Source organism: Ctenocephalides felis, unplaced genomic scaffold, assembly GCF_003426905.1.
Source record: "Ctenocephalides felis isolate EL2017-DRISC unplaced genomic scaffold, ASM342690v1 CF-g0.4_SCAFFOLD_00845, whole genome shotgun sequence".
Taxonomy (NCBI): domain Eukaryota; kingdom Metazoa; phylum Arthropoda; class Insecta; order Siphonaptera; family Pulicidae; genus Ctenocephalides; species Ctenocephalides felis.
In genome coordinates, this window is record NW_020536999.1 from 80,148,459 (window position 1) to 80,220,547 (window position 72,089).

Here is a 72,089-nt window from a genome sequence, read left to right on the forward strand (position 1 = left end):
TCAACAATTATACGTATTCATGGAAAACGACATACAATATTAGATTTTATTGGCGATGTAGCAGTCTGAAAAGTTTAAGGCGCCGAACAAGAATAATAACGAAAGGTAATAAAATATCAAAAAATTATAACTACCCACCCCCAGAGAGAAACGTGAACTATGAATATCTCACATGTGGAATAATCCAAAAGGACCTAGAATTGTTTGTTCCAGTTATTGCCTTCAAACCTAGCACACTTTCGGCGGATAGGATTTCGGGCTAACTTACACCCGTAGCGGGGTTTTTACAACGGTGCGAATGCGTAAGCATGGCATGAAAGCAAAGTCTTTTACGTACAATACTTACTGCCTAAACTCATACGCGGTAGTAAATAATATAATAATATTAAGTTATTATGTGGTAAAACTATCAATACTGAAGGTAAAATATTTGCAAATAAAGTTGAATATTATTACGCTATAATACATATGTTTAGACAATAAAATGAAAAATGTAATTAATTCTTGATGAAATTGGCATAACTCTATTCCGGTTAGTACGAAGTAAGTCATCATTGTCACTATAACTTACACTATCGAAGTCATGAAGATTTCCAATATCTGATACTTCAGATAAATTGTCAGCTATTCCTATATACTTCACTAGCGCAATCAGAATCCATGATAAATAATAACAATTGATTTAAATGAATGCAAAAATTTAGAATAAAATGTTGAAACGTTTGGACTTCTAAATAAAATGCTTATTTTATATATATATAATATAAATATGAGAAATATGATATCGTACATTTTCAAATTACCTGTAATCCAAGCACAATTGAAAAACATTGCAAAAAATTCGTCATTCAACAGTAAATTAATGAATTAGTTTTATTACTCGCCGGATACTGTATTTGATAATATTACCTGTTGCTCAACAGGTACGTAAATTAGACAAAGTAATTCCATTCTCCAATTATGCATAAAGTACCTATATCACTTATAATCATACTATATACAATCTAGAGTTTTACAGTGAAAATTCCATTGTTTGTAATATTGTACGAAATTACTTTTTATGGTTTATAAATTAATGACAAACCTAAGAGTTAATTACATAAATAATAATATGGTTTTATAAACTACGTTCGATTATTTGTAAAATTGTAACAGCTTATTTTTAACATTGTATTTGAAAATTAAATTATATGAATTATCGAAAAGCAATAAATACAAAGATAAAAGCAAAATATATAAATGATAATATAGTATGAAATAAAAATAGTATGTTTATCAAAAATGCTGACGTAAAACATATTGTCTTTAATAAAATACCATATATTTATGTAAAATATACGTATTTAGGTATCGAAAATAATTTTAAAGAATAAATTATAATTTTTAACTTCCCGTAGGGCAAGTTATAGTAATCGCCAAAAAATCAAAAATAATTTTTTTTATATATCTTTACGTTTCAAAGGTTTCTGAATATTTTGGCATACCTTAGAAAAAAATGATGTATGTGTGTGTGTGTGCGTGTGTGTGTGCGGATACAAATTTTCGTCGACGATTTCGGTAATACCGATCAACCGATTTAAATAATTCAAAAAAACATTCGATTCGTACTGATAAGGAGACGTGCTGATTAGTTTTTGGCGAAGGTAGGTCTAGCCGTTTCGAAGATATGGGGCAAAAAAAGCCAAAAATGGTAACTCAGCTTTTAAGAGAACGGAGAGTCCGATTTTAATAATTCAAAAAACATTTTACTTGTATTGACAAGATAAAGAATTGATCAAATTTTCATGAAGGTAGGTCTAGCGGTTTCGGAGATCTAATAAAAAAAGTAAAAAAAAATGCCATTTGGCGGTCAAAAATGATCATCAGACATATGTCCATCAAATTATCAGATATTTTATAGAGATTTTAACAATAAGTATAAATTTTGTTTACATTCCTATGGGTTCCGTAACAATGTTCACCCGTTAGACGGCGACGCGGCGCTTACGCGCTTTGACATTTTGTCTCTATGCAGTTAAAGCAATACGATTGCTTTGAAAAAAAGTTCAGAATTTCCAAAATATGTCAATATATTATTTTTTCGAAAAAAAGTAATTTTTTGTCAAATTTATAGTTTCTCAAAAATCTAATTTTTTCGAAGTAATTTTTTTTCAAAAATGTTAATCGTTTTTAAAAAAATAATAATTTTTGGTACGGGAAGTTTCTGCAATTTGCCTTAAGGCACGATGCCATGCGCCCCCCTAGTTTTATTATAGTTTTATAATAAATATGAAACTAGCGTTGCAACCGCTCATAGTAAGAAATTTCGTTTGCTCTTCGCATCTAGCGTGTCCGACCGAGTACCCGAAAATACCCGCACCCGCAGTTGAATGACAATCCTAAAATCGAGTACCAGTACCCGGCCCGCCGAAAGTGTGCTAGTAAATATCCTAAATAGTTAACAAGCATTCACCACTCGACAGGGTAGTCAATGCTCAGTTTCAGCCACAGTTTATGTTATAAGATTATTATTTCAATATTTTGTAATTTTATTTTGTTAATATTCTATTCATTATTTACATTTATATTTTTGTATATTCAGGTTTATTTTTTTATTTATTGTAAACCTCAACAATTTTGTATTATAATAATTTTTTTTTGTAAACTTCAACAATTTTACACACAGGTAAAGATTGCATCAACTGTTTGAAAATGAGGATAAACGCTTAACCGGCAAGAAGCAGGACATGGGTCGAAGCCACAAATTCAGAATCGACAGACAACGCAGTCGTGAACTATATCAAAAGAGCCTTAGAGAAAAACCATTCTCAAGTATACTCCGAGAAAATATCCAAAAATAGTCAAGGAAATGGAAAGCCAGAACTGATAGCTGTTCAAGACAACGGGGCCCTTCTCCTAGACGCCCAAGTTGTCGGGGGCTCAACAGATATGGGAGCAGCACACAAACGCAAAATACATTTCTATCAGGATTTGGTCGAGACAATAAAACTGATATATACGACGACTGACGTTAAAGTTAACACGATAACCCTAACAATACAGTGGTACGGAGTGAAACATCTAGTAGTAGAAAAAATTCTAGAAAAAAGAGATGAATTTAAAATAATTTTAACCAGAGTTCTAATAGGCAGGCTGATAGGGTTTGGTAGGTGGTCGAAATGTACCAGTTATAAGCCTCCGTAAACATGCTATGGATTGGTCCATACGAAATACAATCGAGAGATTCGCTTGTTAATTTTGTTTCATTGTGTGGATCTAAATCACTAAAGGTTTATATTAATATGATTAAACCTTAAGTAATATATTAATTGTATTTATATTTATACTTTTATCATTGAATGAAGTTAATCTAATAATGTTTTCTATTAAGTTCATTATCTAGATGTAATTTTCCTAATTTTAAGTTTTCATATTTTTAACACTAATTTTATATATGTCATTTCTATTTTTCTGGGTTGTGAATTTCTATAATTAATGATTTGATTTATGATTATAGTACTGAACCCTAGCTAGAACTATAATCTTCTTATGATGGATTTATGATGGATGTGCTTACTAAGTATCAAGTTTTTGGTGACACACGTTGTTATATGTACTCAGTGGAATGGCAGAAGCGTGGACTACCGCATGCTCATATCCTAATTTGGTTGCTGAATAAATTACATTCAAATAAAGTGGATGACATCATATCAGCTGAAATTCCTGATCCAGTCACTGATCCCCATCTACACGACATTGTGACGACACATATGGTGCATGGACCGTGCGATGCATTAAATCCATTATCGCCTTGCATGGCTAATGGAAAGTGCACAAAACGATATCCGCGACCGTTAGTTGCTCAAACATTTACAGGAAACAAATTGCGCATTCAAACTAATAATCCTGATATCCAAATAACCGATAAAATCTACAATGAAGGATTGATTCTGATTGAAGATCAATGCTTGACTATTGCAAACAAGCTACTAATTGAAGTAGGAATGATTGCGCCAAATCGATCGATGCACGATGCATTCAACCAAGAATTAAATCGAGAGCTGCAATACAATGTTGATACATTGCAGGAATTCTTTCGAAATAATGTGCCGTTTCTGAATGAACAGCAAAAACAAGTATACGAAACATTAATGCAAGCGGTGGTCAATAATACTGGTGGTCTATTCTTCCTGGACGCACCTGGAGGAACAGGGAGAACATTTGTCATTTCATTGATTTTGGCCACCATTCGATCAAGATGTGACATAGCTTTGGTGTCAGCATCATCTGGAATTGCAGCGACTCTTCTAGGTGGAGGTCGTACGGCACATTCTGCACTTAAGTTGCCACTCAATTTAAACACAATGCAAAATTTCCCGTACCAGTGCAATGAAAAAATTGTTGATGCAATGCCAGCTCATTGTTTGGGATGAGTGCACAATGGCACACAAGAAATCACTTGAAGCACTTAACTTCACACTGAAAAATCTTCGGCGAAATAACAACATCTTTGGCGGCTTGATGATATTGTTGGCAGGCGATTTCAGGCAGACGTCGCCAGTAATTCCCGTGGAATGCCTACAGACGAATTGAATGCTTGCCTGAAAGCATCACCTTTATGGAATAACGTAAAAACATTATCGCTAACCACTAATATGAGAGTTCAACTTCAAAATGATCAAAGTGCTGCACAATTTTCCAAACAATTGTTAGCTGTTGGAAATGGGAGAGTCCCAGTTGATGCGATATCTGGATTATTACTCTTAACAATGACTTTAGCCAATTTGTAGACTCTCAATTAGCTCCTATTGAAAATGTTTTCCCAAACATTAGTGAAAATTATCAGAATTATGCTTGGTTAAGTCAACGAGCAATTCTTGCCGCAAAGAATAATGATGTACTTTTGGAAATGGGAGAGTCCCAGTTGATGCGACATCTGGATTATTACTCTTACCAATGACTTTTGCCAATTTGTAGACTCTCAATTAGCACTGAATTTCACCATTTAGTCAAAAATTGCTGGTGATTTGGTGACATACAAATCCATTGATTCCATAAGAAATCCCGTTGCTGTAGTAAATTATCCAACGGAGTTTTTGAACTCTCTGGAGTTACCAGGATTTCCACCACATAACTTGCAACTCAGAGTTGGCTCGACTTTCAGTAAAAAGACTTATGCCGAATTTGATTGAGGCAACCATTATTAACGGAAAGTACGCAGGTGAAAATGTATATATTCCTCGAATACCAATGATTCCGACTGGTCTTCCGTTTGACATCAAACGATTGCAATTTCCAGTTCGCCTTGCGTTTGCAATGACAATTAACAAGTCGCAAGGCCAATCGCTTAGGATAAATTTAGAAAATCATTGTTTTTCACATGGGGCCTTTTATACGTTGCCTGTTTACGAGTTGGGAAACCACCCGCTTTGTTTGTGTTAACGACAGGCCAAAAAGCAAAAAAATGTAGTTTACCAAAAGGCTCTTCAATAAAACAGATAATTTGCAGAATCACTTTCATTTACTTAGATAAGTTCAACTCATTTTTGTAATCGAAATAAATTCATAAACTGTAATATTGTAATAAAATCAAATTTTTTCTTTACAAATATAAAACAAACGAAACATTTCTTCATCTTTCTCACAAAACCATCTGGTGGCGAAACGGAGTTCGTCGGGTTTGCTAGTATTTAATAATATTATTTATAACATTGGCAGATGTGAATATTTTAATGTTTTTCCATTTGGGATTAGTGTTATAATACTCTTCACTAAATAACTTGAGCAACATCTCAATGTAGTGTTCAAAATCATGATATATTTGCTATCGACCTTGGAAATTAAAAATGTTGCTTTTGCCTCTTTTAATTCATGAACAATTGCATGTGCAAAAAACTTTTTTCTGTTCATTGTAAACACAATGAAACAGAAAACAACAATAAACAATGTTGATACTTTTTGATCTTTTATGACAATTTTGACGATAATCTTTTCATCATGATCATTGCATGGTTGAATAATAAAGTTTAAAAAACGCTCATACAGAAACTATTCAAAGGTTTTATCGAATGCAGCTTTATTAATGAATGATTAGATATCAAAATAAGTATTAAAGGCAGAATTAATAAAGAACAATGTCTCGAAAATGAGTTTTAATCCTAGGAATTTGGTTTTCTCTCAATTTTGATATCAATATATATATATTCTATGCTTTTAGGACTTTTTTGTTTGTGAAGTATTTGTACTTTTTAACATATTTTCTGTTTTTTCCTGTGCTTTTAGTTTGTTCTTAGTTTTTAAGTTTTATTAGTCATTAAGTAATTAATATTAGTCAGTTTTTTTTGCTTATATAAGTTAAATACTTCTGTGGTTTTCTCCACTTAGATCTTTAGTTTTTGAGATATTATTTATTCATAATTATGGAATTATAATACCTATAATTATGTATAATAATCCTTATATTTTCAAACATTCCATAACTGTAATTATAATTGATGATATAAATATAATTTTAATTGTTTTTTAAACATAAGTAATATATATGTTGTATTTCGTATGATTTGTTCTTCTTTTCAATATTAAAAAGTATTCAGGTTTTTTGGGCTGTATACGGTACGTAAAAATTTAAAAGTAATACCAGGGGTTAATTTAAATAGTGTACATGTGCTGCCATCTATTTTAAAAAATTAAATGAGAATATAAGCCAAAGGCTTAAAAGAAATTGGCCTTCTCACCTGATCAAATAATAACTGTCTGCCATTCTTCTCGAATAGTTACTCAATGGAGGCAACCCAACATATTTATTTTCTTTCAGTGTGCAAAATGATACAGATTAAAAAAAACAGTTAATATCAAAAATTATTATAAATCTTATGTCAGTCTGAGAAATTTCCGCCTTTGCATAAAAATGCGAAAAAAAATATGTCAAATTCTTTTTTTGAAAGTACGTATGTGTGCGAACAGTTACATTACTTGAATTTTTTACATTAATTAAAATGAAAATATCCACAAAAGAAAAGTCGCTAGAAAACTACATACAACTCCAAATGTTCACTCTCCTTTTTCATAATAGTAATTTTGTAGTCATTTTCATATATATATATATACCACATAGTGACGCATTTAATATTAGGTAGTTATTTTTTATACTAATAATTCGCTAGAAATATTTCTCGTGGCTAAACTTCGCCGAGCCATCTTGTATATCTTATATATAAAATTCTTCTGTAACAATGTAAGTTTCATAATTCCTGCTAAACTATAATTCGGATTTTCATGAATCTTCCTGAAGTTTGTTCGGGAAATTTTCTAGAATGTTTTGATTCATAGAAATATAGTTAAATTATAGAAATAAATGGAAAAAATTATAAAAAACAGCTTATCATTGTTTGCCCTTGAAAATATTTGAAGCTTAGTTTGACATTAAAAACAATTAAAGACTGTCATTTGCCAAACATTTCTGTTCACTTATAGGCTAAGGCAATATTAAAATATAATAAATTCATGATTAAAAATAAAGAAAATGTAATGTCTACATTATTAATGCCGAAAAGTAGCTGAGATGTGCCAAAAATTAAATTAATATAAGATGCAAATAATATAATATGCGTTTGACAGTCTGCGCATGCGTCTGACGCGCACGGCGAATCGTGTTCTCAACGTACGCGTAATCATTTTGTCTGCGCACTTTGCGAACAGATTCGCCGTACGAATTCGTGCAAAGGAGACGAGCCATAAGTGATTGCGCTCAAAAATATTAAATTTGCAGTCGTTTTGCCTTACTATACAAAATCACAATACAAAAAAAATTATTTAGAAGTTTCATTGTGTCAAAAATTCATATTATTGTCATTGGGTACGGAATATTTACTCGATGGAGCGCTTTCGGTCTGAACTTTTTTTACTGTTTTCCATTTTGTTTGGAATTTTGGAGCTAGGTTCATCTTGCTCTTCAGAAGTGAAAACAATTTAGACTCCTTTACCACTTCCCGGGTGGATGGCATTTCTTTTCAGTGGTGTAATTTTACTTTTTTCAAAATAACGTTTGGTATCGATAAAAGAACTAATTATAAGAGAAAAATGTTTAATAATGTTTTTTAAAAAAGCAAATACTTTTCAAGTTACTGGCTACTGAAAATTTGTTTCTTCTGGCGTTTTTCATCATTTTTTGCTAATATCTTCAAAAATATACATTTTAACGAAAATCATGTAATGAACAAAATTATATCAATTAAAATCTTAATAAATCGCTATTCTATAGTGTTTTAGGAACATTATTAGGCTAGATATGAAAATGGGTTTTTATAGTGCTCAAAATAAGCTTTAAAATGAGTACTTCTGCGTGTAAAATGAGTAAACTATCATGCAAATAAAAGACGCATACAATGTTTTTTCATTTAAATAAAATAGTTTTTCAGTGCCATTTCCACCAAATTTAAAAATAATCGTATTCCATCTAGAATTAACTTGGTTTAAGAGATCTTGATGGATTCTAGAAAATACCACAACTTTAGTAGAAACGATTTTCAAAAAACTCATGATTTCATAAAAAAAAAACATTAAAAAAAACATCCAATTTCTCATTATAATATCTCTGAAAGAATACGTATAAAAGTATATATATATATATATATATATATATATATATATATATATGTGAAAATTCTAGGTATTTTTCTGACTAATTATTGTTGTTTATTATTTTTCCATTATACAAATATTGATAGAGGTATTAATTAAGGAGTGCGCGGCTGTTCAACCAGAGGTCTTTCGACCCTTTAACCCTTCGCCGTTTCACAATAAGAGAAGTTACGGTAAAATTTATGATAAAGAAAGTTGTAGCTCATTTAATCACCTTTAAAATAGTGTATTACAAGTTCTGATAAAATCAGAATTAAAAGAGTGATAATCCAATTAATGCGGTGGATGGTGACGGAGTGCAAATTGTTTTCACTTCTGAACTTAAGATAAAGATTAGCCTATTTCCAAAATATCAAGTAAATTGGAGCACAGTAAAAAAATTCACAGAGCACAAATATTAAAAAATGTGCGATTTATAGAACACTGCGATTTATAGAACAAAATTTCCAATAGCTCAATTTATTTTATTGCATTTAAGGGTTATATAGTATTTTTAGTCATACCCGTAGATGTGGATGTATAAATGAATGATTTTTTGTTTATTCACTATTCATTATTAAAACATTGATTTTCCAAATTTATCACACTAAAAATGATCGTCTGCCTTTGTGATTTATGTCACAGCATAAGATACACGTGTTGAAAATTGAAATCTTTTAAAAAGTACAACAAATTCAGAAAGAATTACTATATAGCATTCGCGGCAAAGGTGCAATATCACCTTTTATTTTTCTACCCAAAATAATTGCTTCAATAATGTTGCCTATAATTTTTATAATATTGTACCATATTTTAACTGGCTTTAGTAATTTTAATATCTAAATTATATTTTTTTCACTAATAAATCAATATACATTATTGTTTAAGTTTATATTTGAAGTGAATTAATTTGTCAAATCCTGTTCACATGTGCTCTATTCAACTGACGATCAACAAAATTATGCTATATAGTATTATGCCGCATATATATTCTATAAATCGCAGTGTATAATTTTTAATATACAATTTTATTGAACATTTTTTAATATTTGTTAAATGAATAATTAAAGTGTTAACTGTGGGAATTGAGAAGAATCATTTTATTTGAAACAGTTCTACATTCAACATCACTCATATATTGGTGTAAATAGTAATTCAAAAAACAGTAATTATTATTTTTAACTAAGCAGTAAATATTAGTATAAAATATTGTAAAATTGTAGACGTGGGTACAGAACAACGTCTGTCGGGTCAGCTAGTATATATATAAATATATATATATATATATATATATATATATATATATATATAATAGTAAGGCCTGTCATAAAATTTCAAAATTTAAATTGGCATCGGTTGAAAATAACAAATGTATTGAGAAAGGAAGTAAGAATAAATACACAAAAAATCATTGAGGCAGAAGATATTTTATCGTTAATACTTTTAATTGTTACATCAGTAAATAACAGTTTTATCTACTAGTGTGGACTAAGTGCACCTCGCCTCTGAGCGAAGGTAAAGTTTTTATAAAAATGATCCCCATCGGAGAGGACGTATTGTCAAACAATACTAACTTTGAAGCTGTCAGTGACATAAATAATATAGATATGGCACCAGGTCCAAGTACAGCAGGTAAACCCACAACTAGATCAAATTCGAACTTGAAAAACCATCATTCAAATGATGCTATAAACTTAACTGATTTTCAAAATAATAATAAATCGATGAATGTTGAATGGACAACAGTTCGAAAAAGAAGAAAGCGTCACATGGATGATACATCATCCATAACATCATCCATAACATCTTCCATAAAGTCAGTCGTTTGTAACAACGAGTCAGATCAGTATTGGCTAAATCCAACTCCATTAAATAATTATTTTGACGTATTAAATAATGCCCCAATAGATCCACCACCTAAACAAGTAGCTCACAAGCCACCTCCAATATTTGTCCATGGTGTAGGTGATATTACCCCTCTTACAAACCTTCTGAATGAGCATGCTAAAGATGTTTATCAATTAAAAATTGTAGGTAATCTTCAGGTACGTGTCCAATTATCTGAGCCAAAAATCTATAATAAAATATTAAAACTACTAAAGGATAGAAGAACCTCATTTCATTCTTTCCAATACAAATCTAAGCGTACATTTAAAACTGTTATAAGGAATCTCCACCACAGTACTAATTTAAAAGATTTAACAGAAGAAATCAACTCCTACGGGCATAAAGTTATTAACTTATTCAACATAAAGCATCGACTAACAAAAGCTCCTCTTCATCTGTTCTTACTTGAAATTGAACAGAGTTCAAATAACTCAGATATTTATAAAATTGAATTCCTAAATAGAACTAAAGTAAAGATAGAACCTAAAAGACCTACAAAAGATGTAGTGCAATGCTCAAAATGTCAACTATTTTGACATACAAAATCTTATTGCAATCATAAACCCCGATGTATTAAATGCGCTGGTAAACACCTTTCTAATGTTTGCTTATGGAAAGATCCTATTAATGAAAATGTCAAATGCGCGTATTGCGGCGAAAAACATCCAGCAAATTATAAAGGTTGCAGAGTCTATAAGGAAATATTATCTCGCAAATTTCCGCCTTTAAGGCCCAGGATCTTACCTTCTTCTAACTTAATATATAACAATCGGATTCAACCAAACCTATCATTTGCCCGGGCAACTAGATCAGAGAATACACAGCAGGTTACTAATCCAGAATTAATTTCTCAGCCCAGAATCCAAAATAATGATATATCTGAATTAAAACAAATGGTAAAATCATTAGTCGACCAAATGAGTGTAATGCTTAACTTATTAACATCCCTGGTTACTAAGTTTAATCCATGAATCATTTCATTCGAATTGCTGTCTGGAACTCAAATGGATTGAGTAATCATACTCAAGAAATTATACATTTTCTTAATCTTCAAAAAATAGATATTCTACTAGTCTCAGAAACCCACTTCACGTCGATAAGTTTTTTCAAGGTTCCAAATTACAACCTATACACAACTAATCATCCTGATGGAACAGCCCACGGCGGAAGTGCTGTGCTTATAAAATCAACAATTAAACACTATATGGCTCAGTCTTATGCGGAACATTTTTTACAAGCAACTAATGTAGTGATTGAAACTTCAATTGGAGCTTTATCTGTAAGTGCATTATTCTGTCCACCAAGACATAACATTTCTCATGAAAAATTTAGTGAATTCTTTACATCTTTGGGACCAATATTTTTAGCTGGAGGAGATTATAACGCTAAACATTGTTCATGAGGTTCGAGATTAAGCAATCCAAGAGGTAAGCAACTTTATAAATCCATGGTTAACCGCAGACTTAAACACTTATCAACAGGTGAACCAACTTACTGGCCTGGAGACACTTCTAAAATTCCAGACCTTCTAGACTTCTGTATATTCAAGGGTATATTAGATGAACAATTAAAAGCTGAATCAAGTCTTGACTTATCTTCTGACCACACTCCAATTATTGTTACATTTAGCTCAAAGTTCAGATTGCAATCTAAAAGTCCATCATTAACAAATAAAAAAACTAATTGGAAATTATTTTCTAAATATATTGATGACAATTTATGCTGCAAAGTACCTCTAAAATGTACAGATGATATTGATAATGCAATAGGTATTCTCAATAAAAATATTACTGATGCGGCTCGCTATTCTACACCCACAAATGATATTGTTGAGCGATTTTTCTGTCCACTCGAAGCTAAAAGACTCATAGCCTGTAAAAGAAAACTGCGTAGAAAGTGGCAAAATACTCATTTTCCGGATGACAAAGCTAAACTGAATAAAGCTACTAAGGAACTTAAAGAATATTTGTTTGATTTAAAAAACAAACATATGGAGTCCTACTTAAGTGATTTGTCTGTTCATGACCATTCCATTTGGAAAGCCACGAAAAATATGAAAAGACCAACCTCCACGGTATCTCCAATTAGAAATGATGATGGTTCTTGGTCTAGATCAGCAGAAGACAAGGTTATTACCTTTGCAAATCACCTTGAAAAGGTCTTCACTCCTCATACTTGTAATGTACCTAACGATCAATTTATCACAGATTACTTGAATGACGGTAATTTCACAGACGAACCCATTCCAAAAATTAAGTATTCTGAAATGCTCTACGAGATTAGTAACACTAAATTGGGAAAAACTCCTGGTAATGATGCGATTACATTTGGTCTAATAAAACACCTTCCTGATAAAGGTAAGAGATTTTTAACTATATTATTTAATGCCATAATACGGCTGAAGTATTTTCCTTCATCGTGGAAATTAGCGAAAATAATCTTAATTCTCAAGCCTGGAAAAAATCCTACTGATGCGGTTTCCTACCGGCCCATTAGTCTTCTGTCTTGCCTCTCAAAAATTTTTGAAAAAGTTATTCACAAAAGAATCATAAATATTTTAGAAGATAACAATTTTATGCCAAAACATCAATTTGGGTTCATTAGACAACACTCAACAGTAGAACAAATACATAGAGTTGTGGATTCCATTTATAAAGCCTTTCACTTAACAAAATATTGTTCAGCCCTTTTTCTTGACATCAGTCAGGCGTTTGATAAAGTTTGGCATAACGGCTTGTTGTACAAATTAAAGAAGAATTTACCAAACAACTATTATCTCCTCCTAAAATCATATCTGTGTGATAGAAGGTTCTTTGTCAGTTTTAATGATGCTTCATCTAATGTTAAAAATATTTCTTCCGGAGTTCCCCAAGGTAGTGTTCTGGGTCCGCTGCTTTACATTATATATACTGCTGATATACCTACAAATGCAGAAACCATGATTGCTACCTTTGCAGATGATACGGGAATTCTAGCTCAACATGACAACCAATTGCTTGCCTCGGAAATTCTACAAAAACATGTAGATGAAGTAGAAAAGTGGATGAAACTATGGAGAATAAAAGTGAATAACTCTAAATCAGTTCACGTTACTTTTACCTTAAGACAAGGTTCATGCCCCCCCCTGTTAGATTGAATGGTGATTTAGTTCCTGTATCCAATGTTGTTAAATATCTGGGATTACATTTAGATAGAAGATTAACCTGGCATGAACACATTCTAAAGAAGCGTCAGCAGCTTGAATTAACACGTAGGCAACTTAATTGGTTAATGGGCCTACGGCCTACAACTATGGGGTGCGGCCAGTAAATCGAATATAACTATTCTACAAAGGTTCCAAAACAAAATTTTGAAAGAAATCGTGAACGCTCCAAAATACGTCCCCAATTAGTTGATTCATCAAGATCTCAGAATCCGAACTATAGAAGAAGAAATTAATCTATACTGCGCCAGATATAAAGCTCGTCTAAGTCGTCATCCAAACGTATTAGCGTCAGATCGGCTCAAGCCTTTACCACCAAAGCGTCTGAAGAAAAAAATCTGCAATGATTTACTACAAAACATAAATTAACATCTATGAAGGCGCTATCACAAGATAGCGATCCTTCTCACGCCGTCAATTAAAATATAACTGTAACAAATGTAGCTGAATGTACTTTGTATAGCTTGCTATGAATAATAAATAAAAAAAAAGGCAGAAGATACAAGCAAGACTGAAATATGCTGAAAATTTTGCTCATCTGCCAGGAATATTAAATACAATACAGCTCGTCTTTTGACTTAAAGGCATAAAACATCACTGGATGTATCCTGTTGCATTTTACTTATCAAATGAAGGTAGGAATAGTGTTTATTTACAATGTATTGTTGTAAATAATGTAAGAAAACTATTAAATATTGACCTAAATGTTACAATAATAGTTTATTATCAGTTTGCCGCTATTTGCAAAACTAAAAATGTGCTTTTTAGAGATACTGAGGGACTATATAAAATACGAAATCTCATCTGAAATAAACTCATATTTGCAATAGATGGCCAGTTACGATCCTCCACAGTAGCTAAACTAAGAAACAACTTTAGATTTATAGATCAAAATTTCAGACAAAAAATCACTTTAAGGAAACATGAGAAAATTCACACAGATGAACGCTCTCATAGATGCAATTTTTATAACCCTTTGAAACATGTAGCTCTAAGACTTCAATATTTCAATGAGCATTCTGATGAAACAAATGTGAGCACCACAAATTTGATTGTGATTTGATTGACAATTCAGAACACTAGTCCTCATCGAGATACATCGAATGGTTTTTAAATTTTTGAAATCGGGCAAGCCGTTTTTGAAATAACGTCGATTAATGGCAAAAAAACTGTTCACACACACACATACTTTACAAAAATAATTATTTCTTATGCATATTTTTACACAATATTGCATATTAATATGCAGTCTGACAATATCAGTGAAGTATTTATAAAATGAAATAGTTGAAAAAAATTAAGGGGGCGCAAGATTTTTTTTATTAAAGCTGGGGGGAGAGGCGCTGTGCGAAAAAATTAGGAAACCACTGCTTAAATCTATCCTTCTTCAACTATATAATTAACGAATTTAAATTTTGGCGCCATTAGATATATTTCTAATGTCGTCCAACCTGAACGAAATAGAAGTGTCATGGTTCAAGAAGAAATTTGTTCATTTTGGAATCGTAATTTGCGGAGAATACATAATTCCAAAAAGGTAAGTGTTAGTATTATATCATATTAAAAAAAACTAATTAATAAATTTTAAAGCATATTTATTATCCATTCATAGGACTTGGGTTAACTGTCGAGAATTCTAAAAACATTGAAAATGTCTATAGCAACCGATAATTTGAACATCCCTAAATGTAAAATTTGTAGTAAAATATTTACTACAAAATTCAATATAAATCGACATAAAAAGATTCACAGTGACGAATTACCATTTAAATATGATGTATGTCATAAAACATTTTTGCAAACAATTATATTACAGAAACACCAAAAGGTTACATTTGAATGTAAAATTTGCAATAAAAAAATTACAACAAACGTTAATTTAATTAGACATAAAGTGATTCACGGTGAAGAGTTACCATTTAAATGTAATGTATGCCAAAAAAGATTTGCGCAGAAAGTTACATTACAGAAACACGGAAAGGTCTATAGTGAAGATCGCCCATTTGAACGCCAAATTTGCTACGAATCCTTCAAAAACGAGTTTTTTTTAAAGAGACATCTAAAAACTCATGCTGTTGATGTACCTTTTAAATATCGTATATGCCATCAAATGTTTGTGAATAAAATCACATTTTTAGAACATCGAAAAACACATACCGTAGAACGTCCTTTTAATACATTCTGGGGCAATCGCATTCGAATGTGATTTATGCAATAAAAAATTCAAACAAAAGGTTACATTAATGCAGCATAAAAAAATTCATTCGAATGAATATCCCTACGAGTGTAATTTGTGCGAAAATGCATTTAAAACAAATGGCAACCTTGGAAAACATGTAGAGGTTCATAAAGGCGAAAAACGGTTCAAATGTGGTATATGTGATAAAAATTTTAGGCAAAAAATCGCCCTAATAGAACATGAGAAGGTTCACATAAATGAGCGTTCTCATAAATGCAACATAAGGTAGTCGAGTAATTTCAATTAGGCCTTTTTATTGTCCAATCAAAGCACATTTGCGGATAATATATACGCCAATTAGTTGTAAACACCTGAAACACTTTATAAGATATGTATAAAGAAATTATAAATTAACAACAATATATAACTATTTACATTTTTATTACAAATTTTGAGGTTATGTTAAGAAACTATAATTCAAAATATTTTTTTTCATTTATTTGTTGATGATTATACTTATTGCTGATATTTAGAATATAAAAACCTCAAATATTCTATTTAAATACGTATAAACAAATATAATTCTAAATATATAAATAATTACATTCCCATTCTAGAAAAATCTAGATTCCATAATTCTTTTAATACGGCAAAAAAAATTTTCATTAAAAAATTTAATTCTCTTCTTTCTAAAAAAGTAAACGATTCCAAATTGCATATAAACCCTGATTTCATCAATAAATGGGTGAAAAACATTGCCGATTTAGACATCCCATCCACAATTCAACTCAATTCTCCATTCCACAACAAAGAAAATCTTTTAATTTTAATAAAGAACTTAGCTCCTTAATATTTAGTCTACGTAATATCAAGGATATCAATAAAAAAAACGTATAAAAATTATTTTTTGCAACCAATTGAATTCGTTTTTCAAACTTGACTTTTCAAACATTCAGCAACAACATAGGGTTTTACTCAAAGACATTCACTTTTGCAAAACCTTCATCAAACAACACCCAGAAATTGTGGTTACCAGGGCAGATAAGGGGCACATTACGGTTCGTTATGAACAAAGTTGACTATATTTATAAATCCATGTCTCCCCTATCTGATGTAAATATTTACGAGCCTATAAATTCAGATCCTACCGATCTTATAAATCGAAATACTTTAAACTTCATTGATTCACTCATCGAAAGCAAGAAAATTCCCAAATCTCTCTCTACAATTAAAAACCTTGTCTCCCCAAAATCCATAAAGACGGTTTTCCTCTTCGACCAATAGTCGTTGACTTAAATTCCCCTCTATGCAAATTATCCAAATTCATTAGTTCAATTTTATCCAAGGTCACTCATAATTCTCTCTATTTTGTTAAAAATTCCTTTGAACTCATTCCCCAACTTAACACTCTCATTGTACCGTCTGAATTTTCCTTCGTAAGTTTAGATGTGGTTCCCCCTTTTACTAACATTTCACCTGATCTTATTCTCTTGGCTATACCATAATAAAGACCATAAATGGGTTGATATCAGCAAATGCACAGATTTCAATTTTTCTTGGTAAATGTATCAAATTCATTATTTTCAATACCTATTTTTCATTCAACAATTCCTTACTTAAACAAAAATTCGGCACTTCTTTAGCGTGATGCGTGATTATTTACTGTATAATTTGTAACTTTTTATTCATTGTTAAGAAATGGAGAAAGGATAGAACAAAGGCTGACAAGTCATTAGAGCACTTATCAATGATGTTTGAAAATTTATTGCTTGATCTTCAAGAAATTAAGAAAAATCAGGCAGAAATATTTGCATTTACAGCTTATCACAAACAAAGAAGCAAAAAGTGATATTTTCATGCATCTCAGAACATCCGTTTTTGCTTTGGAAAATATAGCTGATGTAATGAAGATGGAAACGATTATAACAGAGGAGGGTTTCGGTTTTATAGCAATTTGTTTTACAGCATACAACTGTTAGTACATTAGAGGCAGAATGAAAAACATCTGAAAGTACACAAACTAGTTTTATCTGCTTCAAACCGACAAATATCCCATATTTATATTAGACAATATTAAATATTGGCAAATGAAGGATTCAATAGAATACATGTATCGGGGCGAAGTAACCATTGGTGAACTTCAATTGGGAGCACTAGTAAAGGCCGCAAAGGAACTGCAAATTAGAGATTTTTTGATTAAGGAAAACATACAGCCTGAACCCATACTCAGTACGCCACTTTCTGATTCAACAAATTCTTCTGATTATGAATCAATAACCGACTCAATGTAACGGGTAGGAGTGTACAATCACCTGTTATTAAATAAATAGTATTGGAAGTGGTAGAAGTAATTGAAAATATAGTAGACGTCACCAGTGATAAGGAGGATGAATTGGATCAACCTGGTCCAAGTCATTCCATTTCAGATTTTCCATATGCGCAATATGTAACCAGAATATCTAAAAATCGAGAATACTGCTTCTGAATGTTTCACGAATCGAACGTCGTGTATTATATAGTGTTCTTAGCCTTATTTTAATATTTTATTGATTGATTTATTTTAATGAATTGATATTTTATTAGAATTGGAAAGCATTCAGATATTAAAGTGCTTCAGCCGAAAAAAGCAATGATTGCTCATTTGAACACATTATTAGAAAATGAAAGTTTAGTACATTAGAGGCAGAAGGAAAACATCTGAAAGTACACAAACTAGTTCTATCTGCTTCAAACTGCATCTCTCAAAGTAATTTTTTTAGTGCTGATTCAAAAGTATTATTTTTGTAATAAAATATCAGCGAAAAGGCAAAAGTGTTCTGATAGAGGAAACTTTAACTCGATGGCGATAGACATATTGTAATAACAAATGCGGTGTTATATTATATTTGTGCGGGCCACAAACCGTTTAATAATGTAAATGGTAAAGGTTTTATTACTTCTGAAAACGATTGATAGTAGCTACAAAGTACCATCGGATACCGATTATAAAAATCTTACGACTACGAAGTTCAATTTAATGAAATTTTCATTGAAGCCCGAACTTGAATCAAAAGATTTTTATAGGTGCGATATATGCACTGACACATTAAATATGGTTAGCTATTTTTGGGTATAACTATCCATTATTTGAGCGTTAAAAATTTAAAATTGGCTGATTTAGGAAGTAATCACATGTCATAAAGATAAAGAAAGAAATGCATACAGGAAAAAAAACATCAGAAATGGTGGATTGGCAGCCAGTTGTTAGTAAGTTAACCGCAATTGTCACAGATAACATTAGTAATATGGCACATTATGCAAGTGATAATTATCAGTCGCATTTTGCCCATGCTAACCATTTTAAGTAACAAATGTTATCAAAAAAAAAACAGAGATATCGAAATTTATTTTTAAAAGAATAATATGACTACCGACAAGCTGAGAAAAGCACAAATCGAAAGCTTAGGATAACCAATCAAAATTAATATTAGACGTTAAAACGAGGTGAAATTCCTGTTACAAAACAAAACACAACAGGTACACATATGGGCAAAATTAAATCTTATGTGACGTTACATTTGTTTGACAAAAGAACAAAAGAACTATAATCACTGATTATATTATATTACATTAAAATTACCACATTGAAATATTTAAATTGTAATATTTATTTGTATGTGTTGTTTGTTAGTATTTGTGTGTTGGTAGTTTTCGATTTATAAATATTGGTAAGAAAGAAAGAAAATACTATCATATCTTACGTGTTACATTGTGTTGCTCATTGAATATATAAAATTAGTTAAATGTTAGTTATTGCATAAGTAATTCTAACTATCAATTGTCGAGTGATTACGAATGCATTTTATTCAATATTACCATTTCTTTATAGAACATCCATGCTGCATGATATTCTAAACTTGTTTGGTGTATCAATTTCACAAATTTGGATACGATATATTGTACGATATATATATTGTACAAATGAGTAATTTGTTGAAGATTGAAAAGAACTTGTACCAGAAATCAGGTAAGTCAGGTCCAAAAATGTTATCACATTTGAGTTGGACAAATCTATCTTCACTACCTTGAATAATTTCTGAAAGTCTTAAAATATCTTCGTTTGACAATAAATGATATTTGATTCATGATTAAGAAGTCCGAATAAATTAAAAATATCCTTCTTATTGATTATATATGAAGGTGATGGAAGGTCAATTAATGCGTTTGATATACTACTATTAATTGTGATGACACCTTTTCCACATTCCTCAAAATACCATTGAATGTGTTAAAATTCCTTCTTCGGTTATCATTTCATTTGGTATATTGTATTAATCTAGGAATGTAAACAATCTCTGATGTTCAATGAAAATGAGTCAATATGACAAACACAGAGCGGTGTCTTCCTATTTGATAGAAAACTATTTTCATAATCACAGGGATAAACAGATTATTTGAATATCTTGGACTGTAATGAAAGCTTACAAAGATTACATATAAAAAAGATGTGTCGAATATTTGGGCACAACAAAGCAAATAAATCATTGCTATCATTACAAATCAAGATTTTATTTACATCGTCACAGTTGAATGGGTACTCATGAACAAATAGTTCAACAGAATTCTAATGAACTTCAACCATAAAGTTTCTGATCATATCTCATATGATTGATAAATCAATTAGAATATATATTAATTTCAAATTGTGCGGATAACACCTTGCATAACGCACTATATCATCGTACATTGTGTACATATTTGAATTAATATTGATTATTTCCATGACATTTTTTATTTTTCATATTATTTCATGTAGAACCAAAGCTGTGTACCATCAGCTTTTTACCATATTCATACCGTCTTTCATCTTGAAATAAATGTGTCCTTCCAATAAAAATGAGTCATTTTGCTTACTACTGTCAAACAATTTAATAGATTAAATATTTAAATTGTGTAATTTCCAGTAATACGTAATTGTTTTTATCTAATTGCAATTAAATCGCAATATGATATTTCTACATTATTAGCCCTTATTAGTATTATCCATCATTCATTAGTAATTGTTGTTAAAATTAATATTATTGTATCTATTTTTGATATAACTGCAGTAGTATAATTAATAACAGTGTTTTCACTTCAATTCACTAGTCCATTATAATTCGTTTCACTATAACATCTCATGTTAGTAATATTTTCAAATTTGTTGTTTGCATCAAACAAACAAATTTTGTTTCAAATCCCATGCTTTTTAACAATTTTACATATTCAAAGACCACACACACATCTCGAAACGATAAGCATAATTCGAGAAAACTACCGACACTTTATGATTGGCAACACAATACATAGTTTTACAACTTTAGAAAATTGTACTTGAACTAATTTAATAACACATTTTTAGATTTATTTTCGCTTAACAAGAAACTCATGAACAAATAAAAATCAATACGTTCATATAGTAGCACATGAAATTAAACGATTCAATAATTAATTATCTATAAGGAAATATTTGTCGCTTGCAAACCATTTTCGAGAAAAAGTTGTGCTTTTTATGTGGTGGTCTGCCTTGCAAAACTCTACCAAATCGATATACAATATTATTTAAATTTAACATTTGAATAAATTTTACTGGTTAATATATTTCAGGTTTTGTTTTCCATACAACTTTTCATTTTCTTTTATATAAAAATGTGTAATTTAACATTTTGGATACATGATTTGTCGCCTCCTCAAAAATTACATTTCACTTAAAATCGTTAATTGTTACTCTCATAAAATTCGAACATTATGGATTAAAAAATTGCATATAATGAAGTTTTGAAATGAAAATCGCGCTCCTGATAAAAACATTTGCAAGTTTTTGTTATTTAATTATAGTTCTATATTGCTGTAATTTTTGCTGTGATATATTTATAATTGAAGTATTTATTTCAGGAGTGTACTAATTAATTATTGTTATTCTGCAAGATATGATGTTCCACAATTTATTATTGTTCCAATTAATTCTTTTTCGAAGTATAACTCATATTTATTTTTACACTAACATGCTTTGTTACGAAGAAACACTCTCTTGACATGTTTTTGTTTGCGTTTTTTGCATTAATTACTTGTGTGTTTTGTGAAGAAGAGTCAAATTGGAACCCGAAACGTATGGATCTAAAAATGTATTTTAATAAACATATCTTAGTTTTCTTTCTTTTCATTATCTGGATAGACGACTGTTAAAAAGTTTGTGTTATCTATAAATGAATTTCTTGGAGGGCGTAACATCAAGCATAGAGGGCGTTAGATATTCAAAACAAATTGGGAAACATTTAAAACATATTGGTAATTTTGGTAGAGGAAGGGAGTATCAGTTCGCTTATTAATACTAAGTTTGTCTAAGAAAATAAAAGTCGATTCCGCATAGCGTCTTTGTGAGACTTTCGACTCATGATAAAGAACCTTTGCGTCATAAAAATTGAACATATGGTTGTTTAGTTTTAAATGTTCTGTGATCATCGTTTATCGTGTTTTTTTGAACGTTTAATAAGGTTCTGTTCTGTTTCGCCAATATAGCATATATATATATATATATATATATATATATATATACGATACATATATATATATATATATATATATATATATAGCGATCTCTAATCTCTCTAATCTCGACAACATAATTATATTTGGAATGTTTCATTCAACCGATATATTTGGAACTTTCAAACGAAGAGTTGAATACGATAGAAAATATTTCGAATGCCAAAAGGTATTAAGCGTAGATGTAAACAATTGCAAATGCATTTACCTTCATTAGAAATATATGCTGGAGGAATGTTTCCAAATATAATTCGGTTGAAAAGAGAAACTGAAAGATTAGACGAGGATGAGTTTAATATTGAGGCAGAAAACCAAATAAAGCAGAGGTTTCCATTTCATGATAAGAAACGACAAGAACTATAATATTTGCAGTAATTTTGAGTACTGATTTCAGAAAAAAATTCACATCAATTTCTGAACTGTTATATTATTTTCCAAACATTTGCCCAGATAATATAACAGAACTAGATAGAAAACGGAGAACTCTTAGAAATGCCAATGTCGATTACGAAGAGACTGAGATGACGCCCAGTACAGAGAAATTTTAAAAGCACGCATCAAAATTAGAAAAGGCGATGGTGTCTGCGATGTTTCCATAATTATCAATTTTAATAAGAAAACTCCTTTGGCGCCCAGTACTGCGACGGTGAAACGCTTGTTTTCAAACATAAATATCATGAAAACGAAACTAAGAAATAAACTATTAACGACCACTATAAAAGGCACCTTGCACACAAGATCAGGAATTAAAAATTGTTTTGAATTTAGTGTGACAAGCGATCATTTAAGCGAATTCAATCAAAAGATGTACGAGTTCCAAAATAAAGATGGAGCGGAACATTAAGAATATATAGAAATTGAAAATGAGATGTTAGAGAGTTAAAATTGAATTTCAAACAAGAATATTTTTTTCTAAAATTTTACAATACCTACTAATAATTTGAAATATTTCTAACTTTATATGAATTAATATATCGTTATGACTCTTAATACTCATACATTTATGCTTATTTATCTATGTTATGAAAATGTATATCATGTTAATATTTGATAAAACTATGTTAATAACATGCTTTTTCTGGTTTTTAATTACATTCTGATATGTATTATATACATTACTATCAATTAATAATATTGTAAATATTAATAAATAATGCAATATTCGTCTGTATAAAAATAAAACAACGACAGTTCGTATCAGGTACTTCATTGATTGTTAATTTGATCATTTATCATTTAGCAAAACAAATTTTCGAAAGCAATAAATTTAAATTAATATTAATGGAGAAATATTATAGAGCTGAAAGAAGCAGGAACGTTAGCTCAAAGAACTAAACAAAGGACAAAGGACAGTTTTTGACTCAAGAAGTAGTCATAATGGACAAACTTACCACTACCGAAACTGCACCAGCAGAATCAAAACCTAAGACTGGAGGGTCTTCTAAGGGTGGCAGAACATCACTTAATAAAGGTGCTGAGGCTCGCCGATTGAATAACAACAAGGGAGTTGCATAAGTCGCTAAATCAAGCGCAACGTCCCGGTTGGGACTAGATGAGACTACCGAGTTGCCGCAGTTGAAGCCGTCTTCAGCCTTTAGGCTTGGAAGTGTTCCTGTCAACCTTTTGGGTTTCAATGAGAACGTATGGATGAAGTTGCGACGTATGAATACCATCGCGCACAGGCCATTATCAAATTTGATGACACAAGATAATCAAAATGTCTATAGAAAGATCTGTGCGTATATAGCTACAGTTAGAATTGTGGCAGATCAGGATAAAGCCGCTTTTGTAAGTGGAAATTTTCTTGAGGTGACTGGACAAGTCACAGCAGACCAATTCCGCGTAATAGATGGACGATGTACGGTACTTCCAAAGTATCTGGCATGGTTATTAACAAATATAGGAAATTTTCATACTGAAGGTATTCAGAATGTGCCTTTGCTGCCAAGTAGTGAAACGGCAATAATTGATGATGCTCTGAGTGGGAACTACTATGCGATATCGCGTTATGTAAGAGAACACGCTGAAGAAGCGATTCCTCCTTTAGATCGACCAAACATTTTGTTATTAAGAGGATTTCTTCCAATGCTTCAGACTAACAACAATTGGAACTTTACACGTGCAAGCGTAACGTTCTGGGCCGCTGAGCCAAGCATCGAAAATTGGACGATCTTTACTGAGATTAATGCTGCTGCCAGTGAACAGTCTTTATGTGTTCATGAGTTTACACTTTCGACAGCAATTGGAACTTGTGTTCCAATGATTTGTTTTCCTCAGCTCCCGATAGCTTCCAGGGTTACGACCTATTATTGCTTAACTGCTTCTTCGCTACAGCTTAAAAAGACTGCTAAAAAAAGAAGATAAAATAAAACCCGGTAATGAATCACAACAGCAATGCGACAATAATAAAAATGCACATAAACAGAGAGCAAAACCTTCTCAGGAAGCTATGAAAAATAAGATTGCTGTACTCGAAAAAAATCTGAATGCTTTGTTTTCTGCCAGGTGTACTATGCAAAGCCGTACTGAAGTTGATAAACAGATCGTTAAGTTGCGCAACAAATTGAAAACAGCAAAACAGTGTTTAAACAGGAAGGTTCAAAACGCAGTTGCCCAGAAGAAACACAGGGATGGTATGAAAAGAAAGTTAGAAGATATTTGTCATGAAAATCCAGAAATAAAAAAGACTATCTCTGTGGGATTCAGTGGGACGTTCTAATCTTGAAAGCAATCGACCATCACTATTGAAAACAATTGCGGATATAGCTTTATTTGGGAGTGTAGAAGATGATAGAAGACAAACGAAATCTATTCGCAGTGTAAAAACTCTTGATGAACTCACACAAGAATTACGTAAAATAGGATTTGATATTAGTCGCAGTGGGACGTATCTTCGTTTGATCCCCAGAAAATCTAATTCTGTGGGGACGAAGACATGTATCGACAGTTCCTGTTAAGCTCATACGGGCTCAAACTGATCATCACAAGAGTCACTTAGATAGCAAGCTCGCTGAAACATCAATTCATTAAATTAGAGAACATAGCATCCATACTGGGTAAAGTTTTGTTCGTAAGATTATAATAATTTTGTTACTATATATTGAATACTATATCAGTAAAATCTCTATATCCTAAATCTATTTTCTTATTTTTAAAATTATAATTATAACCTAATAATTACAATATTTAAAAAAACAATACATTAACTGCAAAATGTTTACGTAAGCATGGGGGTAGGGAGTAAGACCTTTGCTCACTGTTGCTGACAAGGGGGATGGGGGGATGTAAATAATTGTAATAAATCTGCTTACGTAAAACTTGAACGATCCCTAAACAAAATAATAGGATATTACCAGAAATCTTCTTTAGAGCGTTACTTAGGCTAAGAAAACTTTGTTTACTCCATAATATTAAAGACTTAGCTTATATTTCCTCTGTAGATTTAAATCAAGGTGTCTATATATGTTTAGATTGCATGCCAAAGGAGGATAAATTACACATCCTTAAAGAATACCACTCAACCCCTGTTGGAGGTCACCATGGCTATAAAATATGCTTAAAAAATAAACATAGAGTACAATTGGCCAAAGCTAAAAAAAGGACCTCAAAAACTATATTAAATCGTGCAAAATTTGCCAGCGTAATAAACTGAACCATAAAAATAAATACCCAATGATCATCACAGACACCCCGACCAGATCTTTTGAAAAATGTGCGCTAGATATTGTGGGACCCCTAACAGAAACCATCAGCGGAAATAAGTATATCCTGACTTTCCAGGATTTATTGATCAATTTTAGCAGGGCTATACCCTTACGAAACCAGGATGTCGAAACAGTATCTAGAGCTTTTGTGGAGGAAATTGTCTGCCACTATGATATACCCTCCAAAATTCTAATAGACCAAGGAACAAATTTCCTATGCATGCTATTCAAAAACGTTTGTAAAATTTGAAAAGTTTCAAAAATTCAAACTACTTCATACCATCCACATCGAACGGCTCCCTCGAACGATCTCATAGAACTCTTATAGAGTATATTAGAAATTTTATGAAAGCTGACCAGACTGACTGGGATGCTTGGCTTCCGTTTGCGATGTTTGCTTACAATACGACACCGCATTCTTCAACCGGTTTTAGTCCTTACCGACTAGTGTTCGGATATAATCATGAGTTACCATCTTCCTTTTCCAAACCTCCATCAAATCAGTATACTTTCGACAATTATGCTGATGAGATTAAATCCAAAATCCAGTCTACTTTAGACAACGTGAAAAAGAACCTTATAGCTAGCAAAGAACATTCCAAACATTATTATGATAAATCAACATATAAGATGGAGTTTGCGATCAGTGACTTGATACTCCGAAAGAATGAAGTCATACCCAAAGGTAAATCCAAAAAGTTAGTAATGCCATGGAAAGGCCCTTTCATCATAGTTTCCAAAGACTCAGCTGTGAATTACACTCTGCTATATGGTACCAAACCTTAAGATCCAGGTCAACCGAATCAAACACTTTGTAAATTAACTTATCTTTGAGAAATATTAGTAAAACTTATTATGTAATCATTACTATTTTTAAGAATTTTACTGTTTAGTTTAAGAGAATAACTTGGTTAATTAAGTACTGTTTAGAATTGTAAAGCATTAATAACCGAAAATGTACGTACATATAGATCTTAAAAATTTTATATTTAGATTTTAGTTCTTTAGCAAGTTGTAGCACTATTATCTAATTAAGGGGAATAGTGTTACGCCATCTAGCCTCTTAAGACCTAAGTACATCCTAAGCCATTAGCTAGGAAACCCATCTAGGAGCCAGAAGCTTTCCCGACTTTTTATTGCACAAGTTGCGTGGGACGCGGACTTTACAAGAATATTCCAGAACGACGTACATAGCCATAGTATAGTATAACACTCAAATTAGATTATTACTCAAAGTGAATATATTGTTCTTATTAGTGAAAAGTTTTTATTTATAAACGCTGGAGAACCTTTAAGTAAATTATTCGCGTTTCCAAACTCGAGGGCACAACAGGAGTGTCAGGAGCACCCTTAGATAGTAATATAATGTTATGGAATGCCCACTTGCCACACCTTTTGAAAACGGCATGTTTCGATTCAAATTATTATTTTCTGAAGTTTACCCAAATGAACCACCGCTAGTACGATTCACAAGCAAAATGTTTCACCCCAATATCTACGCTAATGATATTGTATGCTTAAGTATTAACATTAGGGTTCATGATATATCTACCATCAATCCGACTTACTTTGTGAACCGAATCCTGAGTCACCCGCAAATTCAGTGGCGGCAAGTACTTACAAAGAAAATCGTGAGGAGTATGTGGTGCTTTCGCATACTGTTTTTCGTCCACGTTCTCCGGCACACGGATCAACCGATTTGAATGGTTCAAAAAACATTCGATTCCTATTGATAGGGAGATGTGCAGATTAGTTTTTGGCAAAGGCAGGTCCAGCTGTTTTGGAGCAAAGAATGCAGAACAAAGAAATTTTTCAAATTTCAAATCTGAGTTTTTGAGAGCATCAGATTTGTATGATCCAAAAAGCATTCAATTCGTAATGACGGGGAGAAATGGTGATTAGTTTTTGACAGAAGCAGGTCTAGCGGTTTCGGAGATACAGAGTTAAATGAGTAAAAAATGGCAGTTTTTGAAAGAACTAAGCGTCCGATTTGAATTATTCAAAGAACTTTCTGCTTGTTTTAACAAAATAATTGCTTTTGGAAAAAAAATGTTTCAATCTTTTTGTTTTTTTTTTCAAAAAATATTTTTTTGTATATCGAAAAAAATTCAGATTTTAATTGTAATTCTGATTTAAGTTCTAATATACTTTACAAATATTTTCAACTTTGCAATTCAGTTTAAATAATTCTTATAAATATTAGACAGCATTTATTATTATTCTCTTCTTCGGTCTGATATAGCCACTATCTAAGTATATCGGGTCCTTCGACAATATAAATAAAGTGCAAGTGTTTTAATAGAGTTCGGCAGCACCTTGGTAGATCACGGACTTCTTATACATCTTTGCAATCTATCTTACAACATACTTTTGATCCATTCGAATCGAATGTTCAAATATTGAACACGTGCTATGTCATGGGCATCTCTATGTTTTAGGAAAGGTTTGGGAATTAACACAAACAAGTTTCTTAACAGTTATCAGAACAAATTAAAGAGCAGGTTTTTAGAAGGTTAATTCTGCAGGCGTCTGAATAGAGCCGTTGACAGGTTATAAAAGTTGAAAGAGATGCATTACATCAGAGAAACCTAAGACTGAATAGCAATGCATGTCAGAAAGACGGAGACAAGAAAGGACAAGTCATGCAAAATAATTAAATTAGTATGTGTTAGATAAGTAAACAAACAGACCATAGAGAATGGTTAGTTCAATCTACGGAAGATGATAACGCACATTATAAAGTTACAATAAAAAATGACACATATAATACAACTGCATTAAGTGCGCACAATACAAGTTGTGTTATCATACTTACGCCTGCACATGCGTGGATTATTTAATAAGAACCAACGTTTGTAAGCATATCCAAGATGCAAGCATGTGCAAGAATCTTTCCAACAGACACTGAATTGAATAATCGCATTTTTGAAAGGAAAATGCTCGCAAAATCATATCAATTCAGAAATCTAAACGATACTAATGAAACAGATTCCACAGAACTGCATAACAATGATGTACAAGGAACAAATTCATGATTTACTCGAGCTAATAAGATAATGCTATCTCATTTTGATAAAATGAATGAACACATTACAGACAGAAGAATGATTGAAAAAGCTGTGACCTATATGGCCATGGCATTACTAAGCTATAAACTAGAAGAAGTCAACATATAAAAACACATAGCAACACAATGGTCAAATTCAAAGCAGAAATAGACTTGCCCAAAAATAATAAAGAACAAAATTTTATTCCAAACCATCAATTTGGGTTTCGAAACAAACATTCAACAATTGGGCTAAATCATACAATTATAAACATAAATAATAATTAACTACATAGAATAGTACTATACTGCTGCTTTTTTGGATCTCAAGCAGGCATTTGACAAGGTCTGACATACAGGCCTAATGTATAATGGAAAATAGAAGTCAATAGCACAAAATCAGTTCATGTGACTTTCACGCTTCGCATTCAAACTTGTCCTGCAGTTTGCATTTATTCCCCGAAAGAATCAATAAAGTATCTCGGCATTTACTTAGATAAGCAAGCGCGGGTAAACGGCGGGAGTAACTATGACTCTCTATACCAAGGATCCGGCGGCGCTGGTATCGTCTAGGTGAAGATCTCAGTGGACCATCTACACCACGAAGAGGTAAAATACATTATGGCATTATAAAGAACGTACCAATCCTAAATTTAAAATCTCTATCAATGGACAATACAATAATGACCAACCAAATAAATGGCGCAGGTATCGGACCCTGCGGGAATGCTTCTCGGAACAAGCCAGGAGAGCATTTTGATGGATCTGGCTCAAGGAATGATCTGGATATCATTGTGTAGTGGCCGTTTGCTGAGATAGTCTGTCCTTTCTGCCCGGGTGCCTGTGCTCTCGTGTCCTCGAGTGAAGTCTCGCGGCACTTGAAACAGTTCCGCCCTGATAGAAGAGCCAAATATATCTGCAGCAGGTGTCAGCAGGTCTGTGGGAACCAAGGGGGCCTGACCGTCCACTCTCGTTCTTGTAAAGGTCCGAGATCAGAGGAAGCTTCTAAGTGTAATGAATGCACGGCGAGTTTTCCTTCTAAAACGGGCCTATCTCAGCATGAGCGTCATACTCATCCTGGAGTAAGGAACGAGGAAAGACGGTTGGCCTCTCAGAGACCCGAAAGTTCAACCCGCAATCTGAAAGTGTGGACGGATGAAGACATTGAAACTTTGAGGAGGGTCAATGACCAATACCTCGAATGTCGACATGTCAACGTCAAAATTAGGGACGAACATCTCCCTCATATGACACGCACACAAATCTCAGATAAAAGGATGAAAACATGGGCCTGCGTACGAAATCCGGTAGAATAGACGAACCAGCGGTTGGTAGCCAAGCGTTAGTCAATCCAGCTCAACTGGATGACGATGGTTGTGAGACTAGGCACCAACTGGTTGAGACAACATCAGTAGCAGCCTCTCAACAAAATCGAGATGGCGATGATCTTAAATCTTGGGCACAACAACTCTTGAAAGATTGGCGGGACATAAAGATAGACGATAAGCTTAACGAGGCGTCTGCCCAGCTCGAGGATCTTAGAAAGATGCTAGAAGCTGGCTGTAGACCGAGTGATGTGGTTAGGCACGTTGATAACCTCGTTGAGTGAGTTCTCACCCCAGCCCTTACATCTAAACCGAGTTCAAATCAGGGAATGATAAGATTGCAGTTAACATAAAACGAGGAGTTAAGCAGGGAGACCCGCTTTCCCCGCTGTTGTTTAACTGTGTCTTGGACCCCCTTCTCCAACAATTTGAGAACGCGGGAGAAGGAATCAGTATTGGTTCCCAGAGCGTTTCTGTTCTGACTTTCGCTGACGATCTTGTGGTTTCCGGTAGAACACCGCAGGATCTTCAGAAAAAGCTGAACATGAACTCTCAACTTTTAAGTGGTCTTTATGCATGTTGCGGTTGAAAAATGCAGCAGTTTTCAGATATCGGTTCGAGGAAAGTCATGGTTACTTCTGGACCCAAAAGTTGAGATAAGCGGTAAAATGCTTCCTCAATGTGGTCCGGATGGGCACTTTGACTACCTTGGACTGAGATTCTCACCCTGGAAAGGGTTTGAACACAAGAAAGTAGTGGGCGACCTCCATGGTTGTCTCCCTAACAAGAAACTGAGACTTAAGCCCACTCAGAAACTGAAACTGCTTAAGCGATTTATCATCCCGCATTATTTGTGCCGGCTAACCGTAGACCCACCATCTCAATTCTACCTATAAGGGTTAGACAAGGAACTTCGCAACTTTACAAGGGAAATTTTCCAACTCCCTCATTCTACTAGCTCTGCCTTCCTGCATACCTCCTCAGGAAATGGAGGACTCAGCCTAAATCGATTGGAAAGAGTTGCTTTTTACTCCTTCCTAAAATCAATGGCTAGATGTCGAGATTCTGGAGATCCAGTATTAGAGGCACTATGAGAGCAGAGCAATGTTAGCAATAGAGGCCCGCTGAACATAAAGGCCATTGAGAGCGCGAAGCGAAGAGCTGTCGAGGACGAGTTCCGAAGATGGGCGAGTTGCGCGTCCCAGGGCATGGGGGCTACAATGTTCCGAAAGGACACTATTGGAAACTCCGGGCTCTGAAAGCCCCACCTTCTCAAAGGAAATTCTCGCTATATCGATGCTCTTCGACTCCGCAGCAACATATTTGGTTGTCGAGCAGCACTTGCTCGCGCAAAACCAATGAGCGATATAACATGCCGGCGATGCCACTCTGCCAATGAGACCCTTGTACACGTACTAGGCCAGTGTACCTTCGTAAAGCCGTAGAGAATTCATAGACACAACGAAATCGTGTCTCTATGTCGAAATGACTTAATCGATAAACACCCTGCTGGGCGTTACATGATTGAATCATCATTTACAGTCGATGGAAAAAGGTTAAAGCCCGACCTCATCTTATGGGATGCTGAAGAATCATATACCGTCGACGTTACAGTCAGACTTGAGCAGGGAAATTCTCTCGGAAAAGCGAATACAGAAAAAATCCTTAAATATGATCCTTAAATATCACCGGAGTAACACACTGTCGGGTTCTCCCGATAGTTGTGGGATCCCGTGGTTCCCTACCCCCCAAAACCCTATCAAACTTATCCCTCCTTTCCAAACACGCCAAACATACTGGCTTAACATCAGCACTGGTTGCATTAAGAACATCGATGGAAATGAGCAATAGGTTTTTAGACGGCTAGTACAAGATGCCAACGGTTATCATGCAAATAACAATGAATATGATTTTTCTTAAAGCGATATTTAATTTGAACTGCCGGGCGGTGAACTTCCAAAGCGTACCCGTATGTGTCAGAGCTACGGGTTTCTTTAAATTTATTCTTATACTAAACGCAGAGGAAGCAATTACGAGAGGCCCATTGTGTTGTCTGTGTTGTCCCACTTTTTTGTTATGTGTTATAGCCCTTCTGGCTTTCGTGAGGCATTTGACAAACAACAACATCCCGTTTGTCAAAGGCAGCAGATACCTCCACGCGATGCCCCATGGACGGTTTCCGATGGCATGTCATTTTCCAACTCTGGGGTATGTCGTGCGATCGAACACTGACTAAATTCTGCTGTTCCCTAAAGAAGTAAGTTGCGGAAATAACCTGCAAGGGATCCTCTACATCAATGCTGAATTGGATCAGTAGCGATCCGCTTTGCTGTTACTGAACTCCAGTACTGGTGGTTTTTCCTTGCCACATCCGGTGGTGATTTCCATGGAAGGTGATAGTGAGGTGGTAACTCTTGTTAATCCTGCGTCACTATATACGCTTGATTGAAAAGTGTGCCGATGTATTGGCACGGTGCTCTTGTCACAAGGTAATCAAGCGTCTTAATCGCGACTGGTCAATATCATACCAAGAAGTGTCCCACTTTGGGACAGTTTTATAGCCAAATGCCTCGTCATCTAATTAGTGACGCGCAGGCGTGTATATATATATATTCCCACTGTCCCTATCTACTTTTCTAGCGAGGTATATATATATATATATATATATATATATATATGCAATAAAAAAGCAATGGTTAAGAATAATAAAACTACCACGCCAGTCTAATCTCGCATAATATTCTTTTACAATGTCGTCTTACGGGAAAATTAGTAAATTCATATGACAAGATACAATAAAAGCAATGAATAAAAATAATAAAACTATACAGCGCCAGTCTAATCTCGCATAATATTCTTTACTAAAACTGGTGTAAAAGTGAAAAACAATGTCTTACGGGAAAATTAGCAAATTCATATGACAAGATACAATAAAAAAGCAATGAATAAAAATAATAAATCTATACACCGCCAGTCTGAAAGAGCTTGGTAGCGACAACGAGAGGTAAATTTAGAAAAGATGTGTTTTACGCTGTTTTAGTGTTTTCTGCATTCAAACGTGATGTACTACAGTGATTACTAACGTGGGGCGCAGGCCGCACCAAAGGGCAATTTGAAAATCATTTCATTTCAAACTTTTAATAAGAAAAACTTATTAGATTGTACAAAAAAAAATATTTAAAAATAATTTCATTTGGCTTTACTGCCAAACGTTTCAAATCAACTGGATAAATAGCATTATAGAGATAAGAGAGTCAATTACTTCATTTTGAACGAAGGATTCGTAAGTTCATATTGAGCACAGTAAAGCCATCTATTTTGTTTATATAAAATAAGTTAAAAACAGTAGATAGGGCCTAGAATATAGTGAGTAAACCATTTTATTTGTTTTTGTATTACTTGAAGCAATTAAATATAAAGACCATTTTGTCAAGTAAAAATTTTCTTCTAATTTAAATAATTTCAATACATATTTCTAACTTATTTTTTAGCCCATAATAAAATGAGTGGAACAAGCAAAAAAAAAAAATCGTCAAAATTTTGATAAAAACTGAAAATCTGGCTACATATCCGCTGTTCACAATGAGCAGATACTCTTTTGTCTTCTATGTCAGCGGTTATTGAGCAACGAATGAATGAAATTTGAAGGTGAAAAATCAAAAATCATGGAAATTCAGATTTGAGTTACTTTAAAACTTTAAAGAAAAAAAATGACAAAAAACAACATTGCCATCTTAGGACATTTTTCTGAATAAATGTTGTTCTGTAAAATATTACCACTAAATCCCAAGATATAATACTTAGAGTTGAATAACATACCAATGAAAAATATAATATTTTGTGCGGCAGATGATACCTTTTATATAATGTGCAAAAAAATGAGTGCTTAAAGATGATGGAACATGTGAATCCTGAAATGGTTATTGTCTATCGTGTAATTCACAAGGAATACTTAGTAGCTAAATATGTAGCGGGTTGCCAACACGCATCGCGGCTTGTCAACACGCATCACATGTTACTGGACAGATTGGCCCATATATTGACAGCACAGAAAAAAAACAAAAATAAATTCAAGTGTCAGATCGGACACGGCTTTTGTTTCTCTCTAGTAGTTTTTGCCAAAAAAATGTATAATTCTTGAAACCTTTCTTTTCTATTATAAATAAGAAAATACCAATAACGTTTTATTAATGATCAGTATGACAACACATAGTGTCGTGGATATTAATCATATATAAAATAAACGAAATATAAATAATATTTTATGAAATTTATTATGACTACAATTGGTATTAATATGGACTAAGCTGATGTAGCTGGTTGCCAACACGCATCGCGGCTTGTCAACACGCATCACATGTTACTGGACAGATTGGCCCATATATTGACAGCACAGAAAAAAAACAAAAATAAATTCAAGTGTCAGATCGGACACGGCTTTTGTTTCTCTCTAGTAGTTTTTGCCAAAAAAATGTATAATTCTTGAAACCTTTCTTTTCTATTATAAATAAGAAAATACCAATAACGTTTTATTAATGATCAGTATGACAACACATAGTGTCGTGGATATTAATCATATATAAATAAACGAAATATAAATAATATTTTATGGAATTTATTATGACTATAATTTGGACAATTCCGGTATTTCTACAATATGGAGCACGCCTCCATATTTTGGTGACCCCGAGAGTGAACTAGTAACACACATACAAGAAGGTAAGAAGATCAAGACATATTTTGAAGTAGCACAAAAAAAAATAAATTGAAGTCTCAAGAATTACTAAGAAAAGAATTTTAAAAATATAAATAATTATTATAAATGGCTCACACCGCCATAACTAGAAGAACATTCTAATCCTACAACTGAGACCCCGACCACGCACTTCAAGATCAACAATAACACGTGCTCAATAAATCACTTATTATCATGGTAAATAAGTCGATAATAAGCACCATGGCAACAGACAGGGAGCAAACAATTTGGCAACCGCCACATACACTCAACCGCTAACTCACCAGCGAAGGGCCACATACACTCAACCGCTAACTCACCAGCGAAGGGCCACATACAATCAACCGCTAACTCACCAGCGAAGGGCCACATACAATCAACCGCTAACTCACCAGCGAAGGGCCACATACAATCAACCGCTAACTCACCAGCGAAGTGTCAAATATACTCAGCCGCTAACTCACCAGCGAAGGGCCACATGTACTCAACCGCTAACTCACCAGCGAAGGGCCACGTAAGCAATCAACAAACTCAACAAGCCAACACGGCAATTTATCACACAATCTCAACCAAAAGAAATTTACAAGGAAGTTCAAGAATGGCAGTCAGAGATGCGAAACAATCTTTTTCATTAGGCGGAGTGATGTAGCGGGTTGCCAACACGCATCGCGGCTTGTCAACACGCATCACATGTTACTGGACAGATTGGCCCATATATTGACAGCACAGAAAAAAAACAAAAATAAATTCAAGTGTCAGATCGGACACGGCTTTTGTTCCTCTCTAGTAGTTTTTGCCAAAAAAATGTATAATTCTTGAAACCTTTCTTTTCTATTATAAATAAGAAAATACCAATAACGTTTTATTAATGATCAGTATGACAACACATAGTGTCGTGGATATTAATCATATATAAAATAAACGAAATATAAATAATATTTTATGAAATTTATTATTGTCTATCATTTTGGTATTTAATATGGACCACACCTCCATAAATATATACCGCCTGTTCTAAATGAGGTATGAACATGGAGTCATAAAATGCATTAATGCTATTAACCCTTTGGAAACTAGTGCTGCAAATCATCAAACCTGCGGAAGAACTAATATATGCGTTTGTGCGCAGACAGTAATTAAGGGGGAAGTCCATATAAAATTTTCAAAAAATTGATTTTTTTTTTCGATAATCTGCAAGAATAGTATATGGAGCATATATTGACGAGCGGGGAAAAAAAATCTCTTATATTAACAAAGTTATAGCTAATATATACGAGGTGTGTTCAAAAAGTACCCGGAATTTTTAAATTTCGCGGGTCTGGAGTGTCTGATTGTCAAAATTTTTTTTTTATTGTGTTGGTATACATGCCCCTAAAGTATGATGAAATTTTCAGCTATATTCACTGTTTACTTTGTCTGTGGTAGTCGCTAAGGTTCGACGTGTTTTTCTGAGCTCGGCGATTTTTACAATGGAAGAATTGAAAAGTCAAAGAATTTGTATTAAATTTTGCGTAAAAAATTAAATAAAGTGTAACAAAGTGTGTGAAATGTTACAAAAAGCCTATGGTGAGTCTGCTATGAAAAAAACAAGTGTTTACGAGTGGTATAAGCGTTTCCAAGATGGCCGCGAAGACGTTGAAGATGACGAACGCTCCGGTCGACCCAGCACGTCAACAAACGATGAAATGTGAAAGAAGTGGAAAAAATGGTTATGAATGATCGCCGAATCACAATTAGAGAAGTTGCTGATGAAGTTGGCATATCAATTGGCTCATGTCATAACATTTTTTCAAATGTTTTGGGCATGAAACGAGTGGCAGCAAAATTCATTCCAAAACTGCTAAATTTTGACCAAAAAAGCATCGCATGAACATCGCTCAAGAGCTGTTAAATGACGTCAACAACGATCCAAGTTTGCTTGAAAGGGTCATAACTGGTGATGAAACATGGGTGTACGGTTATGATGTCGAAACCAAAGCCCAATCGTCCCAATGGAAGAGCCCAGGTGAGCCAAGACCGAAAAAGGCACGTCAAGTTCGATCGAATGTCAAGGTTTTGCTTACTGTTTTCTTTGATTATAACGGCATAGTGCATCAAGAGTTCTTACCACAAGGTCGTACGGTTAATAAGGAGTATTACTTTGAAGTGATGCGACGTTTGCGTGAAGCAATCCGAAAAAAACGCTCCGATTTATGGAAAAACAATTCATGGCTGTTGCACCACGATAACGCACCTGCTCACTCGTCGTTGCTTGTTCGTAATTTTTTGGCCAAAAACAATACCGTAGTCATGCCCCAACCTCCATATTCACCAGATATGGCTCCGTGTGACTTTTTCCTATTCCCAAAGTTGAAGAGACCCATGAAAGGACGGCGGTTTTCTCGATTGAAGAAATAAAGGCCGAATCGCTGAGAGTGCTCAAGGACATATCAAAAAGTGAATATCAAGGGTGCTTCGAAAATTGGAAAAAACGCTGGCATAAGTGTATTATATCTGGGGGGGACTACTTTGAAGGGGACCACATTAATGTAGACGAATAAATAAATATTTTTTTGAAAAAACGAAAATTCCGGGTACTTTTTGAACAGACCTCGTAGTGGAGCGGGACGGAGTGCGCGCTGTCAAGCGAGCCAGGTAGTCGACGCTTCAAGTAGAAGGGTATCTTCCATTATAATAACTAGGAAATACTTCTTTTGTCTTATAACGGAAGTACTTCTATAAATTTTATTACAGGCGTAATATTGCTATACAAAAGCTAGTCGAGAAATATATTTAGTTTAGCTGGAAAATTCGTAGTGTTCAGTCTATTTCAAAATATGAAAATGCCAAATTATCTAAAAGGTAAGCGAGGTAATATTGCACGACATAATGCTAAAAAAGACGTTATCAAGGCAATCAGTTCACTGATAGCGCAGGTGAAAAAAATGACGCTAGTACAAGTCATGATGAGAGTGCCAGTGGAAGAAAACTTCTATAAATTTATCTGGAAGAAAACTCAATATGCGTGATATTACAGACATAAAAACTAATCCTTTGCACGGGTATATAATAATTGAATTTTTTACAGTGTTTACAGATTTATCTGAACTTGTGAATTGTTCGGTGTGCAGTCAGAAGATAAATTTCTGTGAGTGTGGCTCTAGGGGCCTCGGTTTTAAAATTGTTCTTACGTGCCGATGTGGTGACAGAATAATAAATTCAGGTCCTTTTATTAACAATGGATTTGAAATAAATCGTAAATTAGTGTTTGTCATGAGACTTTTAGGCAGTGCAAGAGAAGAAATAAATGTCTTTTGTAATCTGATGGACTTATGCACTGGTTTGAGTAAACATTGCTACGATACCATCGTGGAACACATTTATGATTCAATCAAATTATCATTTGATTTACTATCGCAAAAGGCCGTTAACGAAGAGATAGAAAAAAAATTCGAGCAAGGACGAGAAAGACATATTTTAAAAGTATCTGGTGATGGCACCTGGAAAAAGCGCGGCTTCAAATCAAAGTACGGTGTTACAACGCTCATCGGTGCTGCTGGGATATTTAATGAAGGTTTTAGTTCAATATTAAGAATAATGAACCTTCTTAATTTGACTGTAGGCACTTATGCTAAAGCATTTGCTGATAATACTGATGAGGCGCGAATAACTCGACAGGATCGCAGGAGCCTTTCACAAACAAAAGATGCTCGTACAGCTCGCAAACAACAACATGAAGAAAATCATCTTTTTGAAGGAGGAAGGACTATTGTATGGACCTGGGATAGCAGATTAATCGGTAAGTAACTAAAACTAGTAGCTTTTTCTTTACCAAATCTTTAAACGCGATTATCTCAAAACTGTGTTTTCAAAAACTGCTCGTGTTGTAGCTCAAAAAGTTATGTATCGATTTGTCTGAAATTTGGTGAGGCTTTTCTCTATATTATTATCGGAAGGATAAACCTAAATCTTTAGATCTTTCGCGTTTATAAAGTATTTTCTGGAGGCCAAAGTGTCAAAAAAATAGCCAAAAATTCAGATTTTTTTCTATTTTATACTTTTTTCAATTTTATAGGTTTATCCTTCCCATTGATATGTTCTCAAAAGAAAACATTAAAAAAAAATTTTTCAGATCGACGGTTGATGAGTGAGAAATGCAGCAGTTTTGGATCTCGCGCCGGAGGCAGTCCACAAAAAGTTATGCTGAGCCGCCATTTTGAAATATTTTTTTTTTTAAATATTTTTTTGTATTCTAAAAGGGTTAAATAAAGTTATGTCAAAGCTTAAAAATAATAAAATTATTTCATCACGTTTAAAATATTTTTAAAATATGACCTATTTTCATGCGTCTATATGGACTTCCCCCCTTAAGGCCGAGGAACGCATATACGCGTCGAAACTAAATATATATATAAGACAAATATATAATGTCGATATATAAATATAAATATATAATGTCGATCACTCTCTTTCTCACAAATCTCCACTTTCACCTTCGGCGTTGTAATCAGCAACTAGGTTTTAGCGTCAGCGCAAATTCAGACAACATATTACTCACTAGTATTATTTAAAAGATTTTATAACCTTCAAAATAAAAACGTGTAAACTAAACCATGAAAGTAGCAAAAAAAATATATTTTATTTAACTGTGTAAACATTAGCAAATTTTTGAACTTAAATTGCCAGCAAGGACTAAATGTGTTTTTCTTCTAATTATAAATATATGGTATTACTTATCCATTGTCAGATGATTTTTCGAACAAATGTTAAGAAAGAAGAGAAACCGTATATCAAAAATTGGAAAAAGCTTTTCATTGAATCCTTGTCGCTTCTTAATGTAATTTGTTTGTAAACTTGTGAAAAGGACAGAAAGATATCAAAGACAAAACCTAAAGCACGCGAATTTCAAACAAAAGTGGAGCATATCCACGCGAAAGACGTTCCTTTTTACAAAAATTATGAAAATGAAAATATTTGATTAGAGTTTACATAATACAACCAACGACATAAAAAGTATACCAAGATTAAAATGTAAACCTAACATTTGAACATTACAAACGATGAAATGTTTGTAAAAATATCGATCAAATATTATAGTTTCTGTCATACATATATATAATATAAAAATAGGATTCTAACAAATTACTTAATGTGCAGTATCTTGTATAGTCAAAAATAAATCTTGTGCGACGTTGAATATGCATATATTTAATATCATAGTAGAAAGAAAAAATAAGAAAGTATAATTATAAGGAAAAATACCTTGATGCACTATTATAGCGATATAGTAATTTATTTATATAATTTTACATTCAAATTACCACATTGGAAATGGTATATATGTCTGCATTGTTGATTTGTATTTGAGTGTTGGTAGTTTTGAATTATAAATATTGGATAAAATCTAATAAAATACTATTATATCTTCTTATGCGTTATATGAAGTGTTGTTTATTGAATATTTAAAATCAGTTAAATGCAATTTATTGCATCTGGAATTAATTATCCACCAAGAAAATCTTAATAGATGCAAACCATCAAACTTCTTGATATCAATTTCAAATGTCGTTGAGTGAGTACGAATCGATCTCATTAAATCTTACTTCTATAATATTTATGTTGCATGACATGTCTCAATTTATATTGATTATACAAATTATGATATTTGTATAAGTAATTATACAAATAACTCGGCAAAGATTGAAATCAACTTGAACCAGGGATCAGGTAAGTCAGGTGAAAAACCATTTTTTTTTCATCATCACAATTAAATTGGATAAATCAATCTTTACGACTTTAAATAATTTCTGTTTATCAATTAATTTTATTATACAACCATCTGTTCCATGAACAACAAATTAAAACAATCCTGATTGATTATGTATTGGGGTGATTGAAAGTCAAATGCCTTTAAGATATTACATTTTATTGTGATTTTACTTTTTTTCAAATACACCAAAATCATTGGATGTATCACCTGTATTACAATTCATGCTTCGACTAAACTAAGGTTATCATTTTATTTAATGATCAGTGATCATTCAATGAGAGCTTGGCAATATTATATGTAAAAGATGTTTCAAATAGTCTTACACATCAGAACAATCATATTGTTGCCATTCCAATAATAATTGTGAATCAAATTTCTTTGTACATTCATGCATCTGAATCTGTAGGACTTGTAAACAACAAGACAATCAAAATTTCAAAGATCTACAGGCATAGCAATCCTTATCACATTTCATTTGATATATAAATTAAATTATATATAAATTAAATAATATAAAAAAAATTATTATGTATATTTATATCAAAATACAGAAGTTTGCAGAAAATGCAATAACTCGTATTTACTTGTTGAGTCAATTTTAATTGCTTCCATGGCATATTTTATTTTTCATATTCATTCATGGAGAAGCAAAACAATGCAGCATTTGCTTTCAATCTTATTCATATGTCGTTCACATCGAAATAAATGTCATTGTGATACAAATTCAATGTTCTGTTCACTATTTCCATCAAAAAATTTAGAAGATTAAATACTTAGATTGTTTCACTTCCAGCAATACTTAATTGTTTTTTTATCTGGATCCAATGAAATCACAAGTTTGTGTTATCAGTCGTTACTAGTAATAACCATCAATTGTTCGTAAATAAAGAAAATTATATCTATAAATTACTTTTATAATTACCGTAGTATCATTAATAACAGTGCATTTACTTCAATTCTATAGTCCATAATAATTTGTTTCACCACATCTCATGTTATTAATATTAATTTCAAATTTGTTTGCATTCAACAATTAAAATATCTCTCCGAGTCCAATATATTTTAACAAATTTTACATATTCAATGTACACATACAATACTTTTGAAAAAAAAAATTATTCAAGGGAACTACCAACACTTAACAATACAATAACAATATAATAACATTAACAATACAACATACAATTTGAATCTTTGGTAAACTGTATTTTAACTGATTAACCAACGCACACATTTAAGAGATTTATTTTCGCTAACAAGAAACTCATAAAAAAATAAAATTATACTTGTTTAAATAATAGCACATGTAACTAACCGATTCAATATAAACCGAAAAATTTCTAAATTAACAAAAAAATGACACTTTCAAACGATTATCTCGATTTACCTTATATGCCTTTTATGTAGTGGTTTGTTATGCAAGGCTCTACCAAATGAAAATATTTATGTACATATTTAAGTATAAAAGCTATATTTTCCATATATTTTTATATTTTTTTTATGTAAAAAATGTATAATTTGACATTTCGTGGATATAGTTTGTCACCTACTCAGGAATTGAATTTTCCTTGAAATCTTTAATTGTTAATCTGAAAAAATTCGGCAATTTTAGGTAAAAAATGCATTTTGTGCAGTTTTGAAAAATAATTTGCGCTTTTAATAAAAAAAATAACTTATCTTAAACCGTGCTATGGTACTGCGCATAAAGGGTATGGGCGTGTTTCCATACAGAATTGGCCCCACCCTGGTATTTAAATAATTTTGATGCCATTTTATAGGTATTTTCGAAAAAATCCAATATACCAAATTTCAAATCCGTAGCTCATCATTTGGCCGAGATATCAGTGAAAACATGTAAAAGTGGCCCCTTTTTTCAAACTCACTTTTTGTCGAAAATATGAGAGATATCGAAAAAATATTAACGTCATTCTATTTATACTGATCTTGTCTATATTGTTCATGACAAATAATGTGAAAAAATTATTTGTTAGTGCGAGAAAAAGTGAAAATATTTTTTTGTTTTGAATTTTCGGGTAGTGCGGTTGTTTGGACTAATTTTTAATTAGCATCATTAGAAAGGCTATTGAATTTTCTTTTAGTGTGCAAAATTTTGTTTTATTTCATGTGGTAGAACACATTCAAAATTAGAAAAAACCTGAGCAAGTACACGCTCGCGCTCATATAGCACCCGTGTAAGTCGTCTCTCATTCGCAACGACAAGCAACAGCATTGCTCGCCGCGCGTCTTGATAAATTAAAACATTTCTAATAAAACACAAGATATACATTTATATTTTGAATAATCATATATTTATATGTATATGTATAATAACATAACTATATTTATATAATTAAATATATATTATTTTATATATTGCACAAGTATATTATATGATTTAATCATCATTAATAATTTATTAATTATTAATATTAATTATTAACACCACTAAATAAATAAAATATAGATTGATAAAAAATATACATAATAATAGTATTACTAAATATACTTAATAATAGGATTACTATTCACGCTACAGCAATGTATACAAATGCAAGTATGGTATACTAAGTTAGTCATAAATATATTAAATAATATCTTGAAGTATTTTTTTAAATTAAATAGTATATATTATTATTTAAATTAAAGATTATATATGCAAAATTCATAATAAATACTCATAATAATTATTGAACTACTGCACTATTGTGTATCATCCTTAATTAAAACGATATTTGAAATTTCGCTCGCATAAACCACACATAAGATAACAAAATACAGACAGAATAAAATTAATATAATTTTCGAATTTAACTAATCACGAAGTTTTTAATAATTATTAAATAATAATTTGTACCAGTCGATTTTGCACTTTTCTTATATTTTAGTGTCAATTTAATTTGATTTGTATATAATTTAGTTGTTACCACAATACAATATATAATTATAATGCCGCGAAATTAGTACGGTAGTTCAACAATTATTATTAGTATTTATAGGTAGAGATATTCTATTTAATATATTTTGTATATTATTTAATTTATAAAAAAAACTTAAAGATATTATTTAATACATTTTCAGACTAACTTAGTATACTTGCAATTCTATACATTGCTATAGCATGAATAGAAATCATATACCGATATACTATTATTATGTATATTTTTTATCAATCTATTTTTTATTTATTTAGTGATAATTATTAATTAATATTAACTAATAATTAATAATTAATAATAAATTAACAAGTAATAATTAATTAGTTAATGATGATTAAATCATATAATATACTTGTGCAATATATAAATAATATATATTTAATTATATAAAAATATAGTTATTATTATACATATACATATAAATATATGATTATTCAAAATATAAATGTAGATGAAAATAATATAAGTGAAAGTAATGAGTCAGACATTATTATTAGTGAAAAGGTTTTACCTATTGAAAGTGATTCGGAGGAAAGCGATTCCAATGACGTTTTTAACAATGTTACATTTACACCATGGCCCGAAAGTGATATTGATATGGACATAAGTGAGTTTTTAGGTGATGATGGCATTAAAGTTTTTTCAAAGGATTCGAAAATTATAGGAAATACAGTAGATTTGTTTTTAGCGATGATTTTTTTTGAGTTGCAAAAATGTCAATAAATTTAAATCTGCAAAGAAGATAAAACAATGGGAAGATACCACAATAGGCGAAATAAAGAAATTTCTTGCTTTGAATATTTTAATGAGCTAGGTGAATAAGAGCAACTTAAACGATTATTGGTCTACGCGTTCACTTATCGAGACACCAATTTTCAGAAAAGTTATGCCTCGAAAAAGATTTAGGCAAATTTTACAATCATTACATTTTTGTAATAATGATATAATATCAGAAAATACAGATAGACTAGTCAAAATCAAACCTATATTAGAATACTTATTGAATAAATTTAATACAATTTATAAACCAAAACAAAATCTTTTTTTGGATGAGGCAATGATACCCCATAGAGGACGTTTGAGTTTCCTGGTGTACAACCCCGGCAAGAAATCGAAGTACGGGATGCTTGTCAAGATGTTGTGTGAATCTGAAAGTGCTAATATCACCCATTTTAAATTTTATAGCGGAAGTGGGCAGAAATTACAAAACCTTGTAGAAGATGTTTTAGAAAACTATGTAAATATTTGGCACCACGTTTACATGGACAATTATTATAACAGTGTGGAACTAGCGGCAAATTTACTGGATAAAAAAAATAGGGTATGTGGTACTATAAGGGATACTAATGATATAAAATAATCAAGTTAAAAAGAGGAGAACATGTATTTCGCAGAAAAAACGAAATTTTAATTCATGTATGGAAGGATAAAAGGTATGTCAGAATGATTTCCACGATACATCAAGCTCGACTTATGGAAACAAATAAAATTGATAGAAAAACGGGAGAAATAATTAAAAAAACAGAAAGTAAGAAAAAGTGCCAAATGGGCAAACAAAGCTTTTATGTTCATGTTAAACTGTGCATTGTTCAATCCATTTGTAATTAAAAAAAAATTGAATACAAATAAAAAAATAAAATTCAGCTTTTTAATTTTAGATTAAAAATAAAGAAAATGTTTCCCTGGAATCGGAAATTTCTGAAGGTCCACCAAAAAGAGATGGTCGGGAAGATCCAAAAACTAGACTTTCAGGAGATATGAAAGTACACAGGCAAGTTAGAATTGTCAATTCGGGAAAGGAAAAGTTTTCATAGGAACGGTGTAAAGTATGTGAGAATCCTTTATGTATTGGAAAATGTTTTGAAGATTATCATATTAAAAAATATATTAGTTTTCAATATATATTATCTTTTGTAATAGTAGTTATATATATTTTTATAATAATAGTTATATATATATTTGTAATAATATAGTTATAAATTAAATAAACATTATTCCGTTTATTTCTTTTTTCTTATGTTTTTAGATATTACATTTTTACAGCTTTATATTAATAAATATTATTTTCTTGTTCAACCATTTAGAACCAGTTAGTTGGATATTGGTTTAAACGTGATTCATAATAAAAATTGTAGCGGCTTTCGGGATTATTTGGCGGTGAACAATGCCGGCATTCAAAGAATTTACCTGTACATAAAAAGCCCGGCCTAGCGGGGTTTGATTGACAATATTTGAGCGGCCCTTTTACTAATTAATGATACTATCCTGTGTTTAAACACTCTCCCCAGTGTTACTAATTCTTTCGTGTTACCACATGTTAACTCTAACACTGGGGGGAGTGAGATCGTTCAAGTATTACGTAAGCAGATTTTTACAATTATTTACCACCCCCACCCCCCCTTGTCATCAAAAGTAAGCAAAGCTCTTACCCCCTCCCCCCATGCTTACGTAAACATTTTGCAATTAATGTATACAAATTTTCGTCGACGATTTCGAGAACACGGATGAAGCGATTTGAATAATTCAAAGAACATTCGATTCGTATTGATAAGGAGACGTGCTGATTAGGTTTTGGCGAAGGCAGGTCTAGCCGTTCCAAAGATATGGGGCAAAAAGTGCCAAAAATGGTAACTCAGTTCTAAAGAGAACGGTGCGTCTAGCGGTTTCGGAGATCTAGTAACAAAAAGTAAAAACTAGCTGTAAGTGGAATTCTGTCTTAAGGCAATTAAGGCATCGTGCCTTAACTCTCAACTTTTTTTTAAAAAAAAAAAAAATTTTAATTTTTTTTTTTTTGGAAAAAAATGTTTTCTTTATTTTGACATATTTTGAAATATCTAAACTTTTTTTCAAAGCAATCGTACTGCTTTAACTGCATAAAGACGAAATATCAAACCGCGTAAGCGCCGCGTCGACGTCTAACGCGTAAACATTGGTACGGAACCCATAGGAATGTAAACCAAAATTATACTTATTGTTAAAATCTCTATAAAATATATGATAATTTGATGTGCATATGTCTAATGATCATTTTTGACCGCCAAATGGCATTTCTAAAATTCTAAAATTTATGTCAAATCAAGGTGCAGTTTATAATTTAGAAGAAATGGGTTACAATAAATTTATTTAAATGGATTTTATATTGAAAAATATTAATAAAGGTGGATTTAATAGTAAATTAATTTTAATATAATTAATTGATTAAAGTTCTAAAATATGTACATATTGCCCGTCGCTCTTTTTAATTTATTAAAAAAAGATAAGTCGTAACATAGTAGATGTACTGGAAAGTGTATCTAGAAAGACAAATTATAACTTAATAAAAGTATTTTATTTACATTAAAATAATATCGTTTAAATCGATTAATTTGAAATTTTAATTTTATTATAATTTTTTATGTATAAAATAATTTTAAAAAAAATATTTTTAAATTTATTAGTTATGTAATTTAAAATGAAATAATAATAATAATAATAGTAGATTAGTATTGTAAAAGAAAAATTAAAATTGTGTATAAGTAAATTTAATTTATTGTATCTTGTGTATCAGAGTTAATTTAATAAAAAATATGAAGAATATTTTTCTCGAATTTAAAAGGGTAAATTTATTATTTAATTTAATGTAATATAATTATTTAAAATAATAAATTAGTAATGAAATGTTATTCGTTTTTAAAGTTATCTAGTTTTTTTAGAAATAAATTTAATTTATTATATTTAAATATTTATATTAATTTATTAAATATAGATATTTTAAATATAAAATATTTTTAGGGATAAGCTTAAAAATAAATTATTATAAATTAATAAATTATTTATAAATTTATAGGGTTATAAATATTCATTAATATAAAAATGTTATAATTTATTTATAAATAAATTAAAATTTAGTAGATTTTAAATTTTTTATAAAAATAATATTTAAAATTATAAAAAATATGAAATAATGATTAAATTAGTATAATATAATTTATTAATAATATAAAATTGTTAGGTTTATTTAAGGAATTCGGCAAATATAATATTCACCTGTTTAACAAAAACATGTCTTTTTGAAAATAATATAAAGTCTAATCTGCCCATTGAAGATTTAAAAGGCCGCAGTAATTTGACTGTGCAAAGGTAGCATAATCAATAGTTTTTTAATTGAAAGCTGGAATGAATGATTGAATGAAATATTAACTGTCTTAATAAAATTGTTATAGAATTTAATTTTTATGTTAAAAAGCGTAAATATTATTAAAGGACGAGAAGACCCTTTAAAGTTTTATATATAAATATAGATTAATTTTAAGAATATTATTAAATTTATTTATATAAATATATTTTATTGGGGTGATAGGAAAATTTATAAAACTTTTTTTTTATTAAAACATAAATAATTGAATAATTGATCCATAAATTATGATTAAAAGATTAAGTTACTTAAGGGATAACAGCGTAATTATTTTTAAGAGAACATATCGACAAAATAGATTGCGACCTCGATGTTGGATTAAGTTTTAAAATTTGGTCTGTTCGACCATTAATTCTTACATGATCTGAGTTCAAACCGGTTTAAGCCAGGTTGGTTTCTATCCTTAATTTTTTAAAATTAATTAGTACGAAAGGACCATTAATTTATAATAATTATTTTAATTTGAATAAAATTGTTATTTTGGCAGATTAGTGCAATGAATTTAGAATTCATAAATGTATACTATACAAATAATATAATGAATTTATTTATAATGTTAATTAGTATAATTTTAATAACTATTATATTATTAATTGGAGTGGCTTTTTTAACTTTATTAGAACGAAAGGTTTTAGGTTATATTCAAATTCGTAAAGGTCCTAATAAAGTAAGATTAGTGGGATTATTACAACCTATTAGAGATGCAATTAAATTATTTAGAAAAGAACAAGTTATTTTAAATTTATCAAATTATTTTATTTATTATTTATGCCCAATTATAAGATTAATAATTTCTTTAATAGTTTGATTATTAATACCAAATTTATATGGGGGTTTAGAATTTAATTTAGGAGTTTTATTTTTTATATGTTGCTTATCTATAAGAGTTTATACTATTATATTTGCGGGTTGATCATCAAATTCAAATTATTCATTAATTGGGGGTTTACGTTCTGTAGCTCAAACTATTTCTTATGAAGTTAGATTAATTATTTTAATTATATCTTTATTATTTTTAATTGAAAGTTTTAGATTAATTATATTTAATATATTTCAAAAGTATATTTGATTTTTATTTATTTTATGACCTTTAGGTTTAATTTATTTTGTTTCTAGACTTGCTGAAACTAATCGAACTCCTTTTGATTTTTCAGAAGGTGAATCAGAGTTAGTTTCTGGATTTAATGTAGAATATGGCGGAGGAGGATTTGCATTAATTTTTTTGGCTGAATATGCTAGAATTTTATTTATAAGATTTATATTTTGTTTAATGTTTTTGGGAGGGGATTATTTATCCTTTATTTTTTTTCTTAAAATTAGTATTTTTATCTTTTATATTTATTTGAGTTCGAGGAACATTACCTCGATATCGATATGATAAGTTAATGTATTTAGCTTGAAAAAGATTTTTACCTATTTCTTTAAATTATATTTTAATTATTTTATCTTTTAAATTATTATTTATATAATAATAATATTTAGTAATTAACTATCTAATATATCCCGTATAATTTATAAAAGTTAATAGAATTTAATTCTATCTTATATTTTCAAAATATATGCTTAATTTCTAAAATTCGTTTCGCAGTACGATTACTTTGAAAAAAAGTTCAGAATTTCCAAAATATTTCAAAATACACTTTTCTTCAAAAAGTCTTTCTTTTAAAAAAAAGTAATTTTTCAGAGTAATTTTTTTTCCAAAATGGTAATGTTTTAAAAAAAAAGAATTTATGGTACGGGAAGTTCCAACAATTTGCCTTAAGGCACGATGCCATGCGCCCCACTAGTTATAAGTAAAATCTCTACATCCTAAATCTATTTTCTTATTTTTAAAGTTATATGGTATTCAACATAGAATAACAATGACAAATCACATTTATTTTTATTCATCAAATCAGTTGACAACGTCAACTTGAGATTTTATAAGAACAAACTTCATATTACCAACTTTCAATGCCAATTTCAATTTATTTCAACTATCAGTTTCTTAACGTTGCCAACGTTGAATCGTTAAAAATAACTTTGCCTTCAGTTTCATGTCAAATATTTTCTTGTAACGACTGTGACTTCAAAATTTTTTTTACGAACATTAAATCTCCTACGCCATCTAATTTCAATACTAACGTAGTATATTCTGTTTCTTGTAACGACTATGCTTTCCAATATATTGGACAAACCTCACAATATGTACACAAAATAATGAGACAACATGAACTAAGTGTGGTCCACCATAAACAAAAAAAATTCAAAAGTAACCTAGTACAGCACTCTGTTAAAAATGTCCACTCGTTTAACTTCACTCCAAAGATCTTATATCATGAAAGTTGCATCTTTAAGAGATTATTTGCGGAAAGTTGTCTTATTCTTATGAACGTTTCTAATAGGGTCAACATTAGATCAGATCACAATTTATTACATGATTCTTATTTAAATTTTTTACACTTTTTGACAAACAATTAATATCGACTTCCATTTAAGATCAATAATTTAAGTTCCTAACATATAAAAACACACACATACAACCTCACAGTTCTGAAGTGTTTACACGTGTTGCGTATGACTCAGATTTAGTTAGTTTATTTCCAACAGGCGCAGTCAGAATGCAGTATATTGATGCTCTGAACAGGTGTCAAGAGCTTCTGGTAATAGAAGAGAATAGTTTCGACAGAGTGCTGGCTTTACGGCAAGCTCAGGATGCGTCGCTTGTGGCGATCCGGGACAAGTTGGAGAGAGAGGAAGATAAATTCTATGAGATGAGGGATGGACTGTTATACCGTAAAGCCAAGGGGAAACTATTATTCTTAGTTCCAGAGTCCATGGCGGAGAACGTGGTTAGGCTGACTCATGAGCAGATGGGACATGCCGGAGAGGAAAGGACTAGATTAGCAGTTACCAGACAGTACTGGTTCAGGGGAATGAGCGAGGTAATAAAGAGAGTTATTGAGGGGTGCCTGAAATGTATTTCCTTCTCAAGGTGGTGCAAGGGAGGCCCAGGAAGGTTACATAACATTCCAAAGGGAGTGTTTCCCTTCAGAACATTGCGCATAGATCATTTAGGACCATTGCAGAAGACGACCAGGGGTAATAAGCATGTGCTCGTAGTAATGGATGGGTTTACAAAGTTTTGTAAGCTTTACCCTTGTAAGTCGACTACTGCGAAAGAGGTAATTGGCCATTTACCACAGTATTTTCAGTACTATAGTACTCCTTGGTCATTGACAACAGACAGGGGTAGTTGTTTCACATCAGATGCTTTTAAGCAGTTTTTAGAGGACCAGGAGGTAAAGCTAGTGAATGTAGCCGCTGGAGCACCATGGGCCAATGAACAGGTAGAGAGCCAATCGGACCATTGTACCAATACTGGCAAAATATGCAGAGGATGCAGTTAGATGGGATACGGTTTTGCATAAGGTAGAGTATGCTATAAACAATACTGTATGCAAAGCTACTTCAGAATTAGCCAAAGAGGGGAGGTGCAGGATGCAGTTAAGAATTATCTAATGCAGAAGGAGGAAGCATTGGATAAAGTACAGATACGGGAACAGGCAGCCTTGAAGATTGAGAGGAACCAAGGATATAATAAGGAATATCATGATCGTGGCAAGCCTCTAGCAAAAAGGTACCAGGTAGGAGACTTGGTAATGATCTCCAATGTGGATACTACTATCGGAGTGAATAAAAAGTTGTTGCCCAAGTTCAAGGGGCCGTACCAGATCACAGAGGTGTTAGAGCATGACAGGTACATCGTGGAGGATATGCCTGGATTCCAAGTAGCACAGACTCCTATGAAGACGGTGGTAGATTCTAGCCGGATGAAGCTAAGGTTCAGGCCAGGAGATGGGAGTAAACCACCTACACCTAGAGTAAATAGTGAATATGGTTCAGAAACTGATGGGTCAACCGAAGAGAGTGATAGTGGAAGTGGAAGTGACAATTAAGTGGGTGACAATGATAAAGACATAGCGATAATGGACATATACAGTTGTGTGAAGTGTAGTATTAGGAACAATAAGATAGAGTTAAGTTCATATTCATTTAAATGCTTTATGTTTAATATGTGTAATGCCTGTTATTGTAGATTATTGAAAATAAATGTTAAGTCTCATTAGTCGGGGACGACTGTGAGGTCAGAAATGGCCGAATTGTAAGATTATGTAGTTTGGTTAGTAACTGTAAGATTATGTAGTTGATTAGTATGAATGTAACGGCTGGTAGTGCGGGTCGGTTGGATAGATGGCTCTGGGTCTTGAGAGAGTGTCCGATCCCGTAATAGACGGCAGGATGTATGTATGGTTGGGTAAGGATGACAGAGTAGAAAGGACAGAGTATGGATACAGGATTGATAGAGATAAGTTGAGTTTAAGGTTAAGCAAAGAGTAATAAGAGTTTTGTAACGAGTTAATGAATACACCGAGTTATTGAAGAGTTAGTTGAATTTTAATTCGCGTCGTTGTATATGATATTATATAAACCATTGATTGATAATATTGAGTACGATGCACCAACACATGTATGTAAGAACTTTATCTTCTATAAAAGAGGACCATTGTTAGTTTTTAGTTCATTACTGAATGTGAAGCTAAGCGGTCGTTGTGTGTTTAATAGGAAGTGCGAAAATTACGAAATATTATTACGATATATTTTTATTTGTTTTAAAAGAATGTCGTGTAATTATCGTTTAATAATGAGTGGAAAAGTAGTGTATTGTGTTGTTTTATTTCCCAATGATACAAGTGAAAATAAGAGTATCGATGTAGTGCCGGTAGATTGGTTAATATATAATGAAGGAGAAGATAAATTCGAATGCCCATTTTTAAATAATTATGAGCTATCGGGAGAAAATTTACTTCTTCAAGATTTAGTGAAACGTCGGGCACCAGCACCGGATAATTGGAGTCTTTATGAGGTGGATGTACGAGGTTATGCGAGTAGGTATTATTGATCAACTACGTATTGTGTATTTTGTTATACACTCATATATATATATATATATATATATATATATATATATATATATATAACATATATTTGATTTGAGTTGTAATTTCAGATACATATCAAATTGCTTTGGAAAAGTTAAAAACATTGCAGCAGAAAGAATATGCGTTTTCTACCGACAATGAAAAAACCATAAGCAGAAGGCAATTTGTTCTAAAAAACAATCCCGCTTGAAAGGGCGTTTTGTAAATCAGAGTAACGTCGATCAGCAATTGTCGGAACGTAACATAAATTTAGGCAATAAGTCGCGCAATGCTTCAAGTAAGTGTATTCTTGTTTACAATTTATCGTGTATTTTTCTTTTTATTATTATCGAATAATTTAATTTTAATTTTTAATAAATAAACTATTTTAGAATAGATTATTCATGTAAATTGTGAAAACTTTTGTGTCATTGTTATTACTCTTGTTACAGTAATTTTTTTCCGTGTGAATTTCTTTCATTTTTAATTGATACTTTCATTTACATACATACATACTTTCACTTTCGTTTATATATCTTTATACATCTTGCCACCATATAAAGCAGCATCTTTTTAAGAATTATTTTATTTTATTTAGATGGAAACGAATTAAATGCTTTAAAATCTTTTGTTGGAGATTGTTATCACAAATTAGCGCAACAAATTGGAACAATGCAAGGGGAAATAATAAAATTACAAGGATTGGTGGCTAATATGGAAACTAACCCCGTTGTCACATATGATGAAGAACACGGTCTAGTTATACCGTTCAAAAATTTGCAAGACTTTCAAACATTCAACAAAAATCTAAAAAAAATGAGTCTTTAAAAAAATACGTGGTGAGAATTATTTATTTATTTATATGAAATCAGTTTTGTATAGTAAATAGTAAAAAAATGACATTATCTCACGGAAAACGTTCTTTCAGATCCATAAAATTTTTAGCTTGCTAGACAAGGAAGCAGCAATGCATATTTCTGTTAAAAAAGTATTGGAAAGATTCACCAATAAAGAAGTTTTAAAACATTTCACAGCGTCTACGCCTACAGCAAATAAATTGATGTATTATTAGGTAGGTATTATTCACACAGTACACATAGATGATTTTATTATTTATGGCTATACATTTTGTTACAGGTATAATGACAACTAAATCAATTAACAATCCGCGGTTGAGCCCTATTAAAAAGCAAACATTTAACCAAGCCCTCAGGAAGGTTATAAATTATTCCCGTGATTGGGAGAATGGGAGAGATCATAGGCGGACCAATAAAACCTCATTAACATTTGTTATTTATTATTATTATACATTAAAATATTGTTATCAAAAGAATTAATAAAAAAATAGCATATGCATTTTTTAATGGGCCATGCCAATTATGATTTTCAGGGCCACATCAAATATATTTTTCAGGACCATATCACATATTATTTTCAGGGCCGCATCAAATATATTTTTCAGGGCCGCATCAAATATATTTTTCAGGGCCATATCAAATATATTTTTCAGGACCATATCACATATTTTCAGGGCCGCATCAAATATATTTTTCAGGGTCATATCAAATATATTTATCAGGACCATATTGCCGGAACAGTTTGCCCAACATAGACCTCATCCGGCAAGGCGTTACATATCGCATAGGGGCCAAGTAGGGTTGCCGCACTGGGACCCTACTTAATTTAGCGCAGCCCCTGATCCGCGCCATACTTCAATTTCCAGTCGGGTTTATAACAAGAAGTAGCAATGACTTCCATTAACTGTTCTTCACTAATCAGGCCTATTCTGGACTATTGTTCAATCGTCTCGTCTCCGAACACTGAACAATTGATTAATAGAATAAATAAGGTGCAGTATAAGTTTGAGAAACATGTGTCGAACTTTGCTTACTATAAAAAGCTAGGAGAATGCAACGCTGAAGGCATCATAAAAAAGCAGAAATAACTTTCATTTATTTATATTAGTATTATTTTATTTTATATATATTAGTATTTATTTTTGATATTGAGATATATAAGTACACCGCGAATTGCTAAATTAATACGTATGTATTTATTATGTATATGTATGTATGTATATGTATATATGTATTTTTATATATTACTTATTATAATATTAATAATAATTATTTTAGTCCGATTAAGCAAGTTGGGGCCCCACCGGTCCAGATAATCACGGTAACGATGGCGAAAGCAGCGTAGGCGAAGACAGAGGCAGCAATAAAAATGGCAGCGGCCGGGGTAACTTCTACCGCGGTCGCGTTAACTATCGCAGCAGTCGACGTGGCGGCGGTAACAATCGCGGCGGTCGATGTCGCGGCGGTAAAGATCACCATCGCGGCGACGGCAGAGGTTACGATCGCGGCATATATTTATAAAATAATATAAGTATATTTTGTATTAATTAAACTTTGACGAAGCTTTAGACCAAGGATGAGCAACCCGCATGCGGCCCGCCGGAGGTTTTTCTGCGGCCCGCCAAGCATTTCTCAACTACAGATTATTTTTCTAGATATTTTATTACATACTGCTGTAAAGGCTAATTTTGTTGTCAGTCAAACACTAGTGAAAACTGTTGTTCGCAGAAATAGCATTTTTTGATAAAATAAATATTAATTTAAATATTAGTTTAACAATCTTGCAAAAAAAAATCGAAAACTTGTCGCTAGGTTTAAATCATCGTGAATTTAAAGACTTCCTGACAATTTAGAGCGTAAATATGGCAATGTGCTTTTCAATACCAAAGTAAGTTAGCTCAATAGTGATGCAATGCTTAAAGGAGTATACGACCCAAATGGCGAACTACAATTGTTTTTAGATATGAAAGAACAAACGTAATACTTTCGTCATTTTGGTAATAAAGAATAATATCTTTTGCAGCATCTTGTATTTCACATTTCATTTTCAGAAAAAGAAAAAGAAACAAATTTTAATTGTGATTACAAATGTTCAAAGCTAACAAAACAGCTGTTTTTATGTGAATGTTTTTTTCGCCATTTACCATGCAAGATTTAGAAAATGTATTTTTTCAGTAAACATCCTAATTTTTTATAAATCTCATATCAGCCCTGAGAAATTTTCGCATTTGATAAAAACCCAAATCAAATTATGGTAAATTATTTTTTTGAAAGTACGTATGTGTGCGAACAATTACACAGGACCACAAAAGAAAAGTCGCTGGATAATAATTCATTCATTTTTTTCGCCATTTACCATGCAAGATTTAGAAAATGTATTTTTTCAGTAAACATTCTAATTTTTTATAAATCTCATATCAGCCCTGAGAAATTTTCACATTTGATAAAAACCCGCATCAAATTATGATAAACTATTTTTTCGAAAGTACGTATGTGTGCGAACAATTACACAGGACCACAAAAGAAAAGTCGCTGGATAATAATTCATTCAGAAAAAATACTAGATTGAAGATTGTGCCAATTTTTGAATGTTTTTCTATATTTTGTGTCCCAATTTTTACTATTGATTTATCTTCAGTGGTAAAAGTACATTGGAAATATATCAGAAAACATTTGTCACACACACAATCCAGCCAACTTTTTTTTGTGGACCTGTGTTAATTTCAACCATGAAGTTCACAAAAAATTACCACCTATCAAAACTGAGTAAAACATATCAAAGCTGCATACGTGTTGCTACTTTCCGCATTAAAAAAATAATAATGAAGATCAAAATAAAAAAAAAACTGCTGATTTTTTTGTATTGTATTGTATCAATATTTAACACTTATCCACTCCTAAATATATAAAATATATACTTTTTTCAATTTTGTAATTTTGTTGCAATTACATTATTTCCGCGCTCAGTCAACAAATCTTTTGCCTTAATTTTAGCTCAGACTTTTGACCTTATGGGAAAGCTTCAGTTTTATTTAAAAAAAAAGCAATTTATTTTTATCATGGATTGTACGAACGTAACATTTTTTCAAATTATGTCCTTTATTTTATTTTTTTAATACAGAATGGAAAACTACATACAACTCCAAGCTTTCATTATTTTATAATAATCATTTTAATAGTTCAATCATTTTTTATTTAGGTTGGTAATCGATCAATTAAATATTATCGCCTTTTTTGTGAACGTTTTTAATTGAAATTCGATCAAGATTTTTCTGAGCTTATAAAAAAGCTTAAATTTATCCGCTCTATTCGCTGCAACATTTTAAAAACAATTCTTAGATATTGGCAACGAAATGGTTACCTCCGATAAAACTAACAGATTTGCAGGCTTATTTTACTGTACAAATATTTCCCAATGTGCAATAGCTTTTGAATGTCTTGTGGAAGGAGCAATTCTAGCAAAAAAAAAATTAGAAATTTAATATTAAAATCTGAAGATAAAACTGTTTTTGAGAGAAAACTCAACTTTCGCTAAGCATAGCTTAACCTAATTCTAATAAGTATTTTAGCGTTATAGTGGGTAAATTATCAATGTAATTTATATTAGCTGCCCCGTTCATTTATATACCACATATTTATGCATTCAGAATTAGTCATTTCTTATACTAATGATTTTCTAAAAATGCTAGTATATATATTAATCACGTGCGGCCCGCCATGAAATTTTGAAAACCAAATTGGCCCGCGGGTTAAAAAGGTTGCTCGCCCTTGCTTTAGACGAAGCTCTGAAGTTAATTGAACATACTTCAACCAACTTCAAGATGACAATAATGCAGAAGATACAGAAGAAAATTCATTTGAAAACAACATAAATATAGTGCAACAAGAAGGAAATAAAAGCACAGTAATAAAACCAAAATTACTTCTACAAAGAGTCGATAAGCATGCCCCACCAGGGTATCCGAAAATAATCTGTACGAAATGATGCAACAATTAAATAATAAGCAACGGAAGTTCATAATGCATATATTTAAAGTGCTCAAAATAGTAGAATTGCCCTTTCAAATATTTTTAAGCGGATCGGCCGGTGTAGAGAAAAGCATGGTTATAAATACTTTATATCAGCTTATAACAAACTACTTCCATAGTCTCCCTGGAGGAGATTTAGATAAAATTATGGTGCTATTGTGTGCTTCGTTAGGTAAAGCCACTTTTCTAATCAATGGCGTCACGTTGCATTCCGCGTTCCCGTTACCTTGCAAATAACTATCAATTTAGCTGAGCTCTCGAGCGACGTCGCAAATACAATACGTGAACAATTGCCAAAAGTTCAACTTTTGATAATTGACGAGATATCAATGGTAAGTTGCACGATACTAAGTCGTGTTGATACTCGATTACGGCAAAATAAAGTCATTAAAGAACATTCTAGTGGGGGTATCCGTATTAGCAGTTAGCGATTTGAAGTAATTACCTCCGGTAAAGGATAAGCGGCTACAGGAAGTGTCGCGCCACAATGAAATGGCTCCATTTTTTAATATTAATCCTTTGTGAAATATTTTCGATTTTTTTAATTAACGGAGGTAATGAGGCAGCAAGATGATTTAGCGTTTATAAATGCCTTAAATAATTTGTCGGACAACAAAATGACAGAAGAGAATATACAATTAATAAGGACCAGAGAAGTTAATCAATGAACAAAGCAAAAAGCTAATTTTAAATTCGTTAAGAAGAAACAGTAGAAACGACATAAGATTGGAGGAAACGATTGCCTTAAAATTGATATCAAGTATATGCTTACGAGCAACATTGATGTCGCGGATGGGCTGGTTTATGGCGCTTGCGGTGTTTTAAAACATTACTTTTGACGAGATAAAAAACACGCCTGAGATTTTATGGCTGGATTTTCAGCTACCTAGAGTGGGAAAAAAGGCCAGGGGTAATTACAAAGAATACATGATGAATAGTGATATAGATAATATTTTAACTCCTATAAAAAAATTAGCCTTGCGCATAAACTCTTCAGATGATGAAAAATATCATATCATTAGGAATCAATTTCCCGTCGTCATCGCAGAAGCTATAACAATCCATAAAAGCCAAGGCCGAACTTACGAAAAGATTTGCGAAATCTACAAATTCAATATGTTGCGCACTTGATGTTGGCGTTGATGCCACCCTTGAAACAAATGGTTACAATTACCAGATGCATACATTAATGGTGATTGATGAACTTGGAAGCGGAGTTCCAGTTGCATTTTTTTGCAAACAGACAAGATGAAGTAACGTGTAAAATATTTTTTGGAGAAATCTCTAAAGCAGTCGGTAAAATCAATACAAAGTCATTCATGACAGATGACTGCCCAGCATATTTCAATGCTTGGTCATCTGTCATGGGTACTCCACAGCATAAACTGTTACGCTCTTGACACGTGTCCAGGAGTTGAAAGAGGGCAGCAGCTGCCAAGATTGTTAATAGAGAAAAGAGAGACTTAATTTATGAGGAATTGATAACTATAAAAATGATTTTAGATGAGAGGGAATTCAGGACTAGTTTAAATAAATTTTTGGATGAGCTTGAGGGAGATGATACAAAATCATTTGTAACATATTTTAGGAAAGCTTACTGCTACCGTGAAACTACATTGGCATATTGCTATAGGGAAGGATTAGGGATTAACACTAACATGTTCCTAGAAAGCCATCATAATCAAATGAAGAAACGAGTCATGGGAAGGAAGCAAGGATAAGGCCATCGATATGGTGTTAAGAACTGAAGTGGAAGCCTTTTGTTGCAGAAATAAAAGAATAAATTGAACTTGTATATCAACAAGACAGAGAGAGACAATAAAAAGCAATAAGAGAAGTGAAAATATCAAGCAGATACAAATTATTTCCGATAAACAACAGTGGAATGTATCATCATATGTGGTTACACAGGCTAATCAAGCATGTAACAGTTCTTGTATGAGATGCGAAATTAGGTCAATCTTTTGTCAACCCATCCACGCATTTGTAACATTTTTCCCATCTGACACTGGCTTTAAGCGTGAATTGTTAGAAAGAGACATGGTGCAGAAATATGAACTTTTTAGCAAAATGACGTAAAAAGTTTCTTGGAATGTTAGTTTGTGTACCGAATCAATCAAGTATTCAAATTTTCCGAAAGCATTAGAAATAATGAAAGTTTCGAAGATTATTTGCAATTGGCTAATGAAGTTTATGAAGCATTAAAAACGAAGCCAGATTTTCTTGCTGAAATTAGTGTACGTCGCCGACGCCACCGAAAACAAATTAGCATGAAGGAGATGAAGACATTCAATTGATTACAAAAGAAAATTTTAAAATTAATCTTTACTACCATCACAGCTCCAACATTGACTGCCCCACTTGATACTTTCAAATTTTTGGATTTCTTTGTACATTTATTGATATTATTGCGGGCCAAGAAACTATGCCTTGACGATATATTGATCAAAGCACACGCTTACAAAAAGGAAAAAAAAAGATACGTTATGGAAATAAGGAAACACAAAACTACTTCATGGAGAGGCTTTGTAACCAGCGTAGGTAACGAAGACCCTTAGGATATAGTATACAAAATTGTGTATAATAAACTAAACCAGAAGGCTTTCGCCAATTCTCACTATCTAGTAGTCATATTAAATAACTGCTTCCAAAAAAGTAGTTTTCCTGTCGATGGAATTTCCAAAAGAGGGAGTGAAAACAGACAGAAGAGACAGCAAAATCATACCGCTTTTCCATCACTGCCCTTCTGCAGTGATGGGTAAGGTCTTAGAGAAAATATTAGTAGAGCGTACCCACGCAAAATATAGAGAAATGAATATGTGTATAAACCTTTGATAAGTATGGTGGCCCGCCATCATACATAGGGTGACGGAGGCCAAATTGAGCAGCCTCATGGTAAATGTAGTTAATGACTACTTTAAAATGAGAAATTCTTAGGCAATAAGCAACACCAAAATAGTTAAGAGGAAAACGCAAAAGGGATGTCAAACGGGATCAATAATTGGACGTGCTGCATAAAACTTCTGCATGGACGGTTATGTTGCATATGCAGATGACTTGGCGCTAGTGATCAAAGGAATCTCCAGAGATGACCAGAAAAGAACTGTATTAAATAATAAGGCAAGCCGTACTACGGCAAGCAATGCACTCCAAACAATAAACGGCAAAATGATACTTGACTTGGAGATTATACAGCAAGAAATCTAAAAATGATCCCATCTAAATCTTTAAAAATACTGTTGAATCTCAATGCCTTCGAGAACAAGGGCACTGTTTACTTTCCAGGTTCGGAATTACCGAACCGAATTTACCAAAACTCGAGACATTTTCTCTCATGTTAAAAAAAAAACAAATTTAAGAACGCAAATTACAGATGCACATTTAAAGGATCAATTAAAACTGTGTGTTACAAAGCTTAAGCCAAATATACTGTCAATCAAAAAACAAAGTCTAACTTAGTGAATAAACAATATTTTTTTGCATTTTTTATATTATTCTATATGTATATTACTTTCCTTCGGTCTATCTACGATATGATGATCAATGTTTTTTCTTGATATACAGCAAGCAATAACAGCAAGAATTAATGAAAAAATAATATATCAAATAGCTCCACTACTCACTTTTTTTAATCAATAGCTGCATAGAAAGGGGCACTTTTCTATCGTGCCTCAAAACAGCTACAATAAAACCAATTTTTAAAACAGGAAACAAAACGGATCCAAATAATTACATACCCATAACAATAACTAATACATTTTCGAAAATATATGAAAAAATAATTAAAGAAAGATTACTAAATTTGCTCAATCGAAAAATAGATAAACATCAATATGGTTTCCTCCCTTCATCAAATACACAAGGTGCCCTAATAGATTTAACTAATACCATCAGTCAGCACCTTGAGGAAAATATGCATAGAGCTGCCACTTTTATTGATTTACAAAAAGCTTTCGAGACAGTAGATCATGGCATATTACTCAATAAACTAATAGATTTGGGTGTAGAGGATTTTTCTTACAGCATTATCAAAGATTCCTCATGAAAAGGGTGGTAAGGACGAATGAGGAAAATTTCACAAGTGGAAGATGTAGCATAACCTGTGTAGTCCCACAAGGTTCTGTATTAGGACCTTTATTATATCTATTATACACCAATAACCTTAAAGACGCAAAATTAAAAGAAAGATACATATTATATGCAGACGATACTGCCATAGTATATGCAGATAAGGATAAAAAAGACTCGAAGATACTATAAACACGGACATGAAAATATACACCGAGTGGCTAACTGAAAATAAACTAACAATTAACATCGATAAAACAAAATACATATATTTCAAACATAGAAAAAATACCGAGAACACTAAACTAAATATTAAAGTAAATAATAGAGAAATAGAAGAAGTGGAAAGCATAAAATACTTAGGACTGATAACAAATGAAAAACTGACATGGACAGACGATATAAACAGAATAAAAAGAAAGATAGAAACATTAACAGGGGCATTGAAAAGGATCCACTCTTTCGGCAAAAAAAATAAAATACTGATTCTTAAAACGCAAATAATATTTATATTTTATTTGGAATAACAACATGGAACCAAACAACTAAAGCTAACCTAAATGACATACGGAGAATAATGAATAAAGCCATAAAAATAGCATATAATTTTCCACATCTGACACCCACCAAATACTTACAGAGAGAAACAAATAATCATTCACTAAATAACATTATTAAAATAGAGAAAAGCAAACTAATACACAAAATGAAATTTAACCGAATTAAAACAAGTGTAACAATAGACTTTGAATCAAGATATACATGACACTACACTAGACAAACAGCAATTTTCACATTGAACACATAGAAAGAAGAATTGAGAGAAAATGTCATATGGAGTTGCTAGCAAATATATAACGAATTGCCAAACGATATTAAGATGACCAATGATGACTATAAATTTAAAAAAAAAAATAAAAAAATACTATAAGGAAATTGAAGACATAGAAGACTGAAGAGTTATATATAAAGATATTTTAATTATAATAGATATTATATTAACACACTATAGGCGGGCCCCGTAAAAATACTCGTCAGACCAAACTGATATGTGTAGCGGGCAAATCGCTTGCTCGACACGAGTGCTCTTTCCGTTGCCTCGCATGAACACAACTGGCTGTCACATTGAATATATTTTTTTATAACTCTTTTTTTAAAAAAAAAAACCGTCTGGTTGTTTTGAACTAGAAAAAATTTATTTAATTAATGCATAATTAAACATAAAACTAACAAAAACTAGTGGCCTATGGCATCGTGCCTTAAGGCAATTGCTGAACTTCCTATACCATAACGAAATGTTCAAGAATATTGAGTATTGAATGAAATATTTTTTTTCTAAAGCAAGCATTGTTATGTCAACACAATCAGAAGTTTTTTGAATCTTTCAATTCGATGCTTATTTCTCTCAAAACTGCCATTTTGTGTAATTTAGCTCCGTATGTTTGAAATGGCTGAACCTGCCTTTGCCAAAAACTAATCACCACTTCTCCCAATCATTACTACTAATTAATGTTTTTTAGATCATTCAAATCGGATGCTCCGTTCTCTCTCAAAACTCGATTTCTATTTTCTGCACTGTTTGCTCTGTATCTCCGTAACGGCTGGACCTGCGATTGCAAAAACTAATGAGCACATCTCCTCATCAATAGGAATCGAATGTTTTTTGAACCATTCAAATCGGTTGATCCGTGCGCCCGAAAACGTGAACGAAAAAATGCGGCACCAAAAACCAGCGCACACACACAGCCACATCCATTTTTAATGAGGTATCCAAAATTTCAGAAACCAAAAACCGTGAAAAATGAAAAAATTTTCATTCTTGATTTTCCGCCCATTACTATATATAGGTTAGTTATAACTAACCTACGGAAAGTTTAAAATTTAACGTACAGTAGATATATAACCACTTTTTACATACGTGAAATTTAATGGAAAAAATCACCCCTTATGAAGGGTGCTGGGACCCGAATATAGCAAATAGCTAAACCACTTCAATTAAACTATTTGGTTTTAAAGAACGCAACTTTGACCTAAACTGATTCAATAATTGGAGGATTGTCAAATTCTGACCGCTCCACTTCTTCATTGTCATTATTTCCAGAATCTCTGGAATAATCGGTAAAACTCTACGTCTTCTAGGATGAAAAACTCTTCATCCACATACACTACCAAAATCAGTATATCAAAATCACTTCCAATTTGTGATAAATATTGGCGCAAACTTTACTATCACTATCCGATCCATTATTTCATTATTGCAAATAACAATGTAAAAAAAGATGTGAACTATCAATCTGACTAATAACTAAAATATTTGATAAAATACATATTGAACACCTTTTTATTGTTGTAAATTCTGCATATTTATCTACAAACAAATTGCGAGTAGCTTGAATGAAAAGAAACTTGAAGATAAAACATATTGTTTCTTATCCTTATCCTTATTCTTATTCTAAAAGTCTTTCAATACGTAAATCAATTAAATCTAGAGAAAAGTATCAGCTATTCTTTCAATATCATATGCAAACCGATCAGATAAAAGTATTTTGACTCGCTTTTAAAGTTAGTCTATTCAAAGCGTAACTAGCTGTAAGTGGAATTCTGTCTTAAGGCAATTAAGGCATCGTGCCTTAAGGCAAATTGCTGGAACTTCCCGTACCAAAAATTTTTTTTTTTTAAAAAACGATTAACAATTTTGAAAAAAATTTACTTCGAAAAAATAAGATTTTTGAGAAACTATAAATTGGACAAAAAATTACTTTTTTTGGAAAAAAAATTTTTTTTAAAAAAAAAAATTTTTTTAATTTTTTTTTTTTTGAAAAAAAAAATGTTTTCTTTATTGTGACATATTTTGGAAGATCTAAACTTTTTTTCAAAGCAATCGTACTGCTTTAACTGCATAAAGACGAAATATCAAAGCACGTAAGCGCCGCGTCGCCGCCTAACGCGTAAACATTGCTACGGAACCCAAAGGACTGTAAACCAAATTCATACTTATTGTTAAAATCTCTATAAAATATCTGATAATTTGATGTGTATATGTCTAATGATCATTTTTGGCCGCCAAATGGCATTTTTTTTTACTTTTTTTATTTGATCTCCGAAACCGTTAGACCTGCCTTCATGAAAATATTATCAATTCTTCATCTTGTCAATACAAGTAAAATGTTTTTTGAATTATTCAAATCGGACGCTCCGTTCTCTTAAAAACTGAGTTACCGTTTTCGGCACTTTTTGCCCCGTATCTTTGGAACGGCTAGACCTGCCTTTGCCAAAAACTAATCAGCACGTCTCCTTATCAATACGAATCGAATGTTTTTTGAATTATTCAAATCGGTTGATTCGTGTTCCCGAAATCGTCGACGAAAATTTGTATCCGCACATACATACACACACGCACATACATACATACATACACACACACACACACACACACACATACATCCATTTTTTCTAAGGTATGCCAAAATGTTCAGAAACCTCTGAAACGCAAAGATATATAAAAATTTTCATTTTCGATTTTTTTGCGATTACTATAACTATCCCTACGGGAAGTTAATAATACCTTGCCCGCCGATAAGTAACAGTCCTCGCAGAGCGTAATTTTACGGGGCCCGCCTATAGTGTGTTAATTAAATAGTCAAATGAAATGTATATATATAAAATATGAAAACTGTTTTTTATAATCTCTCATACCAGGCACCTCTGCCTGACTGAAATATGAAAATACATACAATACAAGTAATGTATATATATATATAAACAAAAAACTAGCTGTAAGTGGAATTCTGTCTTGAGGCAATTATGGCATCGTGCCTTAAGGCAAATTGCAGTAACTTCCCGTTGAATACTGAATGTTTTCAAATAGATTATTATAAATATTGTATCATTGTCTAATATGAAATAATAAAATAAAATCTGAAATATTTTCGATATACAAAAAACTAAAAAAAAAAAAAAAAAGGAACAAATTTTTTTTTCCAAAATCAATTATTTTGTTAAGACAAGCAGAAAGTTCTTTGAATCACTTGAATCGGACGCTTAGTTCTCTCAAAAACTGCCATTTTTTACATATTTAGCTCCGTATCTTCGAAATGGCTGGGCCTGTCTTTGCCAAAAACTAATAAACACTTCTCCCAATCATACTAATTGAATGTTTTTTAGAGCATTCAAATCGGATACTCCGTTCTCTCAAATTCGATTTCTATTTTCTGCACTCTTTGCTCCGTATCTCCGAAACGGCTGGACCTGCCTTTGCCAAAAACTAATCAGCTCTATTCCCTATCAATAGGAATCGAATGTTTTTTGAACCATTCAGATCGGTTGATACGTGCGCCCTAAAACGTGACTGGAAATTTGTATCCATACATACATACATACACACACACATACACACACACACATCCATTTTTTCTGAGGTATGCCAAAACGTTCAGAAACCTTCAAAACGTCGAGAAATGTAAAAATTTTCAATTCCGATTTTCGGCCCATTACAATAACTTACCCTACGGGAAGTTAAAAATCTATACTGTTTTTCTAAATTAGCTGCTGCAATCTGAAAGCGATTAGCAAACTTATGATGAAATCGAAAGCCAAAATGATCGCAATGAAAATTCCAATGTACCAAAAGAAAAATCTACCTGTAACAATTTAGTCTGTCCTGAAGACTAACTCACAACACCTAGCCAATCATGAGCTGCAAGAATTTTAGGATAGTGCATGTGCATTAGGATTACTAGGAATGCCACGAAAAAAAGCGTCGTAACAATTTAAACATCTTATGAAACAATTATTGAGGCAGGAGACAAAACGTATATCCAAAACGTCCAATAAATTTGAATTGGTTTTGCTTTGCATTGCTTTTCATTAAAACCTTGAAACTTTTTGTATCATAAACATAATCTGAAATATGTATTTAATTTACAGAATCTGGTGAAATAGCTTATGTTATGTTAATAGCGAAACGTGCACGTGGATGTTACTTTTTCTAAAATTTATATATCGTTTAGATAAAAATTAACGTATTCGACTAGAGTTTATATAAGACAAGCAACGACATAAAAAGTCAAACTTTTTCACTTTCGCGATGTGCAGTATCATGTATGGACAAAAATAAATCTTATGTGACGTTACATTTGTTAATTACATATATTCATAAACAGACAAAAGAACAAAAGAACTATAATGACTAATTATATAATATTACATTAAGATTACCACATTGAAATATTTAAATTGTAATATTTATTTGTATGTATTGTTGATTAGTATTCGTGTGTTGGTAGTTTTCGATTTATAAATATTGGTAAAAAAGAAAGAAAATACCATCGTATCTTACGCGTTACATTGTGTTGCTCATTGAATATTTAAAATTCGTTAAATGTAATTTATTGCATCAGTAATTATCTTCCAACTATCAATTGTCGAGTGATTACGAATTGATTTTATTCAATATTACTTTTCTTTACATAACATCCATGCTGCATGATTTTCTCAATTACCTTCAAGGTTAATTTAATTTCACAAATTTGGCAATTTATATTATACAAATGAGTAATTTGTTGAAGATTCAAAATAACTTGTACTAGATATCAGGAAAGTCAGGTGAAGGTCCAAAAATTTTGTCATCATTACAATTGTGTTGGACAAATCCATCTTCACTACCTTGAATAATTTCTGAAAGTATTGGAATATCTTTGTTTGACAATAAATTATACTTGATCCATACAAAAAAGTCTTGTATCTTGACTTCTTGTTAAGAAGTCCGTGCAAATTAAAAATATCCTTCTGATTGATTATATATGGAGGTGATGGAAGGTCAATTAATGCGTTTGATATACTACTATTAATTGTGATGACACTTTTTCCACATACCTCAAAATACCATTTCATTTGATATATTGTATTGATCTAAGAAGGTAAACAATCTCTGATGTTCAATAAAAAATATATTATTCAGAATAAGAACCCGCCTGAAATTCTAGGCATGTGCACTACGCCTAGTCAATATGACAAACACAGAGTGGTGTCTTCCTATTTGATTGAAAATTATTTTCATAATCACAACGATAAAGAGATCCTTTAAATATCTTGGACTGTAATGAAAGCTTACAAAGATTACATATAAAAGAGATGTGTCAAATAGTAGGGCACATCCAAGCAAATAAATCATTGCTATCATAATGATCATTACAAATCAAGATTTTTCTTTATATCGTCACAGCTGAATGGACATTTGTTCATACTCATGAACAAATAGTCCAACAAAATTCTAATGAATTTCAGGCACAAAGATTCTGATTACATCCCATTTGATATATAAATCAATTACATTCTATATTGATTTCAAATTGTGCAGAAAACACCTTGCAATATGCACTACATTCTCGTATTATGTACATATTTGAATGAATGTTTTTCCATCCATGACATTTTATTTTTCGTATTATTTTATGTGGAAGCAAAACTGTGTACCATTAACTTTCTACCATATTCATACTGTCTTTCATTGTCCTTATGTATGTCCTTATAATAAATATGGATCATTTTGCTTACTACTCTCAAACAATTTAATAGATTAAATATATAAATTGTGTAATTTCCAGGAATACGTAATTGTTTTTTATCTAATTGCAATAAAATCGCAATTTGATATTGTAGTTTTGTATCTATTTTTTATACCGCAGAAGTATAATTAATAACAGTGTTTATAATTTGTTCCAGCATAACATCTCCTGTTAGTAATATTATTTTCAAGTTTGTTTGCATTCAACAAATAAAATGTTTCAAATCCCATGCTTTTTCACAATTTTATATATTCAAAGACCACACACACATCTCAAAACGAAAACCATAATTCGAGAAAACTACCGACACTTTACGATTGACAACACAATACATAGTTTGAACACTTTGGCAAATTGTACTTGAACTAATTTAACAACACATTTTTAGACTTATTTCTGCTCAACAAGAAACTCATGGACAAATAAAAATCAATACGTTCATATAGTAGCACATAAAATTAAACTGTTTAAACGAGCGAAACATTTGTCGCTCGCAAACCATTTTCTCGATTTACTAAAACAACTTAAGTTATGCTTTTTATGTGGTGGACTGCCATGCAAAACTATCAAATCGAAATGCAATATACAATATTATTTAAATTTAATATTTGAATAAATTTTACTAGTTATTATATTTCAGGTTGTGTTTTCCATACAATTCTTCATTTTCTTTAATATAAAAATGTATAATTTAACATTTTGGATACATGATTTGTCGCCTCCTCAAAAATTGCATTTCACTTAAGAATTTTAATTTTTACTCTCATAAAACTCGAACATTATAAATTAAATAATTGCATACAGTTCTGTTTTGAAACGAGAATCGCGCTGCTGATAAAAACATTTGTATGTTTTTGATATTTAATCACAGTTTTGTATTGCTGTAATTGTTGCTGTGATATATCTATAATTGAAGTATTTATTTCAGGAGTGTACTAATTAATTATTGTTCTTCTGCAAGATATGATGTTCGAATTTATTATTGTTCGTTTGATTCTTTTTTGAAGTATAACTCATATTAATTTATTTTTTCACTAACATGCTTTGTTACGAAGTAATAATCTCCTGACAAGTTTTTATTGGTGTTTTGTGTATTAATTACTTGTGTGTTTTGTTGCCACTCAAACTGGGCCGCGAAACGTATGGATCTAATAAATTTAATTCAAGAAACATATCTTAGTTTTCTTTCTATTCATTATCTGCATAGATGACAGGTAAAAAGTTTTTTGTGTTATCTATAGATTAATTTCTTGAAGTAATCTCCCATCCAGTAAAAATAAATGTAAGTAAAGATAATTAAAGTAAAAATAAATGTGAAAAAATTTAAAACATCTTTATTTCTCCATACGTTTCGATGTAAAATTCTACGCCAACATCAGTGGTTCTACAATTTTGAAATAAACAGAAAAAAAGAACGTTAAAACTAAATATATAAACAGAATAAATTGTGGATTACGGAAAAATAGAAGCTGAGGGTATCATATCAAGAATTGAGCCATTACGTGGCGATAAAGTCTTCAAGGGGAAAGAACAGGTAATCAATATAATACACATGTTACCTTTAAGACATACTGATAACAATTTCTCCGAAGTGGAAAATGAATAAAATAGGGAACTTATGGCTATTAAGAAAAAAAAAAGATATAATAAGGAAACTATAAAAATAATAAAAAAAGGCAAATAAAATTCGTATGCAGAAATACAGAACAAAAGAGTATTTGAGAATAGCAGAATACATGTTACGAAAACGTAAGGATAGCGTTTTTCGAGAACGAAGAAGAAATGTTTACGAATGAAATTCATCAGACAGGGACTATAAAAACAAATAGGAAATATTAAAAATATTGAACATATTAGAAAACTTCGCTAAGATGATACATATAAGCAATTAGAAAGTAATAAAAATATTGAACGTAATAGGTAACTCCGTCAAGATGATGCATATAAGCAATTAGAAAGTAATAAAAATATTGAACGTAATAGATAACTCCGTCAAAATGATGCATATAAGCAATTAGAAAGTAATAAAAATATTGAACGTAATAGACAACTCCGTCAAGATGATGCATATAAGCAATTAGAAAGTAATAAAAATATTGAACGCAATAGATAACTCCGTCAAGATGATGCATATAAGCAATTAGAAAGTAATAAAAATATTGAACGTAATAGATAACTCCGTCAAAATGATGCATATAAGCAATTAGAAAGTAATAAAAATATTGAACGTAATAGACAACTCCGTCAAGATGATGCATATAAGCAATTAGAAAGTAATAAAAATATTGAACGCAATAGATAACTCCGTCAAGATGATGCATATAAGCAATTAGAAAGTAATAAAAATATTGAACGCAATAGATAACTCCGTCAAGATGATGCATATAAGCAATTAGAAAGTAATAAAAATATTGAACGTAATAGATAACTCCGTCAAGATGATGCATATAAGCAATTAGAAAGTAATAAAAATATTGAACGTAATAGACAACTCCGTCAAGATGATGCATATAAGCAATTAGAAAGTAATAAAAATATTGAACGCAATAGATAACTCCGTCAAGATGATGCATATAAGCAATTAGAAAGTAATAAAAATATTGAACGCAATAGATAACTCCGTCAAGATGATGCATATAAGCAATTAGAAAGTAATAAAAATATTGAACGTAATAGATAACTCCGTCAAGATGATGCATATAAGCAATTAGAAAGTAATAAAAATATTGAACGTAATAGACAACTCCGTCAAGATGATGCATATAAGCAATTAGAAAGTAATAAAAATATTGAACGTAATAGACAACTCCGTTAAGATGATGCATATAAGCAATTAGAAAGTAATAAAAATATTGAACGTAATAGAGAACTCCGTCAATGTGATGCATATAAGCAATTAGAAAGTAATAAAAATATTGAACGTAATAGACAACTCCGTCAAGATGATGCATATAAGCAATTAGAAAGTAATAAAAATATTGAACGTAATAGACAAGGAGTGAAAATATATTTTAATTAATATGTAATAAATGTTATATAGTTAATTTGATAATGTTATTTGTGACAATGTGTTTTGTGTAGTTTTGGTTTAATTTGGTATTTTTTGTGGTTGTAGTGTAAGTTGGAAGTCGATGGCGCCCTAATGGTAGATAAATGTGGCTTAGTAAGTTTTTAAGTGTTTTTTAGTAGTTTTAGTCAAATTTAGTGATAGTTTGGGTATGTAGTGTAAGGTTTAAGTGGTTTTAAGCAGATTTTTAGCAAGTTGTATGGAGGATGGCTTGGACGAGTTCATTGCGCAAGATTTTTTCGAAAGATGTCGAGGATGTTCTAGAGGAGTTCCTGCAGAAGCAAAATAAGCACGAGAAATGAACAAAGCGCTTCTCAATGCCCGAAGTTGCACCTCGTCTTCAGATCAGCACTTTTTCCAAATCAGCAGCACCAGCAATGATGAAATCAGCAAAAATTTTCCAAATTTTACTGAAGTCGTCTGTCCTATAACATGGCTTTAT

The 72,089-nt window shown here is 31.7% G+C and overlaps 1 pseudogene; it reads left to right on the forward strand.

The window, feature by feature from the left end:
• Window positions 1-30,465: 30,465 nt before the first annotated feature.
• On the forward strand, window positions 30,466-49,529 carry LOC113390853 (annotated as a pseudogene).
• Window positions 49,530-72,089: the final 22,560 nt, after the last annotated feature.